Below are 59,087 nucleotides of genomic sequence, written 5' to 3'. Positions count from 1 at the left end.
TGAACATTTAGAAGGTCCAATTAACTTCATTATAGGCTGCCTAAACAAAGAAAGAAGCAAAGAAAGGTTCAATAGCTTAATTTGGAAAGAAAGGAGCTTGATTTTTAAAGAAGAAGAAATGACACATTCGGCTTGAATTGCGACGGTCACACACCACAACAAGGGCCACGCGCCACCTCTGAGCAACCAACTTGAACCTAGAAACACCGTGGGCCGGCGCGTGAAGATTATCTCGGCGCGTGTGGTGGTTTGTCGACTGCAAGTTGAAATGGATGATTTTTCTTACTTAGTTTTTTTTTCTAGAGTTTTGCTTCCAGGTTTTTATCTTTCACTTGAAAGGGTTTTTCTTGGTTTAAGCACTTAGGATAAGATTTAATTTCTGTTATTTAGTTGCTATAAACTTCCTAAATATATTAGGAAAGTTTTTTAGTTAATTAGAGTTTGTTTAGGATTAGTTTTCCTATTCTAATTAGAAGTAGTTTTCTATTCTAGTTAGGATACTTGGGGGGGCAAGGTTAGGGGATTGTCCTAATCCTTATAAGGGTAGAATTAGTTATTTTTAGTCTATAAATAAGGGATTTTCGTGGCTCTTAGAGACATAACATGAAATGGAAAAATCAGATTAATTTCAATAAAAATTGTTTAGCTTTGCTTAAACGTTTTCTTGCTAGTTTTCAATTCAAGGAGTTGTTTTGATAATTAGAACGTGCAATTCTTAGTTCTAAGAGTAATTTAAGATTTGTTCATCAAAATACTTAGTTCCAGGAGTAGTCTAAGTAGTTTGATTAAGCATTGAATTTGTTTTAGGAGTAGCTGTTTTCAAGGTCATATCCGGTTACTTTCAATCGTTTTTGGTTCGAATTTCTGATCAAGAACGAAGCTTTATTCTAAGGGTGTGATTTTAGATTCTTTATTAATTTAAGGGGTTTAAATCCACATCGTGACACATTTTGACTTTTGCACTATTCACACACTTCTCTTTGACTGTGTTTTATGCTTTATATGTAATGAAAAATATAGTCATATGGGATCTTGTTAGATTCGCCACGATATATATTTCCAAAATATCGACGTTTTTATAATATTTGCTTATTGGTAACTAAAGATATTAATAGTTGAATTTGTGTATTGACAAACGTGACTAAAGAAATGTGTTAAATAAAAAGAAACGGAGGAAGTATTTGGTTATGTAATAATATCAAGGGGATGTTTGGTATGGGTATTCAGGAGAAGGAAAAACAATCAAGACGGTTAATTCCCTTTGTTGGTGTTTGTAATTTCAAATTTAATCAAACCCTTTACCCTATATATGCTTACCCCAAACTCTTCTACTTGCATTCCCCACTCCATCCCCCTCTAATCTTACCCTCAACTCGCCACCAAAAGTCACCAACACCAAAGTCGCCACCACCACCACCAAAAGTGCCTCTCAGAACGCACAAAAGTAGAAGGAATCTAGACGCTGGTCAGAAAGATTCCATGACCACCTTAATAACATCAGTCACCACTGACCACATCATATCACTGCCTTAACTCGCCGGAAACCACCCCTAACCTATGGGTTTCGAAGACTACCATGCTAATAAGGAAATCAACCCCAACCCACTGGAATCCACTCAACTAACCATGAAACCACTCCTAACTTGTCCAAAACCACCTTGTCGGAAACCACTCATACAATATCTAAAAAACACCCCAACATGTGGGAAACCACCCATGAACTAATCAAGATTTTTTTTTTTTTTTTTTTTTTTAAAAAACTTTTTGTATCATCAACCAGTGGTTTATATGGTTAAGTTCAAATATAAAAGTTCCAGATTTGGAATTTTCATGTTCAAATGACTTTTGGAACCTTAAATTTACCATTTTTATAATCGTAAACAATAAGGTATCATTATACTCCCTCCGTCCCCAAATGATAGTCCCTTATGGGAAAATTTTAGTCCCAAAATGTTCACTCCATTTGCTTTTTCCAACAACCATTAATATTAATTTTTTACCAAAATTCCCTTTAATTTACAACAATATTGGTGTAAATTTAAATTTCCCATGTAAATTTTGTTTTCCCATGTACTTTTATTACTTTTTCTCTCTACTTTTTTGCATACCCAATGTCAATTTACTTTTTCAATGTACTTTTACTATTCTTATTTGTGTTTATTAATTCCCGTGAAAAATGCCCATAAGGGACTATTAATAGGGGGGAGAGAGAGAGAGAGAGAGAGATAGAGAGGAGTGACGACATCGACGACAATAGAGGGAGGGGAGGGGCGGCAGTGGCAGGCTTGAGGGGCATTAGAGGGAGGTGATGTGAATTTGAAGGCAAATTCTTTCGAAGAAGGGGAGAATTACGTAGGTAAAAGAGTTTTTCCTTAGTGTCCTAAAATCCTAGGTGCAAATCTAGGATGCTATCTTTAATTGCTTTCAAGTTTTAGTTAGTGTTTTGCCCCCAAGTTTTTGGTAGCAATTGCTCTGTTTTTATTGGTTGACTTGTGATTTTTAGTTAATTTATTTTGATTATTATTTAAGGTCTTAGGAGTTGTTAGTCAGTCAAGATTATTTTAGATGTTTTAGTTTTCGAAGGGCTTTATGCTAGAGTGGAAAGATCTTGAAAATCAAGGATAATATAAGTCTTATAAAATGCTTTTGGAAAGGCCATGATGACCATCTAAAGAATGTAAGTTTTTGATTAGAAATGGAGTTCATTTGGTTAGTCAACGACTGTAAAACTAAAATCATTCAAGTTTGTCAAGTAAATTGGTTTGCTTGTTTTCCTATTTTAAGGGGGTGTTTGGTATGAATTTTGGAAATTGGAAAGATCCACGCCAAGCCACCCAGATTTGCCGCATTGTGACATTTTCTATCGTGACAAATCAAAGGTAGTTTTGTCACGCCATTATTCCTAGCAAATTTTATCCTCTTTTCGACTTGTGCTTTATAAACACTATAGTCTTTAAAAAGTTACGACAGAGTTAAACATCGTTTTTCAACTCTCATATTCTAATTTTCTCTTTTTTTTTCTTAATCTTTTATATTCTAATCTTTCACAATTCCTCTCCCAAGTTGACAGAGGGTGAAGTAGGTCGTTGACTAATCCTCCCTAAGTTCAAACAAATTTATAATCACTTAACAAATTTAAGTACAAGTATAGAGGTAAGTCAAGAGGCGAACCACTAGGAACAGTTATGTTCAAGTGCTTTCAATGTGCGCCTAACCTAGGTCGAAGTCAAAGGTGAAAATTATAGTAATCAATACTAATCAACTACCAAAACAAAGAAGCAAACAAATGAAACACTAGGGAATGAGGATCAACAAGACAACAAGTAATCATGACTATTGCAACAACTTGGGAAGGTCAAGTTAATCAATGGTTGTGAAAACTAATGATAAGAGCTGTCAATTAGAATCAAAGAGCTATCTGCCTATCTCCTAATCGTTAAGCTAGGTTTCCTCTATAAATAATAAACTAGGAGAATCACTATTCAAACCATCAACAATTGCGAATCCTAAATCAAGTGTTCATGTCATCAGAATCTACACTAATGCAATCTAGCATAGCTCTCAAGGCCTAATTAAACTACACACATGTAAACTTACATCAATCACTTTAATCTCAACAATCAATCAACATAATTCCCAAATTTATCACAATCAATCAATCATAAAAGTTTTACCCAAACTCTAGCAAAACAACTACTCACTAACAATCATCATCTAATCAACAAGCAAGTAAATGAAATCAAGAATCAATCAAACATCAACAACAACTACTCTAATCAAGATTCAAGCTAAGCAATAAAACTAAATCAAACAAACATGAAATTAAACAAAACAATAAGATAATATAGAGTAAGAAATGCTCATTGATTATTGATAAGATCATCAATAAAATTGTCACCCTTGTTTTGGGTGTTTTTGTCACTTGGGAGAGTTACAGCTCGAATACTGGTCTGAGGCGGCCTGTACCTGCAAAACCACAAAGACTCCGGGTGGTTGGAGCTCTGCCTCCGACGATCAAGTTAGAACGCGTTGGAGAAAGTAAAAAGTGCGGAAAGGTAAAAGTGAGATCTTCTCGGATTCCGAGATCAGGTGTTTTCTCTGAAGTGAGAGAATGTAGGGTATGCTGTAATAAATTGTAGATGTCCCCAAAACGGGGGGAATCTCCTTATTTATAGGGTCATTGGTAAATGTGCCGCTGATTAGGTCACTATGACCTAATTATGATGGACTGTGGCGTCGAATTACGGCTTTCTCAAGATTTGGGCCCTGAAGGCCGCCTTCTTTCCCAAATTCTAGGAATGACACATGTCAAATGGAGATTGGTCCAATTTGGACTAATCTGGGTCTGACACGTGTCACTATTTGGTTGGCCCACGTGGCTTGGGTAAAAATTACCCAAAACATTTGCCACTCACAGATGTGACGTGGCACGCCACGTGGCATCTGTGACACGTGTCACTCAGCCACCATTTTTTTTACTGTGAATTTTTAACTTTTCTCATTTCGGAGAAATTTTGAAAATACCCCTGTATTTACCTCTATATAATTACAAAGTTTACATCCCTCTTTTTAGACGTTTCCAAAAATTTCTTAGAGAGAGAAAGTCAAAGAGTTCTAGAGAGAGAAGCTCTGACCACCATCTGTGTTAAAACACAAACTTCTTTTACCCCGCCTGCCCCAGCCGGTATAGCAACCGCTTGTGCTATATACAAGCAAGATTACCTTCAACCTGCCTACTGCAGCCGGTTAACGCTTGACCCCTTCCAGAGTCAGATTTTAAAGGTACCGTCTCTACCTTCTTCAGCTCATTCTTACTTTTTCTGTTTGTATACTTTCATTCAATAAATGGACTCATCACCAACACACACGGCATAGCCTTGGTCAGTAGTCAGCTGGTCTTTTGGTACGGCTGAGTCTAGGACTGGGGGTGCCGGCTCTGGGTGCATGGAGCAATTTTGTACATCCCCCCAACCGACCGTCTCTATGTCTATGCAGGACACAATGGCTAGAACCAATCAAACAACCACCAGACGGCGAAGGAGAGACAGTACATTGGTAGTGCCGTCTGATGAAGTGACTCCGGTTGAGGGGGAAGACATGCAGATTGACTCGGGGGAATACTCCCCGTTTGGGATCCCAAGGACCCCAAGTGACGGGATTTTGTATAAGGCTGAGGGTAGAGACGGTGAGGAGGCCGTCTCCAATGCTGAACTTGAAGAAGTTGATCACTACCAGAAAACAATCAAATTCCGACGGACACATAATTCCGTCGGAAAATTCAAAATTTCCGACGGATTTATATTCCGTCATAAAATATGTACTTTCCGACGGATTTTTCCATCGTAAAGTATCATTTCCGACCGAAATTTCCGTCGGAACATATTTAAATTTTTTTTTAAACCCTAACAACCCCTCTTCTCCTTCTCCTTATTTCCGCCCCCTTATTTCAGTTTCCCCCTTCTCCTTCTCTCTCCTCCCCTCATTCTTCCCGTTCTCCTTCTCCCTCTTCCTCTCCTTCTCCGCCCCTTTTCATTTTTCCTTTTTTCCTGTTTCTTCTTCTCCCTCCTCCTCTCTCTTCTCCCTTCTTCTTCTGCGTCCTCATCTTCTTCGCCCCTTTTAATTTTTTGAAGAAACTAAGGGAAAGGTCTAAACGAAGGTTTCATGGTCAAATTCGACCATGAAAACTCTAAATCTAGAGTTTTCATGGTCGAATTTGGCCGTTTTAAACCGAATTTGAGGTGAAAATCAAGGCCATTATGGGTTTAAAAGGTATGTTTTCATGTTCTGATTTTTATTTTATTTTTTTGAATTTTTTTGTTAGTTGTTGTGGTTTTGGTTTTTCCGGTGGTTGTGGTGGGTTTTCAGGTGGCTTTTTTTTTTCTTTTTTCTTTTTTTTTTTTTTTTTTTTAATGTTTGTTGGTGGCGGTGGTCTTGGGTGCCACCAGGGCTAAGGGTTAGGGTTAGGGTTAGGGTGGGTGGTTTAGGGTGGGGTGGGTTAGGGTTCGGTCGGGTCTGGGTTAGGGTTTGGGTGTTTTAGGTGGGTGGATTTGGGTATGGGTGGTGGTGGGGTTTTGGTTAGTGTTCGGTCAGGGTGTGGGTAAGGTGGTGGTGGTGCTGTGGATAGGTTACGGTGGTTGTGGTAGTGGTGTTGTGGATCTAGGTATGGGTGGGGGTGGGGCTGTGGATAGGTTAGGGTTAGGAAGTGGGTTTGGTTGGGGTTGACAGGGGTGTTTTGGGTGGTGATACGCCGTGCCGGTGGTGGCGCGACGTATTTTTTTTTTTAATTCCTTGAAATTGTTTTCCGACGGAATTCCCGTCGGAAATTTCCGACTGAATTGTGAATTCCGTTGGAAATTTTCGACGAATTTTGCCGGTGCCGAAAATTGTCTCACGACGGAAAATTCCTTCGGAATAGTGTTTCCGATTGAATTTCCGTCGGAAAAGGTCGTTTTTCCTAAAAACGTTTTTCGACAACCATTTTCGATGGAATTCCGTCGGAAACGTGTTTTCCGACGGAATTTTTCTGTCGGAAATGGCAGGTTTTCTAGTAATGGATCCCGAAGATGGAGACGGGGAGGGATCCGTGTCTGCCTCGGGCTCAGACGGTGAAGAAGTGTCAGGAGAGAGACGGAGGGAGCACCGCCTCAGTGTCTGAGGACAATAGCGATGCTCCTCTATCCCCGCTTGAGGATAGTGAAGTTGAGGAGAGGAAAAAATGGAACAAGAAGGCAGATCCCTTCAAAATCCACGACCAAGAGAACGCCAACAATTATTTTGGCTTCTATAAGGTGGCATTTTTGGCTGGCCTCCGGTTCCCCTTCCATGATGCAATGAAAGCCATCTTGTAGGGTTATGACTAGGCGTCTGGAAATTGACCCTAAACTCATGGGTTAACATTCTATCTGCTATTACCCCCACTAGGCGTGAAAAGTGTGAATTTCGCCGGTATAATAAAAGCCTGACCTTCTGGGTTAGAAGTGTGCCCTCCCCCGGATTCCAGAGGATGACTACGACAAAATAATAGAATCAAAGTTCTTTGAATTTGAAACAGATACTCTCTCAACCGGGGAAATAATAAAGGTTCCAAAGAATTGGATACTAATGAGTGCATGGTTGAGAGACGAGGCGTTCTTGTCCGCTTGCGGTTTGAGCACAATGTTTTCAAAGCGTAGGTTTATTACACATCCGACTATATGCCGTCTGTATTATTGCACTGTCCATCTTGCTAGTCTTCTGAACTGATTGTTCCTTTACTTTTTACAGAGGACGCTTTGGCAATGCTCCCAACAAGACCCCCAGGCGGTCGGCTGCAAAGATCCATAAAGACAAGGCGGAGAAGCAAAGGGCGGAAATAGATGCCAAGGGTCAGGTATTCACCGCTTGACCTGTTAACTTCGAATATCATTTCAATATTTTACTAGAGACGTCTTATTACCGGCTGTATACTCATTGTAACATTTGACTTGTAGGTTGCTCCTCGATCCTTCCAAAGCTCATCAAGTGGAAGCCGGATAAGACGGTCGACAGCTCCTCCAAGTCTCAGAAGGTGTCGTCGATCCAGACGGCTTCTGAACTTTCGGGTGGGAATACCCGTCTCACCATTGGGGGGAAAAGCATCATCTTGCAAGGCTTCGGCCTAGGAATAGACCTAGGCAAGAAGTTTGGCGCAACGTCTGCGCCCTAGGGGGACAAAAACCCAAGACAGCTCGCAGCTCTACCGCGGCTGTAGGTGATGACAGCCATCAGATTGACCAAGGTATGGCATGTCCTCTTGGATCACCGTTTGAGCTCCCCTGGCCCATGCGGGTGAAGTCTCACTCACAGCAGACCTCGGAGGGTTTATCAGGGAGTCGTCTGCAGATAGGTGCCGCCTATGCAGCTTAATCACCCAATCTTGGTTATGATGAAAATTCCCCCCGGTGGCCGGATGTGCAGCAGTATGCCAAGTCTATGCTTGGGGCCATCCCAGGAAGGAGAAGGACGCCATCTCAGGTGTTGAGACGTTCGATACTGATCGGATCATGGCCCTCCTGTCTGAGGTATGTCCCTTCAAATTGAATCATTAAGAATTTCCTCGTTTGGTTCTTAACATTCTGGTTGTGTCTATAGGCCTTGTTGAGGGTTGACGGGCTCAAGCGGCCATATAATCGGAAGAGGGAAGAGGTAAAATGAGCAAATAGGTCAGCCATAGATTCTCACGACGTTGCTCAATATCAATGTACAATAAATGAACTTGAATCTAAAGTCGTGGAACTAAAACAGGCGGAGAGCATCAAGCAGTTGACGTCTGAGTTGGAAGCGGCCAAGAAAAGGGCTAACGACTCTGAGGCTGCCCTCAAGACTGCTCAATCGAATCTCAAGGCCGTTGAGGGGGCTGACAAGGAGAACATTGATCTCCGAGCAGACGTCAACCGTCTGAATAATGAGATGGCTCAGGCTCAGGCGAATTTTAAAGTGACATTGGAGGCCGAGCAGGAGCGACTCATTGAAGATAACGAGTTCGACTGCGTGGATAGCATGAAGCTTGCTTGGGACACCCTATGCCTAGGACAGGAGTATGGTCTCTGGGCCTTGGCTTATTAGTATGCTGATGAGGTTATTAATGACAAAGCCGAAGGCAAACTAGACTTGGGACATTCCATGAATGGGCCAATCGGGAGGAAGAAGAGCCGGCTCAGACCTCAGGCGGAGGTGAAAAAGAGCAGAAAAACGATGCAACAGTGAACTCTACTCAACCACTGCCTGAACAGATTAAAGAGGATGTCCCGGTTGTGCCCCAGAATTGAGCTTCTCAATCTTTATCTTGGCTTAAAGCCGTCTGGTTTTTCGGCCTGTGTGCCGAGTATTTGAATGTTTCTTTCAACAATTTTAAGTTTGTTTCTATCCGGATGGTGATCTGGTTTAACATTTCTTCCCGGCTCTTGTGGCCGTGTTTTATTTATGAAAGTATCGACTGAGTCGGTTTTGATTCAAATTTTGCACTTAAATTTTGCACATATATACTTGAATTTTTCCCTAACTCTTTAAGAGCATGCGGTAGATAGCAACCCGGCTGTACTTGCCCCTGGGCGGCTGTGTGGTTGGTTTTAGTACCTTACCGATTGATTGGCTTGGAAACTTTTGATACTTTAAAGAGTATGAGATGTTCCTAAGTCAGTCAATCACAGTACTGATTGCCCCAAACCAAGTACACAGCCGTCCAACATTCAAGCAGGTAGCCGTCAGCCCAGGTGGTGAGATACTTAACTTTTCTCCTCTGCCTGGGGTATCTGCAATCCAACTATACTCGATGTCTTTTTGCCCCATTGGGTAGACTTATATAATTTCGGAAAATTATCTAAGTTAGAACTTCAGTCGGCAACCGGCTGACGTCATTGGACATCCGGTTTTGTGAACTTAGTCGTTCTTTAGATTGTTTTGGTTAGACGGCTATGAGTTGACCAATTAGGTCGTTCAATCTTTGCCGTCTGTATGAGTTTGTACAGCACTTGGTCACCCGAAAGGGGGATAATCTCTTCGACGATTCCACCAGGATGGGCGTCGCCGGACACCATAGTCATGTTAGAGTAGACAAATTTATAAAACAAGTATCATTCGGCCATTAGCCTCACGTTTTTTGAACATTAGTTTAGCTAGTAAGTTTTTAACCTAGTTTAATTTTAGAATTGTGACAGCCAACCATCTGTGCATTGCACAGGCGACATTTTAATCATTGTGCATGTATGAAAAAACAGAATTGAAAACAAAAGGCAACTTTCTCATTAATAGGCTTTTCATTTACAAAAATTTACAAGTCTCAGAAGTAATACTTTTTCAAGTTGTCTACATTCCAAGTTCTAGGCAGCCGCCTTTCGTCTGGAGTTTCCAGGCGGTAGGTGCCGTCTCTTACTTCTTCATAGATCCCGTAGGGGCCTTCCTAATTAGGAATAGCTTTCCATGCTCATTGGCTCTACCGGTTGCCTTAATTTTCAGTACCACAAAGTCCCCCACTTTCAAGGGTCGTTTGTGTACTCGTTTTTTATAGGCACGGGTCATTCTCAAACGGTAAATCTCATGACACAAGGTAGCATTGCCCCTGCATTCTGGGAGTGAGTCCAATGTTAGTTGCATGGCCTCCCAGTTTGCCTCTTCATCTTGTAGCATGACTCGTAGAGTCGGCTCATAATGCTCGATGGGCAAGACGGCTTCAGCACTGTAAACCATGAGAAATGGGGTTTCACCGGTTGCCCCTTTTTCAGTTGTCCGGATGGCCCATAGGACATGAATTAATTCTTCAGCCCATAAACCACCGGCTCTTTTAATTTTCTTTTTGATACCGTCTGAGATGAGTTTGTTGAAGGCTTCAACCTGGCCGTTTGCTTGGGGTCGTCCGAATGATGCAAAACAATGTGAGATCCCTTGATCTCCCAACCAAGTCTTGAGCTGAGGCATTTCGAACTGAGGGCCATTATCAAACACCATAGACATAGGTACCCCATACTAGGTGATGATGTTCTTCCAAATGAAAGAGATGACTCCTTTGTCTTGATTCTCTTGACCGCCTCTACTTTCGCCCACTTGGTGAAGTAATCCACAGCCACCAAAATATATCGCTTTCCGCCTGGCGCAGGCGTTCAAGGACCTAAAATGTCCATGCCCTATTTAGCTAACGGGACTGGGCTGTGGATTGCTCTCAGGTCAGTTGCCGGCTGATGGATGAGCTTGCCAAATCTTTGGCACTTGTGACATTTTTTGACCATCTCCATGGCGTCTGACTCAAGAGTGGGCCAGAAGTAGCCTTGCTGCCTGGTCTTGACAGCCAGGATCTGCCGCCTATGAGAGAGTCGCAGTATCCCGCGTGCAGCTCTTCGAGAACTTCTTTCCCCGTTTCCGGGGTAATACACTTCAACAGAGGTTTCCGACCTGGGCACTTGACTCAGATGAAATTCTTCAAGTGTTCTAGCTTCAGCTTTGACCTCCTGAAGGTATTTGATCATTGCCGGATGGGTGGCTTCATAGTCACCATGTTATTGGCTAACGACCAACCGAGAGTCAGAGCAAGCGTCAATTTTTATTGCGCCTGCCGCCTTACACATGCGGATACCGGCTAGCAGGGCTTCATATTCCTTAAGGCATGCCCGGCTGTAGAGTCAACCAGGCTGTCGATTTTTGGAAGTGGGTAACTATCCTTTGGACATGCCTTGTTCAAGTCAGTGTAATCTACACACATGCGCCAGGTATCATTCGGCTTCTTTACCAGCACAACATTTGCAAACCAATCAGGGAAATTATATGGTTGAATGAACCCAGCGTCTAACAGCTTTTTGACCTCGGCAGCTGCCGCCTGACTTCTCTCCTCGCCGTGATTTCTTTTCTTTTGCCGGATGGGCTTCTTTATAGGATCCACGGCGAGTTTGTGGACAGCAAGATCCGGGCTGATTCCTGGCATATCTTCCACTTCAAAGGCAAAGATGTCTTTAAATTCTTTTAGCAGGAGGTGCAAGTCTGCACCCAACCTTTCAAATGCAGCCGTCCCCACCTTAATAGTTCGCTCTGGACGGTTGTCGTCCAGAGGAAGATCAACATGATCACCAGCCGGCTGGGGACGTAGCTCATCTGACGTTCCCCGGTCAGTGATTGCTATTTCTTCACTTTCTTCATCTCCACCAGTTGATAAGCTTTTTCTTTTCTTTCTGGTTGCTAGTGGGGTTGGGTTAGGGTCTTTGACATCGTCAAGGTGTATTGGCTTCTTCGGCTGACCAGCTGTAGCAGCCGTTGGCTTGACGTTTGAGAGGTAACACTCCCTTGCCGTCTTCTGATCCCCGTTTAGGAAGCCAACAGAGCCATCATCTTTTTCATATTTTAACAACATGAGAGATGGGATGATGACGGCCTTGCACTCGTTCAGAGTGGGTCGGCCAAGAATGATGTTGTAGGCGGTCAGCTCTTCAACTACCAAAAACCGGACGATCATATGTTGTCCTTTGCCCTTCTGCCTCAGCTGGATGGGTAGGTCGATTTGTCCGACCTGATGCACGACCCTTCCTCCAAAACCAACAAGGGGATGGGAGACGTCGCGTAGATTGTCCAGCTTGTAGTTGATCTTAAACAGACACTTGTAGCTAATGAGATCAGAGGAGCTACCAGTGTCGATAAGGATCCAACCAACCAGCTGGTTGGCGACCTTACATTCAATAACAATCGGGTCGTCATGCGGTCGGTGGACTTTGCCCCAATCCTTCTCAGTGATGAGGACGTCTGAGAAAGTACCATTAGTGGACGCCTGTCCATCATCAACTGAGTGGATCATCTTCTTCAGATGATCCTGGGTGCCTCGGATGTTCGGGCCACCACTGGCGAATCCGCCTACTATGGTGTAGACCGGATCCTTATCGGTGTCCGAACTACTAATAGGCTGGACATTCTTAGACGACTGCCCCGAATTCGTCTTGACAATCGCTTTGGACTTCAAGACATAGGACTTCATCACCCCCTTGTCAGCCAGACGGTACAACGTCCGCTTGAGACTATAGCAGTTGTTGGTGTCATGGCCGACTTCCTCATGAAAGTTACAATATTTATTTTTGTTCCGTGACTAGATGAAACTCTTCATTGGATTCGGATTCTCAATGGTCAGCCGGTCCTTTATCTCCATGAGGATGGAGTGGCAGTCTTTATTAAACTCGTACCTCGGGACGTACTGTTTGAATTCTTTCTTTTTCTTTTTGGACGGTTGATCAGCGTCAACTGCCCAAACTTCTTTTCTCTCATCATCTTTCTAAGCTGGTTGAGCAGACCGACTTTCTTTTTGTTTGTCAGACTTCTTGGAGTCTGACTAATGGCTGGACGAGCAGAGGTTGGTAGCTTGAATAAAGCTCTCCGCCTTTATCAACGCCTCTTGGAGGGTGAAGACCCTCTTTCGGATGAGGTCAAACTTAAAGGTTGACTCATCCTTCAGACCCTTGAAAAAGTATGTATAAGCTACCTCGTCAGACAACCCTTGAATCTGGATTCTCACCAGATTGAACGACGACATATGAACGAAGTCCTTCTCTCTCTCCCTGCCTTATGGTGCTCAAGTCGAGACTTGTTTTCTTGGCAGGGATGTTCATCGAGAAGTTAGAGGCAAACACGAAGGCAAGCCTCCTGAAGCTATCAATGCACCCAGTGGGCAGGTTGCCGAACCATTGCTGGGCTATGCCTTTCAAGGTAGCCAAGGAACATCGGCACTACATAGCATCCTCCAACCCCTGCATGTGCATAAGGTTGGAGTAGGCCATGAGGTGGTCTTCAGGGTTGGAGGTGCCATCATTGGCACCAACCAAACATTCTTAACCTTGGCCGGCTGTGCCGCCTCGGTTATCTCCTTGGTGAACGCAGAGGTCTGTTCACCAAGTTTGAGCAGACGGAGTTGCCACTCTAAGGGTTGGACATTATATGCCGCCTGTATTCTAAAGAGGGCCGGCTGCATGAAATGAGGGTTGTACTGCCCAAATGGCATCTGAGGCATATACGAGGCATTCCCAATCATCTCAGGGCTAGCATGGACGGACTTGTCGCTTGTATGGATCTTATGCAAGGAATGGGAATTCCTTGCGGATGTATTTTTGATGCTGTCTGGAAAGCTTGAGGTAGAGGCTGGCTCAGACAGCTGCTGGCTCCGGTTGTGCTCGATGATGTGTCGAGCATCGGAGAATGTTTTCTTGTTGCCATTCTGCTGAACAGCTCGGATGACCTTCCTTTTGCCCGTGTGGGGCAGAAGGATCTTAGTCCAGTCAATGGCAGACGTAACCTTCTCCTTTGGATGTGAAGTAGGCTGCCTGTCTTTGATTGACTTCCTCCTCTCAGCTTGAGGAGTCTTCTTGGCCGACTAACCCTTGTTACTAGTCGTTTGCTTGTTGATCAGGTCTTTGATTTCACCCTTGAAACTCGTCATGAATTTCATGAGTTCGTCTCGGGTTAATGGAGCCTGACCTCATGTCGCCTTGGTGTTACCACGCGGTGGTTCAGCAGGCTTGCTGGTACCAGCTTCATTGTTGACTCGTTCCAGTTTGTCTCTGGAACGGATGTGTTTAGCAATGAGTGACCCGTTAGTGGCCATATATGTTCCGACATTCACATCGTGGTCGTCTTCATAGTATGTAAAGACCTCCCAATCAACCGCAGGACGGTTGGGTCTAGCGGTGGTATAAACTTTTGAACCATCTTTGAGGTACTCTCCCCACAAACGGCGCCAAATGTTTTAGGTGTTTTTGTCCCTCGGGAGAGTTACATCTCGAAGATTGGTCCAGGGCGGCATGTACCTGCAAAACAACGGAGACTCCAGGTGGTTGGAGCTCCGCCTCCGACGATCAAGTTAGAACGCGTTGGAGAAAGTAAAAAGTGCAGAAAGTTAAGAGTGAGATTTTCTCGGATTTCGAGATCAAGTGTTTTCTCTGAAGTGAGAGAATGTAGGGTATGATGTAATAAATTGTAGATGTCCCGAAAATGGGGGGAATCTCCCTATTTATAGGGTCATTGGTAAATGTGCCCCTGATTAGGTCACTATGACCTAATTCTGATGGGCTGCATCGTCGAATTACGACTTTCTCGAGATTTGGGCCGTGAAGGCCGCCTTTTTTCCCAAATTCTGGGAATGGCATATGTCAAATGGAGATTGGTCCAATTTGGACTAATATGGGTCTGACACGTGTCACTACCTGGTTGACCCACGTGTCTTGGGTTAAAATTACCTAAAACAACTCTTACATCTTCAATATCTCAATTCACCATTGAAATCCCTTACTTTCTCTCTCTAAAACTATTCCTAAAACTAACCCTAAACTAGAGAAAGAAACTCTTAACTAAGCTAAGAATTGAAATCTAAAAATTTCATAATGAACAAATAAGAAAAGCTATTTAGAGTACAAAGGAAATAAGGCAAATATCCCGAAATAGACCAAGTCGGGCACGCCAGCGATAATCAGGGTACGGAAACAGGCCCTAGAGGGGTGCGCCCGCGCAGCTTGATGATTGCCGTGGCGCGGCGGATTTTGCCGTGACGTTGCAAGACTTTTTTTGCGCGTCCGCGCTGCTGGAGCAGGGGACTTCCTTCGGTGCGTGCGTGATGTAAATGTACGCTCCTCATGATCGTCACTAGACATGGAAGATTTGAAATGATTTCATGTGAGCACAACATGAGAGCGCAAACATAAAGTCTTGGAGTAAACCATTTCTTGCTTTGTGAGATATAATTAAGCTTCCACTTTGCACCTTGAGCCTCTTCCAACCCGGAAAATCATCATGACAAGTCTATAAACAAGAACAAATAAAAGGGAAAAACACTAGAAAATCCACAAAAGTGGACAAAAACACAAAATAAGGAAACTAAAGAGCAAATGAACAAAATCAAGCATTTAAGAAAGAAAGCTATAAAATGAAGGTAAAAACAACCTAAAAACTCATCAAATGAGTGATGTTCTGGGTGTAGCTCCGAAGCCTGGCTGGGTGTCTGGCCTTGATGTCAGTCATGATTCACCTGCACAATAACGGTGGTTATGCCTCGGCCCTCAGGGGTGTTTTTGAGGAACCCCCCTCCGATGGTTAAGTTATTATGGTTTTAAGTGGATAATAATGGATAAGTGATAAAATGTATGTGTCTAGCTCAGCGGGAGCTACCCTATACAAGTGCCATAAACGACACTCATCACAAGTGCTCCTAGACACCAGTATTTTATTCAAAACTCTTTCGGCGGTCCATGGCGTGAAAGGTGCCACCTTGAGGAGGGTTTAAAATCTAAACTTAATATAATTTCATTTAAATTTCATTTACTTTGATTTATTATTTTATTGAAGTTTACAAACGTTCTCTTCTTGATGTAGTTGGAAAGGTCCACAATCGACGTAAGTAAATTTAGTTATTCTCTTGGTTTAATTAATTCTGTGATATTTGATTACTGGTATCGTGTTTAAGATTGCTTTCAATTATTAGTATCATGTTTAAGCATTATATTAATCATGTTACCATCACGCCTAGGTTTTTATATATTAATAACTGTTTAATATCATGTTTAGGATATGTTATTTGTTCTCTAATTATTATCTAGTTGCTCCGAATATTACTTTTAAGCATGCTTATTTGATTTATTCTATTTGTTGTTATCACAAATATTGCATGTTAATCAAGACTTGTATTTTAAAATTATGCTTAATGTTTTGGGTAATTTTACCCATGCCACGTGGGCCAACCAGATCGTGACACGTGTCATACCCTGATTAGTCCAAATCGGACCAATCCCCATTGACACGCGTCACTCCCAGAATCTGGGAGAAAAAGGCAGCCCTCAAGGGCCCAAATCTCGGGAAAGTCGTAATTCGGCATAGCCCAGCAGGATTAGGTCAGAGTGACCTAATCAGGGGCACATTTCCCGATGACCCTATAAATAGGGAGATTTTCCCCCATTTTGGGGGGACGGACAATTCATTAGAGCATACCCTACATTCTCTAACATCAGAGAAACACCTGATCTCGGAATCTGAGAAGATCTCACCTAAATTTCCGCACCTTTTTCCTACTCATTCAAGGACAATCCCGTCTCTATTGTTTTGCAGGTACAGGCGCAGTCGGATCAATCTCTGAGCTGTAACTCTCCCGAGGGACAAAAACACCCAAAACATTTGGCGTCATCTGTGGGGAGAGTACCTCAAAGATGGTTCAAGAGTCTGTACCGCCTCCTGACACTAATAGTCATCAGCCAGAGGTCTATACAGACCAGGAGGATGATGACCTTCAGGTTGAAACATATGTTGCCAAGGATGGGTCACTCATTACCAGGCGCCTTCGTCCCAGAGATAACCTGGAACGAGGTGAAAGCCAGACGGATACAAGCAGGCCCCCTGGGCAGTTGGAAGGGGAAACCCAGTCGGCAAGAGGTCAGGCCCCAGTCACCAGAGACGAGCTCATGAAGTTCATGACGAGTTTCAAGGGAGAGATAAAGGACCCGATCGAAAAGAAAACGGCTGGCTCCAGCAAGGGCCAGCCAGCCAGCCAAAAAATCTCCTCGAGCTGCGAGGAAGAAGTCAGTCAGGGACAGGCAGCCTACTCCACATCCCAAGGAGAAGACTACCCCTGCCCTTGACTGGTCAAAGATCCTTCTAAAGGAGTTCTGTCTTCGATAAGTGCAATTACTAGATATATCAAAGATCACTATTTTGTACTATTATCCCGAATATCCAGTTATTGTTCAAGACCATTATGGAGTTAGTAATCTCATTGATTATGAATGTGGTGTAATGTTTATGGATCAAATTGATATTTTCTTTCGTTTAGTCCCTTTTTGTGGTTGTCTTAAATCATCCATAATCGGTTTATAAATCCTTAAAAATTTGTTGAAAGCTCTCTACTTTTTCTTCCCTAATGGTTATAATGTCAAATCCGACTTCCTATGTTGATTGCCAAGCACATTCACAACATGTTAAAATAATTGCGCTTAAATTGTCGCCTGCAGATACGCAACCAAACTAAATGGCGGTGAACAGTCACTCATCATCTGGTGTGGGTTGGGGAGACACAATCAGTTGTCTACTAAACCATTACGGGACTCTTGGTAAATATGTACAAGCACTACTAGAATACAGCTCATTTTCGACGCAAAAATTCCGTCGAAAACACCCTGAAATCTATTGGAAAAACCATTTTCGACGGAATTTCCGTCGGAACGGGTTGTTAGAAAAGGGTTGGTAGGAAAAAGGGTCCCTTCCATCAGAAACATCATCAACCAAAATTAAAAAAAAAAAATATACCGCACCACCACCGGCGCGACGTATCACCACCAACAACCCCTAACTTCAACATCAGACCACCACCGCCACTACCACCCACATCAGACCACCACCACTCCACCAACCCCTAACTAACCCTATCCCTAACCCTAAGCCCAGACCATCAGATCCACCCAAACCCATACCCTGACTGAAGACTTACCAAAACCCCACCATACCCATAGCCAGATCCACCGAAATCCATACCCTGACTAAACACTAACCAAAACCCCACCAAACCCATACCCAGATCCACCCAAACCCACCTCTCTGTCACCAAATTAACCCACCCCACCCTAACCCTTATCCCCTGCCTGACCTAAACCTACCTAAGACCAACGCCGCCAACAAACCCAAACCTAGATCTACAACACAATTACCTGAACTCAAACCCCCCACCACCACTGCCATTGCAATTCAACAAAAATCATAAAATTAAAAAAAAAAATCTCACACACCAAAAATAAGTAATGAAACTCTAGATCTAGAGTTTTCATGGTCGAATTTGACATGAAAAACCTTACTTTGTTCAAAAAATTAATTCCCCAGTCGAGTTTTCATTCGTGAAGTGTTTAGGCTAGGAGAAGAGGACGATAAACAGAGGAACGAGAAGAGGAAAGAGAACAGGAGAAGGAGAAGAGGAGAGAGAACAGGAGAATAGAGAAAAGAGAAAGAGAATTAGAGAAGAGGAAGAGAAGAGAGGAAATGAAGGAGGAGGAGAGGAAAGAGGCGAGTACAGGAGAGAGGAAGAGGAGAGAGGAAAGAGAAAAGAAGAAATGAAGGGGAAGTGTGTTGGTAATGGTTTTAAAAGGTAATTTTATTTTATTTTTTTATTTTATTTTTTTTTTATATTTAATTTATATTCCGATGGAATATTTCGACGGAAATTTTAAATTTAAATTTCCAACGGAATATTCCGTCGGAAAGCCCATATATTCCGACGGATTTTTATTCCGTCGTAAATTTTTGACGGATTATTAATATCTGACGGAAAAAAAAATCCGTCGGAATTTCTGATGTTTCCGACGGAATTACGTGTCCATCGGAACCAATCCGTCGGAAATCGACCTATTTCTAGTAGTGAAGACTATTAATGCTACCCTAATATAGAGATTCTGAACGACATAAATGCCAAACAAAACCTCGGATGACCTTTTAATATGAAAGCACTAAATGATAATAATGTCGAATAGATAATCAAAAGAATGCAAGGACATAACGTGGCATAAACGACTATATCAATACAAATAATCCAAGCCTGAATAAATCCCTAAATGGAATGGCCTAGTGATCATTTTTCTTGATACGCTAAAGTATGATATGAGTCATACCCACCTCTATCCTTAGTTTTCGAAACCCTAAACCCAGTGAGTTAGAGACACGGGGTTGAAATTTTCTTAAACAAACATGAGATATGGGTTTTACCATTCTAAACCTACACCTCATGCTTAAATTACTTAATTTAAACACCAACAGACCAATCTAATTTATATTGGTAAAGAGCATAAGGCAGCACTCTATCTACAAAGTTGATTGCTTACTAAATTTTACTCCTTGTCATCCAATCAATCTATATAATATTATAAGATACTTCAACTACCAGTGGAATTGCCTACGTTCCGGGTGGAATTTCTGCGTCAACATAAATAGCCACACGAAACAGTTGAGTGGCCAATTTCCAGCTATCATCTCTTAAGAAAAGCCCATAACAAACAAATACCAATAATAATCATTAGTCTAATCAAAATGTCTCTTTCTACTGTGTCGTTTATCCTTCCTTTTTATACCACAACAATTGGATATTGTAAATTAAGTTGAATTTTATACCACCTAGCATGAAGTACAACACCTTCCTATGGTTAAAAAAATTATTGGGCAAGCCGTTAGGGATTTTTAATTCATTTATAGAATATGAAATTACTATTTGGTGGATGGAAGGCATTTATAAATTTATATCAATGTTGGCAAGTTAATTGGTTGTAAAAGTACGCTTTCTTTCATTTTGCAAGTTAAGCCAATTATCACTCGTAAGGTAAGATATAGAAGCCATTAGATTGAACCTATTATAAGCATTCCAAAAACATAATATTACTCATTCGCTGCTTATATAATTTACACACTTTAATCAGCATAAAGTTTTAAGTAAATTTAATTTACTTTTTTCTTATTGTGTGATGAATTATAGTAGGGTCTTTATAGTTAGTAAGTACTCCATAGTCCGTCCATAGGTAATCTTTAATTATATTCAATGGGTAGTAGAAGTTTTTAAATTATACTTTGTGGATAGAGCGAAAAAAGTAGAGGCGATCAAGGTTAGCCCGCCCCGATTTTAGGCGGGTCTTGGGCAGAATTTTCCGACATGAAAAATTAATTTTTTTGGGCGGGTTTGGGAATACGTTTTTACACATATTTAGTTGATTTTTTAAGCCCGGCCCAAATATGGCCCAAAAAGCCCGCACAGCCTGACCATTTTAGGCGGGTTTGGGCACAAAAATTTTGGCCCGAAGCTTGGCCCGACCCAGCCCGAGAAGTGGCCATAAATTTTTAGCTTGGCCCGGCCCGGCCTGCCCAATGATCACTATAGTGAGATAAGAGAACTTTCGAAATATAGAGTATATTGTCAAATTAACATTTCTTTGTAATACATTTGTCAAATTTTACTAAGCTAATTTTTTTAACAAATTGAAGTTAGCTTTAGATGATTTTTTTTAATAGGCATTAAAGAGTACATGATTGTGAGGTTATTTTTTTTTTTTTTTGGTTAAACATGATGAGGAAATTAAATTATATGAATTCACAACACGGCAATCTTAACAAGGTCATGAAGCTCAAGATCATGACAAACACATACCAAAACACTTTTTATTTTTATTTTATTTATTTATTTATTTTTTTTTTTTTGAGAAGACGTTTAAAAGTAAATCAAATTCCGTTTTCTCTATACACACTAAAATGGTTATTTTTGTCGTAAGGAAAATTTAAAGACACTGTAATGAGATGTAAAGCTTCAAAAGTTTTGATAAAAAGTATCCAGAAGCTATGTATAAGCAAAAACCAAAAGAAATATGTAAAGATAAAGAAATAAGGTTTATCAAGGTCATCATTAGAAGTTTGCATAAATAAATATAACTAAATAAGTTCACAAAGACAGTATAAGCTAAACCACTAAGGGCCTGTTCTCATTGACTGAACTGAGCTGAATTAAGCTGAATATTTTATAAGAGAAGGAAATTAGGAGCTGAACTGAAAATAATCTGATGAGAACAGGGCGTAAGACATTTAGAAATGCGTTAAATATATTTGGTTAAAGCTAACACAACAATGACTAAGGTAAGGGAAATACTTTGAGAAAGAGAGTGCAACCTTTTGCAAATTACTACCACCAATCTTATGATATGATCATTCCTAATAATTACCAACTAACTGTCAAAGGTATCACCAGTATATAACACCAGTCTACAAGAGTCTAAGTACCCAATTTCAAAATACACCACAAAAAAATGGTATTGAATGTTCATTACAATTTACAGTGTTGCAAATAGAAAACGAAAACATTCCACAAATTACAAATTCTGATACATAGTTAGCCATGCTATTAGTTGATGGAGTGCTCACTTCACATGTAAAACAATTTATTGAGTAAGAGGATAAGACGAAAATCAAATGGGATTACCCTTACGGATGTAGGGTTACTCTTATTAATAAGTAGTATTATTCTTTTATTTGTCAAAATCAAAATATAGAGATTCATTGATGAAACAAATTGAATTATTAACAAATGTAGTCACACTGATAATGAATTTGGGTTTCCTTAAATTATGGACAAAATAAGGTTACTTTTATAAATAAATAAGGTTACTCGTACAAATTATTAAAGGAAACTCTTATAAACAAATGCAGTCATACTTTGTTGTTGCCAAATAACACTTTCATTTCACAAATACCAAAAAAAAAAAAAAAAAAAAACTTTCTTCGTACTTGCTCCATTTATCTGGGCACGGAGTTTTCAAAGGAGCAGTGGAAAAACAAGAAACTATCATTTTATGATAGAAGGAAGGTCGATTGACAAACAAAAAAAACCTAAATAAGCAATAATGAGTATAATTGAAGAGAAGAAAGAATATAAAAAATATTAAAATGATATAAGGGAACCACTAGTGAGAAGAAAAATTAGTAAAGTATTGTTTAAAGTTTTTAAAAAATGAAATGAAGTAAATAATAAAATATGACCGCAAAAGAGAAGTGAAGCGAGTAATAAATAAAATACATAGGGGTAATAATTATGATAAAGAAAAGTGGCCAACTACAGTCCAAATCCGGTAGGGGCGCTTTGTTTGGTCCAAATCTAAAGTTCTATCACTATAGTAAACTACGTCTATATTGTCACTAATCATTATTGCTAATTTACTATTTGCCACAGAGAAAAAATGAAAAAAAGATTAAAACAACTTGCAAAACACTTTAAGCCCACTAGAAAAGAAATCAAGCTAAGACTTATTATATATAAATCCATTAAACACTGCTAAATGTTAATCATTTAAGGCAAAATATACAAACTACCCACCATTCTCCAACCCAAATTAAGCACACAGCAAAGACTGAAATTATGAAGATCCAGAAATACCAATCCCAATTAATGTTCATATATATGCTATTGTTTTCCTACCACAGGTATGCAATAGCAGAGAGAAAGCATGAAAATCGAGAGAGAAAAACTTACATAGTACATATGGACAAGTCCCACATGCCAGCAAGTTTCGAAGACCATCATGAGTGGTATTATACGTCACTTAAATCTGCTGCAGACTCTGCAGAGATGCTCTACACCTACAACAGTGTAATTCATGGCTTTTCGACGAGGCTGACTGAACAGCAAGCTAAATCACTAAAGAGCCAAACAGGGACTCTCTCTATTGTGCCTGAAACAAGATACGAGCTCCACACAACACGAACACCTGAGTTCCTGGGGCTAGGGCTAGGTGAAAGTGATCAGCTCCTGCCAACCTCTACTTCACAGAGTGATGTGATTATAGGACTGATTGACACAGGTGTGTGGCCAGAACTTAAAAGCTTCGATGACATGGGGCTAGACCCTGTGCCCAGTAGCTGGAAGGGTGAGTGTGAGGAAGGTAAAAACTTCAAGTCCTCAGACTGCAATAGGAAACTTATAGGTGCAAGGTTTTTTTGCAAGGGGTATGAAGCTATTCTAGGACCAATTGATGAATCAACTGAAAGCAAATCACCAAGGGACGATGACGGTCATGGTACCCACACAGCAACTACAGCAGCTGGTTCAGCCACTACCAGCGCTAGTCTTTTTGGATATGCAAGTGGGACAGCTCGAGGGATGGCTCCACATGCCAGAATTGCAGTATACAAAGCCTGCTGGCTAGGTGGGTGCTTTACCTCTGACATATTAGCTGCAATGGAGAAGGCAATTGATGATGGAGTTAATGTTTTGTCCATGTCTGTTGGAGGCAGCATCTCTGACTACTACATGGACACGGTTGCTGTAGGAGCGTTCTCTGCAATGAGAAAGGGGATCTTGGTATCCTGCTCTGCCGGAAATGCTGGACCTGACTCTGGTAGCTTGTCTAATGTTGCTCCATGGATAACCACTGTGGGTGCTGGTACAATAGACCGTGATTTCCCAGCATACGTTACCCTAGGAGATGGGAGGAATTTTACTGGTGCATCACTTTACAGTGGTAAGCCTCTTCCCAACAAATTATTATCCCTTATTTATGCGGGGAAAGCAAGCAACATGACAAATGGCAATTTTTGCATGAGCGGCAGCTTAAATCCGGCAGATGTTTCTGGGAAGATTGTTGTGTGTGATCGAGGGGGAAATTCGAGGGCCCAAAAAGGTCTAGTAGTAAAGAGGGCTGGTGGTGTGGGTATGATCTTAGCAAATTCTGAAGCCTATGGAGAAGAACTAGTAGCTGATGCCCACCTCATACCTGCAGCTTCTCTCGGACAAAACGAAGCCGATGATATAAAGAAGTACATCTTATCCGACGATAATCCAACAACAACAATTGGTTTTTCAGGGACAGAGCTAGGCGTGAAACCATCACCAGTTGTGGCATCATTCAGCTCCAGAGGTCCCAATCCACTTACTCCAGAAATACTGAAGCCTGATTTGATTGCTCCAGGTGTCAACATCCTGGCAGGCTGGACGGGCAGGGTGGGTCCAACTGGGTTGGAGAGTGATACAAGGCATGTGAGCTTTAACATCATTTCAGGAACATCTATGTCATGCCCGCATGTAAGCGGTCTTGCTGCACTAGTGAAGGCTGCCCATCCAGAATGGAGCCCTGCAGCCATCAAATCCGCCCTTATGACTACAGCATACACAGCCTATAAGAACGGAAAACCAATCATTGATGTCGCCACAGGACTTCCATCAACACCATTTGATCATGGAGCAGGGCATGTAGACCCTATTGCAGCCCTTGATCCGGGCCTCGTCTACGATGTCACAGTCAACGACTACATTGACTTTCTATGTGCTCTAAACTACAGCTCAGACCAAATTAAGCATACCACTTCCCAGGAATCCAGCTGTTCCTCAGGCAAGACTTACAGAGTCAGAGACTTCAACTACCCTTCATTAGCTGTCACTCTAGAAACAGCATCAGAAAATGGAGACGGTAGGGCAGTGAACTCTGTCAAATACACCAGGACCCTTACTAATGTTGGATCACCAGGAATATACAAAGCTTCAATGTCCGTGCATGATGGCTCAATAAAGGTTAGAGTGGAGCCAGAATCGTTGAGTTTCAACAGAATGAATGAAAAGAAGAGTTTCATAGTCACAGTTTCAGCTGATTCCATGCCCTCTGGCACCACCAGTTTTGGTCATCTAACATGGTCAGATGGGAGACATACAGTGACTAGTCCAATCACTTTTACATGGACATGAGAAAAGTGCAACATGAGTGTTGCAAAGGGCCATAATCCCCGTTTCCTATACTTAATTATTCTCACCTCTTGTTTCAATTTCAGCAAGGTAAACAAAGTTTACAAGTACTTCATAATCATAAAGTGTATGCAGAACAAATGTATAATTTCATTGGACTGAACTGTGGAGTAATATATGTATTACCACATATACTAGCACAATGAAATGCTAAATGGTTTGAATTAACCCAGGTACAATTCCTTAATTTTTAATTTATTAGATATAAAGAGATCATCAAGAAAGTTAATAGCAAGATAGAGTAACAAAAGAACAATTTTGGATGTAAAGAGACAATGGAGATGTTAACAGTAAGACACAATAACAAAAAGAGGAGGAATATGAAAATAATCATGCCCCAAGTAATTTAAAGTTTCCTCCAGTTGAAAAAATAAAAGAAAAAACTGAACAGAAAAAAAATGTAAAAATCCTCAATCCATCAAACAAAAGATACAGCAAGATATCATCTACAAAATCATAACAACTTATGCTAGAGTTTGACAGTACAATCTGGAATTGAAAAGCTAATTACTCATTATATTCAAGCTCTCAAGTGCGAATTAATCTTTAAAATGCTCCAAACCCAATATTCAAGCTCTCTAATGCAAATTAATCTTCACCCAACAGACATGAAATGCTCCAAACCCAATAATAGCAATACATCTTTTGGATTTTCAACTATTAAGAAAAAGGTCACCATAACATTTCATTTGATTTTCCAAGTGCTTGGTATATTGGATAGCCACCAACATCACCTAAGTTTCAGTAACCCCTCCCCAAACCAGGGTTACCTAATACGTAGTCCTAATTTAATTTTCACTTTGACACGTTTGAATATATTTGTCACATTTTCATTTATATAGCATGGACCAACTTATATTCTATTACCTCTCGCTTCTCGATACCAAAAGTTAGAGTCCTCAAATGGACTACATTTCTATTAAAATAAAATTAGTAAGTACCATATGCGTATTTTTAATACATAATTAGCAGGGGGAACCAGAATATTAGGTAACATTGCCCCCAAGGCCCCAACAGTAACAAAGATAAGGCATGCAGGGGGTTGGTAATGAATCAAAATACAGTACAGTAAAAAATAATGTAATCTAACTTATCTCATTGTTTTCCTAATAAACACGGGTTTATATCTGCCAGATAAGGAGGACAACTTCCCTAATAATCATTAAATCAACAATGTCGATGAGCGGCTCACTGTTAACACTTTGATAACAATCCAATAACTTGCTCGGTTATCAAAGTATGAAACCCACACTTTGATAACAATCCAATAACTTGCTCAGTTATCAAAGTATGAAACCCATACAATTCAAGGCAGGACACATGAATGAATATCAACTCGTTTCATTCATAGTAATAGTTGGTAACAATAAGAAAAGCTTCTGATATTACATATTGATAAATCAGCAGGACTGACAAGTCACCAACTATATAGGTCAAACAATGTTCATTAAAAGACATCACATAAACACCATGCAAAAATACTTACTTCAGAAGTCATACAGAATCATCTGTGTAATGGCAAACAGGAAGGTAGTACGTATCTAATTGCCAATATTTCTGTCGTACACCTTTCGAGACATCCTCCGCAAGGCAATCTTTTACAGGCAAGGGAATTAACTGCGTAGTGTATCCCAGGTTTTCAAGTTCCAATGAAACTATATTGCAGTAAACAACATGGAAGAACGCGTTATCTCCACAAAGACCATTGAAGAAAGAGTAAATACCCTCAGGTTTCAACAGTTTAGGAAGATGTTGGTGGAATTCTCTCATATCTTCATAGTATTCTCCATATGTATCGAAGAATATACCTGAATTAAAATATCAAGACTATCAAAAAAGTGAAAGCACAAGAACAGACTAAGAATATCAAAGTACAGAAGCAAACAAAAAGGAAGTATCCCACAATAAGTTACAATCAAACCATGATATAAGACCTCACGAACATCAAAAGAAATAAGCAGAAAGTAAAGTGCATCAACTTTAAACACTATGATGATCAAGTCTAGTCTTTCACCATGCATTGCTGCAGCAACTTGCACACAACCTAATAATATAGGAGCATGATACGTTCAATATCCAAAGTGATGGTTTAACACTATCTACATTGAGTCTTCAACCAATCTTTCGTCAGTACCTATGTTACTTGGACTTGGATGAAGTGTCAAATTAGACACGGGTGTCCAAGCATCGGACTCGCCCATTTTCTTGAAAAAAGTTGTGTTTTTAGTTAAAAATGAAGTGTCCAAGTGTCAGTGTCGGTGTCCGACACGTGTTGTGTCGACACGGACACGTGAGGGCGTGTACGTCCCGCGGGAGACAGATCCGCAATGCAACACTCGAACGGCTTGGTCACCTGCAAAACAACGGACCCCGGGGGGGCCGGAGGTCCGCCTCTGACGATCAAGTTAGTGACCAAAAGAATGTATTTTAGAGAGAGAAAGTAGAGAGAAGGGAGAGTAATTTTGGGGGGCATTGCCCTTGGAGGATGAATTAACTGCCCTTGAACTGATGTAAATGATCAGTATTTATAGAGCATTGGGACATGTGCCTTTTAGGTTATTTAACCTAAGTAGATTGGCTTCCCACCGTTTTACGGTTTCTAGGGTTGTGGGCTTAGAGCCCATTTTCACCCTTCTATCATTGAGTGACACGTGTCATGCTCTAATTGGCTCATTGAGCGCTGAGCTTGCGGACACGTGTCGCGGTGGCATTGGTCCACATATAGATGGTATTTTTACCCTAAACATTAGCCCCTCGGAAGGGGTAATTTCTCTTTCAAGAGGAATTGCTCCTTTCGAGATTAAGGCTTTATTTGCCGTTTGCACAAAAGCTCTTTGGTCGGCATACGTCTAGTTCAATAAAAAAGAGATTTGATTAACTTGGAAAATTTGATACCTTAAATGGTACGACATTTTCTAAGTTAATCAATCATAATAATGATTGCCGCCTGAACTAGACAGATGACGACTTTCATTTCTTTTAACCCCACTATGTTGGTCATATGACCTTTGGGTGACTAAGAATATTTTTGAGACGTTTGATATCCCATAAGGCAGGAGGCGAATGGCAGGACAAGAGGCAAATGGCCGCCTGACAAGACAGGAGGCAAATGGCCGCCTGATAGGATAGGAGGCAAATGACCGCCTGACATTTCATAGGGCAGGAGGCTAATGGCTGCTTGGTAGGACAGGACGTAAATGGCCGCCTGATAGGATAGGAGGCAAATGACCGCATGACATTTCATAGGGCAGGAGGCTAATGGCCACTTGGTAGGACAGGACGTAAATGGCCGCCTGATAGGATAGGAGGCAAATGGCCGCCCCTGACATTTCATAGGGCAGGAGGCAAATGACCGCCTGATAAGGTAGGAGGCAAATGGCCGCCTGATAGGACAGGAGACAAATGGCCGCTTGACATTTCATAGGGCAGGAGGCTAATGGCCGCCTGATAGAACAGGAGGCAAATGGTCACCTGATAGGGCAGGAGGCAAATGGCCGGCTTGGGAGTTTGTAATTATACTTTCAATGTCCTTTTACCCCATTGGGTGGACTCGTATAATTTCGGAAGGTAAACTAGGTTAGAACTTCGGCCGGTCACCGGCTGATGTCTTTTAGACATCCGGTTCCCGAAAACTTAGTCGTTCTTTAGATTACCCAGGCGGCTATGAGTTGACCAATTAAGTCGTTCAATCTTTGCCGCCTGCATGTGTTTGTAGAGCAAACGATAAAATGCCCTCTGCGACGATAACACCCGAAGGGGCGTCGCCAGACGCCATATTTCATATCGGAGCAGGCGAATTATAAAAATATATTACCATCCGGCCATTGGCCTCATGTCTTTTTCAAGACGGTTGTATAGCCACTAAGTTTTTTACTTAGTTTATTATCCGGCCATTGGCCTTATGTCACTTGGACATTAGTTTAGCTACTAAGTTTTTAACTTAGTTTATTATCCGGCCATTGGCCTCACGTCACTTGGACGTTGGTTTAGCTACTAAGTTTTTAATTTAGTTTATTCAATTAATGAATCAATACAATAATAATAATAATAATAATAATAATAATAAATTATTATTATATTTTATAGAATCAAAATTATCAATCATATGATTTTTATGCCAAGCTCAAATGGTGCCATTTAATTATGGCATCAGGTACTATACATACCTTTGCATTTTTGCTGCTTTTTCGTTAAGGTTATCTAGCCATACTCTCCGTATTTTTCCCATGGCATTTCATGCCGCTTGTATTGAACAATCATTGATGAACTTGGCAATTCTTAGCCGTTTAGAAAGATGGAGTCCCGAGCATTAGAATGTCACTCGGCACTCACTCTGTCTCAATTTCTGCTTTCAACTTGTCGTTGCTTGGCAATGAGCAGTCTGACATTTAAAGTCGTTTGGCTGAATATGCACTAACAAGCTTGAAATGTCTGAAACTAATAGACGGCCATGGGATGCCGAATAACCAAGCTCAAGAAATGAATTTGCTCTTAGATTGTACACACGGCTTTTCATGCCGTATATACCAAAGCTGAGCCCCTGCATTTAGAGTACGCTTGGTATGGCACAACTTTTCTCATGGGTAACCGGACCGCTTTGTAATAAGCTTAATCCGAGCAACATAGTATGTTGCTTGTTACATGCGTCTTTAATTTGAGCTTGCAACCAACTTGCCTCTTTAAATGCCTCACGAGTATGTGCAAGCACATCCGGATTTTGAGGAGTTTTTAGCGCTTAATAATTTGAGCCGGAGGTATTACAAACTCTTTGCTGTGGTGTTACACGGCTTTTAATCACCACTAGAGAACAAAGCAGCCCCTACTAACGGCTATGGGTGCTTAGCAGCCCCTGACATTAGAGCCGCTTGAGCGCAGCTGGCTTCAATGCCGTCTAACCCTGTTTAGCTTGATTGCCGCTTGACTAAGCTTGCATATATATAGTCACAGCCATATATATATACTCGAGTACAACATTGAGTGCTTACCTTGTATATATATGCTCGAGTAAATATGTAGTGTCAGCCGCTTGAACAAAGCAGCCCCTACAGCCGGTTTCATGGCCGTCTGACCTTGTTTAGCTTGGTTGCTGCTTGCCCAAGTTTACAATCAAGCTTTCTTGCTAGCTTACTTCACAGCCGGCTCTCTCTTCTTTTTTTCTTTTTTTTTTACTTGTATAAATCAATCATAATAATGATGAATATAGCAGCCGGCTTTGAGGTTGAACAGAGCAGCCGGATGTGTCGATGAACAAAGCAGCCCGTCATCAAGCTCAATGACCCAAGGACACATCCAGACTTAATGAAGAACAAAGCAGCCCCTACGGCTGGGCTTGAGAATGAACCAAGCAGCCCACAGCCGGGCTTAATAGAGGCACAAAGCAGCCCCACAGCCGGGCTTTGGGGTTGAACAAAGCAACCGCTTAATTGATGAATATAGCAGCCCCTGTCATTGAGCTCAATAAGCCAATGACACAGCCGATTATAATGAAGAACAAAGCAGCCGTTTGCAGCCCCTTTGAGTATGAACCAAGCAGCCCTTAGAGCTGGCTTTGATTAATGAACAGAGCAGTCCTGCAGCCGGCCTTAATTTGAGAGCAAAGCTGCCCCTACAACCGGGATTAATTGATGAGGAAAGCTACCCATACAGCCGGGATAAATTGATGAGCAAGGATGCCCCTACAACCAGCTTAATTGACGAGGAAAGCTGCCCATACAGCCGGGATAAATTGATGAGCAAGGATGCCCCTACAGCCGGACTTAATTGACGAGCAATTGAGCCATGGCAGCCGCTTAATAGAGGCAGGAAACAGCCCCGGCTGCCACCGTTCATAGCTCTGACCGGCTGCCACCATTGATAGCGATCACCGGCTGACACCATTGGAGCAAAGCTGCCCCATGCCGCCTGCATTACAACCGCTTGAATGCAGTCGGCTTCCATGCCGTATGACCCTTGCTCAGCTTGGTTACCAACTGGTTATAGCAATGCCGGCTGTGTGCTTCAATTGAGAATAGTACAGGGGGTAGCAATATATAAGCGGCATTTTGCCACACACCCTTTTGCCGCTTGTATTGGCGGAGCCGAGGGATTCCTTATATCAATGGCACATAATTGCCTCTTGTATATGCTACCACAAGAAAAAACTTGGCCGCTTGTGTTTGCTGCACTTACCCACGCATGCCACACTCACCATCTTCATGATCATCCGGCCATCAAGTGCCGTCTGACCCCATTGATAACAATAACACTCATAGCCACCTATGTTATTTTATAGCCAACTTCCGACTGACTTTGCTGCGGGAACTATTATATATTGTTAAGCCACCTTCTTTTTCTTGATTAGGATGCTGCCTAATTCAGAGAAAAGCTTAGTACACCAGAGCATTTATTCATGCCGCTTGAGTGGAGCTTAACTTGCTCTTACCTTTATAATTATAAAAGTAAGACTTTTATAATTATAATACTACTTCTGTTTCTTATTATGTGCAACAAAGGAATATTTTATGTCTCACAAATAATACCCCTTTGTTGCACATAATAAGAAACGGAGGTAGTATAAGTAATATGAATATAAAATTGTGCTTTAGTGAGCTTGTTGTTTGCTCTGGAAATGCAAACTCATGTCTTAAACCCATCAATGCCGCCTATATTATTCTCAAGAGTAGAATATGGAGTTTAATAAATTAAACTTGCTAGCTGTCAAAAGCTTTGGAGTATGGAAATGAATTTCACTTGCTACATGTAAATGCCGCATGTACCCCACTATATTAAACTTGGAGTTTAATAAATGCCGCAAGTACCTCAATAATTACAAGAGCTTACTCTTGATAAACAAGTGTATAATATTAAATAAACATTTATATATGTATAATATTATGCATATAATAATACAATTAGTAATATTCATATACATATATATTTGTTAACATATATGATATTGATAGTGTCAAACTTTCAATCATAAATAGCATGCGGCAGGCTCATTAAATGAGTCGGTTTAAAATAGAGGAGTTGACCAATTTAGCCGTCTCACCCCTAATGTATCATCCCCCAACTTAAATCAAACGACATTGTCTTTTAACCGTCCATTGTGAGAATAAAAAATGCATGATTCAGTCTGATCAGGCCTTTTCTTAACCGCCTGACCCTCGACATTCGGCCTCATGACGCTGCTGCCTCCTAAAGGAGGCTCTCTCTCTTAAGTAGGTGATCCACCGTTGTGCCATTACAGATGTGTCTCCTCACAGACGACGCCAAATGTTTTGGGGTTTTTTGTACATACCCGAATGGAGGGCGTGTACGTCCCGTGGGAGACAGATCCGCAATGCAACACTCGAACGGCTTGGTCACCTGCAAAACAACGGACCCCGGGGGGGCCGGAGGTCCGCCTCTGACGATCAAGTTAGTGACCAAAAGAATGTATTTTAGAGAGAGAAAGTAGAGAGAAGGGAGAGTAATTTTGGGGGGCATTGCCCTTGGAGGATGAATTAACTGCCCTTGAACTGATGTAAATGATCAGTATTTATAGAGCATTGGGACATGTGCCTTTTAGGTTATTTAACCTAACTAGATTGGCTTCCCATCGTTTTACGGTTTCTAGGGTTGTGGGCTTAGAGCCCATTTTCACCCTTCTATCATTGAGTGACACGTGTCATGCTCTAATTGGCTCATTGAGCGCTGAGCTTGCGGACACGTGTCGCGGTGGCATTGGTCCACATATAGAGGGTATTTTTACCCTAAACAAGGTAAATGAAAGAGTCCGAGTAACATACTCAGTACAAAGGATGTCCATCAACTAGCTCATTGCTGCTTCTATATTTAGCAATGCAAGGTGTAGAGTCGACCTTGACCTTGGCCATGGCCACATATGCACATTGGCATTTAAGGCCTTGCAAAGATTGCAAACAGTGAAAGAAACTACCATATATAAATGATACACGCCGAAAAGCTAGAAATATTTACAAATGCATGAATAGCATGGACCCTCAAGATATCGTCATAAAAGGGGAGAAATATTAAAAGTTTTTAAGAGCATAATACCATCATAGGATTCAAGTTGGGGAAGTACATCTTGCCACCGACCAAACAAAATCTTCACATTTTCTTTCTCACCCCAGCCATTTCTAAGCATACGGTCATAAACCTCTGGGTGAGCCTCAACAATAGTATGTGAAATAGGATTATATTGCTGGATGGCCATATCTACCAGCCCCATTCCGAATCCAATATTCAACACGTGGCCTCCACCAGAGCAAATGGCTTTTGCATGAGACTCCATTAATGGTTTCTCCCATGCCATCATAACAGCCTTGCTATCTGCATCCATCAGCATGTCCTCGCTAAAGCTAACTCTATCCTCCAAGTAACCCGCATCTGAATGGCCATCTTCTTTTGCATTTCTTGCAATGGTACCAAGTACCAATTCAGCTTGAACCCCTGCACAAGCAATATAATTAAAAATTCTAAACCAGATAAATCAAAAGATCAAAATTAACATCACATGTCTACCAACACTCAACAGACTGTAAATGACTCATTGGAATGCATCAACAATCTCAGGTAATGTATAAAAACATTTGATAAAAACAAGTTCATCATCATTTGCATATATCTTGTTTATGGGAAGCGTTTTATAGGGGAATTTCAGGAAAGGAGAAAAAACAATTTTCCTGGATCCCGTTGACTAGTATTCGGTTCTATTCTCTTGAACTTCAAGGTAAGTAAATTGGCTGCCCCTAACCGGTTACCATTTTGTTATGGCCAACAGTACCACTCACCATCTACCAGATTCCACAATCAGCTCCCCCCCCCCCCCTCCCCCCCTCCTTTCTGTCTATTATCATCCCCACCCGGTCCTAAAGATATATTTTGTTCAACTTATTCTAATTTATTTCAAACAAAATAAGTGAAGATAAGCTTGGAGAAATGAAGAATTTTTCAAGCAATATTAGACAATGTACACACAGATAAGAAAAAATAACTTCACACAAAATAAATTAGGAAAAAAAAAAAAAAAACATTTCAGATAAATTGATATAATTATATTTCAAATAAAAATAATTTTGAACCAAACAGAGCCTAAACCTGATTATTAAATAGGTTAGTCCAGGGAAAAGAGGGTCAGGTCGAAAAAGGGTCAGTTCATAATAGGCCAAAATCACATTGGTCAGGTTGCCAGTAAATAAGCAAGGAAAAAAGAGGGATGAGAGAGATAAAAACAAGTATACTAGCAATTTTTAGATTTTCACTCCTTTTGTTTTCAATGAGGTAGAAGTTAATATCATTTCTTTCACTTAGTTAATATCATATCATGTCATATCTGATAAAGAACAGAAATTCAAATGTGGTAATTCAAAAAATAATCCACCTACATAGCATAATAAAGCTTGAAAGATATAATTAAAGTCCATGCCTCAACAAGCATCCCAACATCATAAAGATATAGGTGGATATATATTCCTCTATTAACTACCAGTTTGTTCGTGTTTTTTGTTCCAAAAAGGGGGTTATCTTAAGGCCCTCTTTCAGTTTATAGTTTATGCTGTTTTGCATAGCCATAGAGAGGTAAGCTTAAATGTTGTAGGCATTGTAGCTTTCCTACGTGCAGAGTTATGATTTTTTTTTTTGGGAATTATAACTTTTAAATTTAATTGTCAAAAAAAAAAAAAAAAAAAAAAAAAAAAAAATAAAAAAGATAAAAAACCTTAAGCTTTATATGCACGCATAAATTTGGATGTAAATTTCCCTTACTAATTCTAATGCTTCGAACAAGCCCTGGGAATCCCTAAGGTAGATGCATTTGCATCAACCACAAGAACTCCCAATATAAACAACCAAGAAAGCAAAGAGAACTTGATGAGTTGGTTTTCTCTGAAGAAGCAACATAATATACCATTCATAAGTCACCAGACTTTCTATAAGCATCAACACGCTCAATGTCAACATGCTCAAAATAAGAGACGAAGAGATATTGTTATAACATCTCTTCAATTAAAAAAATAATATTATTAATTCAGAGTAACAAAGAAGACGAATGAACCAAAATTACATTAATAACAAATAGTTTTATGAGCTTTTATGGCCCCTTTCAAATATTTAATGCCAATAGGCTGGATTAGAATAGTAAAGCAACACCCGATACCATGAAAATCAAAAGTACTGCAATCAAACAAGATAGTAGAAATCAATCTCCTTGAAGTTCCTCCTATCAAGAAACTTCAATATATCATTGGGACATGTAATATGATTTGATATTGCAGAGATAAACTAGGAAAAACTTCCAATTGTCTTACTCTATAGTCTCCAATTACATCACATGACAAAATCCACACAATCGTGTATAATGTTCAAAGAATTTCAGGAAACAATGTACACAATAACACTTAAATTATCCCTTCATCTACAAGATACATGATGGTACAATACCCATCATGTCACCTTCCATGCTTAACTACCATGTAACACCAATCCTGGTTAGTATCCTATCTCATAAACTAGACTACTCAAAGATTCGCGATAAATTAACGTCATTAACATTGTTGTAGGGTTGCATTCTTTTTACCTTAAAGATATACTTCCTCCGTTTCCCTAATATTGCAATAATTAACATTTAGTAAGTTTTACAAATATTGCAACATTACCAATATTTGCACATGTTTTCTCTATATCTATCTTATCTTCCCTATCTTTATTTTTCTCTATAATATATCTCTCCTCAATTTGATTTTCGTGTCTTCCCTATTGTTGCAATTTGATGGGAACGGAGGAATTAAGTTTTAGGACTAATCAGGTCTATGATCAATTCCAATCAGGTTTAAATATATGGTGAATATCAGGGATAATCAAGTCAAGTTCAAGTGAGAATAATGAACTGTAAAATTATCAACATCATTTTTTATCTGCAATAAATCGACTAATAGATAGGAAAAATTGCTTCCAACCTAATATAACAATTACTAATAAAGATGCTATTATACATACATAATCAAGATAATTACCATAGAAATGTATTGAGTAAAAATTAGGAAATGAAAGAAAGAAAAAGAGGAAGGTACCTGAATTAAGAAGGATGTCGAAGGCATCTTGGTGACCATTCTGCATAGCAAAATCACCAGCACAGAGAGAAGAAGGAGAAAGAGCATTCCAAGGAGCGCCGGCTTCAAGAAGCTTACGGACGACTTCAGAGTGACCAAGCTTTGCGGCATGCATCAATGGAGTTAGGCCGTCAGCATCGAAGTAAGTGACGTCATATCCGGCATCAATGAGAGATGTAATGCCTGCTAAATCACCCAACCTCGCCGCTTCGCATAGTTTCTCTCCTTTCTCTTCCATGTCTGCGCTCAATGAACTCCCTTCCACCCTACTCATTGCCCACACAATGTAAAACTTTTAGGGAAAAATAACTAACAATACAATCATTGTCCGTTCTTTTTAAATACACAAAGTCTTATACGTGGCTAGCTTCATAATGTGACTAATTCATATAATCACGTAGTAATTAATTAAGTAATAGGAGTTTACAGTGATGAGCAAATGAGCTTACCCTAACGCATGTAAGTTAATTAAATGAGAAAAAAGAGTTACTATTTTAAATAAGTAGAATTATTTTTCCATTTTTTAAAACAAAAGAAAAGGGGTTACTCGAATGAATAAATAGGGTTAAATATTTCTAAAGTAATTGATTTCACTTCGTATAATAAATTTGAGTTACTTTTATAGACAACATGGGATTACTCTTATGAAAAAATGAGGTTATTCATACATATAAATAAAGATTACCCTTATAAATCGATGTGCCCACATACAAGACTTACCCTTTTAAATAATATAACGTTTTGATTATTTTTCAATATTACAATCTTTGGAGGGTATTTTAAACAAGATATAACTAGAATTAGTGTTATAAACTTGGGTGTACAGTACACCCAGGGATATTATTGTCACTATGGTGTTTTGCGCGCGCTTCGCGTGCGTGCTAGTTGGAATTTTTAGGGTGTAATTCTTGTCTTGAGGTGTCTCAATGTGAGGGGTTTTTTTTTTCAAGTAGATAATGAGTTTGAAAAAAAATTTATGTTCGAGTGCTTGTTACATATGTGTCTAAAGTATTGTTGATCATAGGTATTTTTTTTTTTAAAAAAATGATAGTAATGCTTTTGGTAAGGGAAAAAAATGAAGTGTATTCTACTAAGAAAGTGTAAAAAATTGATCACTTTAGTTACGTTATTTTTGTGCTAATTATAGGTGTGTAGAGTCGGTCTTCAATTTGCATGTAAGTCCAAATGCATAAGCCTGATTGAATTTTAAATGCAGTTAAAAGATAGGACTTTCTAATTTTTAATAAACTTAATTGATTATGTACTTGCGGCCTTAGGTGATCTCATATGAATTTCTTGTTCTTTTAGCAGAAATCTGTCTTATTTAATTATTATAAAATTTTTGCAGCGATAACACATTTTATTTGTTAAGTTAGGAATTTTCATGACACAATATATAATACCTGAACATCTTAGTATAAAAGATTATGTTGTCTTTCTATCACTCTCTCCCTATCCTAATAAGATAATTGCCTAAATTTTCTTTCTCAAGCTAACTTTCATAATTACCCTTTTCTTAAGTGGTCTCTTAATTTTCTTAAGTGAACTTTCTTTTCTTAAGTGACCTTTCTTCTGAAGTAATCTTTCTTCTTAAGTAATCTTTCTTTTCTTAAATGAGTGATCTTTCTTCTTGAGTGGTCTTTCTTCTTAATTGATTTTTCTTAAGTGGTCTTAATTATTCTATCTCTCTAGCATTTAATTAGTAAATCTTTAACCTAAGCTAATTTCTCTTAATTTATTAAGTGATCTTTGTTAAGTAGTTTAGCTCTCTTTTTTTGTTTAGTGATATTTCTTAAGTGATTGATTCTTAAGAAATTAGCTTAAGTGATTGATTCTTAAGAAATTAGCTTAAGAAAATATAATTAGCTAAAGTGGTCCATCATTTCATTAGTAAGCTTCTTCTTGAGCTAATTGCTCTAATTCTTAAGTGTTCCCCCCCTCTCTCTCTCTCTCTCATTTTAGTAATTAAGCATTTTTCTAATCTAATAATTGTGTTTTTTCGAGCTAATTGCCCTGATTTTCTTAAGTGATTTTTCTTAAGTGGTCTCCCTCTTTCTCCCAAGCTAATTGCCTTGATTTTTTTAATGTGATCATTCTTAATTGGTCTTTCATCTCTTCAAAGCCAATTGACCTTATTTTCAATACTTATTTTTCTTAAAGGACCCCATTTTTCTCTCTCGCATTTTTTTTTTGAGAAAGGCAAATGATGAGCGTCATTTATGGCGCTCAATAGAGTAGCTTTTAATTCCTTTTTCTATATTTTCTTGCTTTATTTTCATATAATCTTTCTAGTTTTCTTTTATTATTCGTCTTTATAACTCATTTTGGTTTTTCATTCACTTTTATGAGTTTTTCATATTTTTGTTCTTATTTAGCTATTTTAGTTTAGTTTATATTCATTTTGCTTTCTCTCTTACTTTTACTTGAATTTTTGTTAGTGAAGTTTCAAAGTTTTATTTGCTGCGCTCTCACGGTTGCGCCCTCATTGATTCTAGGTCATGAAATTGCAAATATTTGAAGATCAAGGGCTCCCTTTCTCGCAGGTATCATCACGAGAGCGCCGACGATAAGGATGTACGAGAGCACTGAGAGCATAGCTTCGCACAAGGATCTACGAGTGAGCAAGAGGAGTCGTGCAAGCCGCAACAGCACAGCAGGGGTGCGCGCACGCATACCCCTCTGTGCGTGCGCGCAGACCTTGTTGTGCGTGCGCACGGCTAGTGGTGCGTGCGCACGGCCCTACTCCGAACCTCTTTGCTTAATTTATTATAAATACCCCTTGACTTTTCCTTTTTTAGGGGAGGACGATTTCATATATACTTGAGATTTATTTTCAGATTTAGTAAAGAGAGAAAGTAGAGAGAGAAACTTTAGATTACTTGTTTTGTACTTCAATTACATCTTTGAGCTTGGATTTCTTCTTCAATCAATGAAAATTAGTGAGAATTTCTTTCTTTGAATTTACTTTTGCTTGCTCTTTCCTTTAATTCTTGAATGTTTGATTTGATTGTTGATTTTTGGTTTGAGAATTTGTTGAATTTGATTTTCTCTTTGATTAAGCTTGAAATGATGATGTTTGTAATTCAATTTGCTTTGTTTTTCAATTCCATTTCGATTTGTGAGTGGATTAGTAGCTAGGGAGAAGGGGAAGCATGTTTGATTGATGATTTTTGCTAGTTGATGATTCTTGGATGATTGAATTGTTACAATTAAATTGGTTGACATAGTTGTGCATGTGATTAATTTGATTAGGAGTGATTAACCTAGATGATTAATCTAGATTGCATAGAAAATTTCAATGACATGAACCCTTGATTGGAGAATTGCTTTAATTGGTTTAATTTGATTGTGATTTTCCTTGTTAGTCATTCATAGTGAACCCTAGCTTGGCTTATAGGAGATAGCTCTTGAATTCCATAAATTGCAACTATTATTTGTCCTTTGCAATGTTTGAATCAATTGAGTTCTTCATCGATTGGCATAGTCATTGAGCTTGCATGTGGAACCTTAATCCCTAGTATTTAGCATATTGATTTTCTTTGACTTGATTAGCTAGTTGATACCTTAGTTACAATTCAATTCACTTCACCTCTCATTCTTCGAAGTAGCTTGACAACAATTTTCCTCTCATTCCTCGTGGTTCGACTCGGACTTGTCCTATGCTAGGAATAAGTTTGATTTTCTTAATTGTTTGATTGGTGTGCTTTAGTTTTCAACGACCTACATTACCACGCATCAAAATAGCGCCGTTGTTGGGGAATGATATCGGTGCTTTGTTATACTTGTTGAGTCTACTTCATTTTTAATTGTAAAATAAAAAAAAAAAGATTTTTCTCTTTTTGGCTACATTTGTAGCCGTGTTACTAATTGTTTCTTTTAAGATTGTATGCGTAGAGCACGTGGTCGTTCATTAGTGCCACTTGATCTGGAAATTGAGAAGACAATTGCAAGGATAAGAGTTGCTAGACGTTCTTTGAGTTCTAGCCCTCCAAGTGAAGAGGAACCACAATAAGAAGAACAAGCAAGGATGGGAGAAAATCCAAGGGTGGCGTTGAAGGAATTGGGGATTCTGGGTGCATATAGGTTTGAAAGTGGGATTGCTCCACCCACAACACAGGCAAATGACTTCGAAATAAGGTCGACAATGATCACTTTGATAGAGAGGCGACAATTTAGTGGGGCCAAACATGAAAGTCCACTAAACCATCTCAAAGAGTTCGAAAAGTATTGCAACACTATCAAAGTGAATGGAATCTCCCAAGAATTCATCCGCCTCAAGCTTTTTCCCTTTTCTCTCATAGGGCGTGCCTTGGAATGGTTAGACAAGGAGGTCAAACCCAATTCTCTAAGGACATGGGACGAAGTGACCAAGGAATTTCTATCCCGTTTCTACCCACAAAAGAAAACGGCGGAGGCTAGAGTTTTGATTCAAGGTTTCAAGCAGAAGTCTAGTGAAATCCTCTATGAAGCATAGGAGAGGTACAAGGAGTATCAAAGAGAATGTCCTCACCACGGAATTTCGACTTACCAAATTATTCAAATCTTCTATGGTGGCCTAAGTCCTCAAGGAAAGTCGTGTCTTGATGGAGGAGCCGGAGGTCCCATCATGAATAAAACGGAGGAGGAAGTAGTAGACATAATTGAAGACGTAGTGAGGTACTATAAAGATTGGCAAGATGGTGAAAGGGAGTCAACTAGAAAGAGTAGTTCTTCGGTGTACTTGATTGATCATCTTAATGCCATAAACAATTTGTCTTCACAAATGACAAACTTGGGGAAGGAAATGTCCGCTATCAAGGCAAAGTTGGAAAGTGCAACCTCCCAAGTTTCGAATCTTCCCTCCCAATCTAAGGGGAGAGGTATGTCTTCTAACTCTCAACCCTTTCCCTCTTCTAGTAACATGCCTAGTGGTTGCTTGTTTTGTGATGTTTGCGGATCGTATGATCAAGATGCTTCTAATTGCCCTCATGCATGTATGGATGTTTGTGATGATCAAGATGGAAATGTGAATGAGCATGTGAACTATGTGTCAAACAATAATGATTCTAGTTTTGAGAATCAAAGAGGTCAATGGAATAGGAATTACAACAACCATGGAAATTTTGACAACTATAAACAAGGTAGTGGTAATAGATACCAAGGGAACCAAAATTCCCGAGGTAACTATAACAACCAAGGTTATAGTAGCAAAAATCAAAACCAAAATTATGGTAATCATAATCAAGGTTATGGTCAAAATCAAAATAGAGGTAATTGGAACAATCAAAATAGGGAAAATTTTCAAAACAATGCTCAAAGGGGTCCCCTACCCGGATTTGCTCCAAAGATCTAAAGTGATAATTCCTATGTTCAACCTTCTTCTTCTTCTAGAACTAACTTGGAGGAAATCATTGAAAACCAAGTTGTTGAACACCTACATGGCGGTGAGTGATAAGAAGTTTAATGAAATGATGACCCACAATATGATGCTTGAAAACCAAATTTCTCAACTTGCCAATGCTTTGAAAGACCATGCAAGCCCTTCTTCTTTACCTTCTCAAGGCCTAGACTCTAAGAGACCTGTTAATGCCATAGTCACAAGAAGTGGTAGGGTGCTTGAGGAAAGTTTTCCTAGCAAGAGTAAGAGTGAGGAGGGTGCCAAGGAGGTTTTAGTTGAGGATGAGGGAGATGGTGCATCTTTGAGTGAAGTAATGGTAGAGCCACCTAAGGAGGTGAAGGAAGAGAGAGAATTTGTGAAACCCAAGCTTCCTTATCCACAAAGATTCATGAGACACAAGTTGGATGAACAATTTGGAAGATTTATTAACATGCTCAAACAACTTCATCTTTCTCTACCATTTACTGATGTTGTCTCCCAAATGCCGAATTATGCAAAATTCCTTAAAGACATTTTGAGCGGTAGGAGGACTTGTGATGTTGTGGAGACGGTGAACTTGACCGAGAATTGTAGTTGATGAACGTCGTTTATGGTGCTCAAAAGAATAAGATTTAGGTTCATTTTCTTTATTTTCTTTCATCATTTTCATATAATTTTCTTAGTTTTATTTGATTTTCCATTTTTATAATTCACTTTGGTTCTCGATTAGTTTTTACGAGTTTTTCATATTTTTAGTTGATAATTCATATATTTAGTTTTAGTTTTATTTTTTTATGCTTTCTCTCTTTGTTTTATTTGTGTTTTGTAGGTGAATAATCAAGTCAATTTGCTCATTTTGGGACTGCCTTGCTCGCGGGCATCATCTCGAGTGCACTGATGATGGGGATGCTCTGGAGCACAGAGTTTGATCAAGCAAAGCGAAGGAGCCAAGGCCTCGTGCACCACACAGGGGTGCGCGCGCGCGGCATAGGGGTGCGTGCGCGCAGACCCAGCTGTGCGCGCGTGCGGCTGGTGGGGCGTGCGCACGGCCCTGTGCAGCCCCCTTCGCTCGATTTTTCTATTTATAGCTTTTGACTTTGTTTTTATGACGACTGAACTTTGTACTTGAGATATAATTTTCCTAAAATAGTACAGAGAGAACGTAGAGAGAGAAGCTTAAGATTTACTTGTTTGTACTTGAATTTGATCTTAGATTTCAATTGGATCTTGAAATTCCTTCTTCAATTCAATGAAAGTTTGTAAGATTTCTTTCCTTTGATTTACTTTTAATGCAATTCTTTCTAGTTTCTTGAATTTTGATTGAGATTTCATTCCTTGCTCTAGAATTTGTTGATTGATTGATTTTCTTTTGATTAAGCTTTAAATGAATATGAATTTGATTGAATTTGTTTTGTTCCTTAATTTCACCATGATTAGTGAGTAGATTAGTTGCTAGAGAGAAGGGGAAGCATGCTTGATTTATGATTTTTGCTAGTTGATGATACTAAATTGATTGGATTGTTGCAATTAAATTGGTTGACATAGTTGTGCATGTGATTAATTAAACTAGGAGTGATCAACCTATAAGATTAATCTAGATTGCATTGCAACTTTCAATGACATGAAGCCTTGATTTGAGAATTGCTTTAATTGATTGAATTTGATTGTGATTTTGTTGGGGTTTGGTGAGTCCGACTCACCGAGGAAACAAACCCAAAACCAAGACCGCACTCGCAATAAATAAAACAATAAACATAATTAACTTAATGACAAGATTTAGATAATAATTATACCTTTGACGCGTGCTTCGCCCGACCTCGAGGGGCTCTTACTTCGAAAGCTAGCCTCGAAAATACGACGACCTCCGATGGAAGTCCACCCACAACTCGAACACCGACTAGGTCCAATGTCTTGGAGTTAGCAAGGCCCGATCGAAACCCGAGTAATTGAGTTCAAAGGTTTCCACAATGGTGATGCCTTTTTCAACTCTTGAGTTCAAAGGTTTTCACTACTAGTGATGCCTTTTCCAACTCTTACTCAAGTAATTTTTCCAAACCCCAACTTGGGTATTTATAAAGAAAATCATGAGTGTGAAAAGCTCTCCCATCAATGTGGGAGAATTTGATTTTCCCATTTTATTTTAAAGCTAAAATAAAATTAATAATCAAACTAGTAATAAATCTACAAGTGGCAAGCTCATATGAGAGGTTAGGTGAGGACCATTTGGGAGGGGGGAGGACCGAACTTGCTCCCCACTCCCTCTCCCAAAACCGGCCAACACAACACCTCACTACCCTCTCACCTTGTGCCACATGGCACCCACACTTGGGCACTAAGGCACCCAAGGTGGGCTGCCATGTGCTACGGCCCAGCAGGCCACGCCATAGCCCGCGCCACAGCCCAGCTATCCGCACTTGGAGATGCGGGCTGCTGCTTGTGGCTAGCAAGCCACGCACTCCGAGTGTGGGCTGCTGTTGCACGCTGCTAGCATGCCGCGCACTCTGAGTGCGGGTTGCTGCAGCTTGCTGCCTTTGGACGCCTTGGCTGCTAGCAATGGTGCGCTGGCACGCACCAGCCAGCCTTGGCTCGGCTTGGTGCGCATGCTAGCCACCATACTTGTGCATTATTCCCCTGGCACTCGGATTGCTTGGGGCATTCCGATGCTAGGGGTATTTTGGTCTTTGTTGATTTATTTATTATTTTCACGTCTCGTCTTTTACTATTTTCGACTCGACTTTCGACGCTCGGTTTCGACACTCCAAGCTCGAATTTTTGACGTCTAAATATTAATTACTCGGTCGACTTATTAATTACTTCCTAATTAATTCGTCGCTTCGGCTCGTTAGTTGCTTGGGTGTGACCCGAAGGGTTCAGTCAAGATTAAGCTGTAATATTAATTATGCATTAATATTACTGATCGGAAGTGGCCTCCACTCAGGCATTCCGATCACTTGACCTCACTGAAAAATTAGCTTTCTAATAATTCCGAATCCCCTATCGGAATAATACACTTGTTCGAAGGACACTATTCCTTTCAATCTTCCACTTGTCCTTCCGGACAAGTGTGCTTTTAGTGTATAGCCCTTTTCCTATGTCACTTAATGCCTCTTCATGAACTATAAGGTAAGATTAATTTGTCATCCTTATTACGTCCAGAATTGTTTCTCGTTTCCGAGTCTGACTGTCAATAAACAGATGATTTCTAAAATCCATCCGAGCACGGCCATGCATTTTACAGTCTCGCTCTATGAGAGGCCTTGTAAACAACAAAGACATCTTCCCTAAATTTAATAGGAGGACATTTCCAGTCTTGTAATGTAGCTTCTCTTACTTAGAGGACCTAGCCGCCCGAGTGATGCCGTTATAATCCCCTGTTACGACAGACGTTTGACAATCATCAAAGCGGACTAGTACTCAAACAAGAAAGCTCACAATACTCATGGTCGAGGAAAAAGGTTCCGATAGCAATAATGAGAAGTATACTTATGACGATTTTTTAATCTCTTAAAGTATTCTCATAAGTCGATCCAGTATGATTCTAAACTAATACCTGTGCAAATGATTTATGACGATCATGTCCTTGTAGCACAAGAAACGGTGCTATAAATCAAACTACACATTAATCTCAAATGGTCATTAATCGTCCATCGTTTAAATGACCTCGATTAGGGATAATTTTCGATTATAATATTCAATGTTCACTTAATAGGTGTTTCCTTATTAAGACTGGTCTTGATACCCTATTTTGAATATTCCAAGAATCGAATGGACTCATTATTTAATTCTAAACCACAATTAAATAGCCAATGGAGTGATTTAAATCGCATGAAAAATTTAATTTACTCCAAAACTGAATGGTTCATCATAGTGCTTTACATTAAAATTGTCCAAAATTAATTAAAACACTAAAATAAGGAAATCAAAGCCAATCTCCGATGTGCCTGATTCCCATTGCCTCAACGTGCTTGTTGTGCTTCACTTGAGGCAAAGGTTTAGTCAGTGGATCGGCTACATTGTCATCCGTTCCAACTTTACAAATTCTGATTTCACCTTCTGATTTCCATTCCCGAATCATGTGAAACCGCTGCTTGACATGTTTGACATTCTGATGTTCTCTTGGCTCTCCGGCCTGAGCAATAGCTCCATTGTTGTCACAATAGAGGTCTATTAGTCCCTCGATGGAGGGTACAACACCAAGTTCACCAATGAACTTGCGAATCCAAACTCCCTCCTTAGCTGCCTCAGATGCTGCCAAGTATTCAGCTTCAGTTGTAGAATCTGCAGTTGTGCTTTGCTTAACACTCTTCCAACTAAACGCTCCTCCATTGAAACAGAATATGTACCCAGATTGTGACTTGAAGTCGTCTCTTTCTGTCTGGAAGCTTGCGTCGGTATAACCCTCAACAACTAATTCATCTCTGCCACCATAGACCAGGAATTTATCCTTGTTCCTTTTCAGGTACTTTAAGATATTCTTGGCCGCAGTCCAATGCGCCTCTCCTGGGTCTGATTGGTATCGGCTCGTAGCACTCAAGGCATACGATACATCTAGCCTAGTACATATCATGGCATACATGATCGATCCAATAAGCGAAGCATATGGAATCTGATTCATCCTTTCTCGCTCATCAGGTGTCTTTGGACACTGATTCTTGCTTAGGGTTATGCCATGCGACATGGGTAGGTGGCCTCTCTTGGCTCCTTCCATGCCGAATCGAGTTATTACCTTATCAATATAAGTACTTTGACTCAATCCTATCATCCTTTTCGATCTATCCCTATAGATCTTGATGCCTAGTATGTACTGAGCCTCTCCCAAGTCTTTCATTGAAAAACATTTTCCGAGCCAAGCCTTTACAGACTCTAATAACGGAATACTATTTCCAATGAGTAATATGTCATCGACATATAAGACTAGGAAGGCGATGTCATTCCCACTGACCTTCTTGTAAACACCAGATTCATCTAGATTCTTGATAAAACCAAACTTACTGATGGCTTCATCGAATCGCAGAGTCCAACTTCTACTTGCTTGCTTTAATCCATAAATGGACTTCTTAAGCTTGCATATACCTTTCCAGCGTTGTTTTGGTCGACAAAACCTTCAGACTGTTTCATATACACAGTTTCTTCCAAAATACCATTTAGGAAGGCGGTTTTGACGTCTATGTGCCATATTTCATAGTTGCAATATGCAGAAATCGCTAGGAGGATCCGAACGGATTTAAGCATTGTGACTGGAGAAAAGGTTTCATCGTAATCAATACCATGAACTTGTCTATAACCTTTTGCTACCAATCTAGCTTTGTAAATAAATACATTCCCATCTCTGTCAGTTTTCAACTTGAAAATCCACTTATATCCGATAGGTGTGTAACCTTCGGGTAAGTCAACCAAGTCCCAGACTTGATTTTCAAACATGGAATCCATTTCAGATCTCATGGCCTCTTGCCATTTAGCAGAGTCGGTGCTTGCCATTGCTTGCTTGTAGGTTGCCGGTTCATCTCCATCCATGATCAGGATGTCCTGATTCTCGGTTAATACTAAACCAAGATATCTATCAGGTTGATATCTCGACCTTTGAGACCTACGTAGGGTAACGGACTAAGCATTTGCATTGTCGGTTCGACTTTGCATATTTTGATCACTTTGACTTTTGTCAACAGATGTTGTTTGAGCACTTTGACTGTCATTCTGATTTTGTTGCTCATCCTCACGAACTTCGTCAAGTTTGATTTTCCTCCCACTTGTCATTTTGGAAAGGTGTTCCTTCTCCAAAAAGACACCATCACGAGCAACAAACACTTTGTTCTCCGATTTGTTGTAGAAGTAATACCCTTTGGTTTCTTTTGGGTAGCCCACAAAGTAAACCTTATCAGATTTGGGATGAAGTTTGTCAGAAATCAATTTCTTGACATATGCTTCGCATCCCCATATCTTTAGAAAAGACAACCTAGGATGTTTCTTTGTCCATAACTCGTATGAAGTCTTTTCTACAGCTTTCAATGGAGCACGGTCCAGTGTTAGTGCCGCAGTTAAAAGTGCGTGTCCCCAGAAAGAGATAGGAAGATCACTAAGACCCATGGTTGATCATACCATGTCTAACAAGGTTCGATTTCTCCGTTCGGATACTCCGTTCCATTGTGGAGTTCTCGGAGGTGTCAGTTCTGAAAATATGCCATGATCTTTCAGATGGTCATCGAATTCTTGGCTCAAGTATTCACCACCTCGATCCGATCGAAGGGCTTTGATTTTCTTGCCAAGCTGATTTTCCACTTCACTCTGAAATTCTTTGAACTTGTCAAACAATTCAGATTTATGCGACATGAGGTAGACATAGCCATATCTACTATAATCGTCTGTGAAGGTGATGAAATATCGATGTCCATTTCTTGTGGCGGAGCTCATTGGTCCACATACATCGGTATGTATTAGGCCCAATAAGTCACCGACCCTTTCTCCCAACTTGGAGAATGGCTGCTTAATCATCTTGCCTAATAAACATCCTTCGCAATTCTCAAAAGATTCTAAATCGAAAGAGTCAAGAACGCCTTCTTGTAGAAGCTTCTTGATGCGTTTGATGTTAATGTGGCCAAGACGACAATGCCACAAGTAAGTTAGATTTGACTCCATGGTCTTAGCTCTTTTGATGGTATTATTCACATTATAAACTTGTTTGTCTAAATAAAGCACATAAAGACCATTTTCAGAATGTGCAATATCATATAAAACATTATCGAGATAAAACGAACATTCATTGTCTTTTACTTGAAATTCAAAACCTTTGGCGTCCAACGCCGAAATTGAAATAATGTTTTTGGTAATGTTGGGAACATAGTAACAACTTTCAAGTTCTAAAACAAGCCCAGAGGGAAAAGACAAACTGAGAGTTCCTACGGATACGGCTGCAATTCTGGCTCCATTGCCGACCCGAAGTTCAACCTCTCCCTTCGCTAGCTTCCTAATGTTCCTTAGACCCTAAGAATTGGAACAAAGGTGTGAGCCACATCCAGTATCTAATACCCATGATGTTGAGCTAGTGAAGTTTAAGTCTATGACGAATATACCTGATTCAGAAGCAACGGTTCCGTTCTTCTTATCTTCCTTGAATTTGAGGCAATCTCTCTTCCAATGTCCCTTCTTCTTACAATATAAGCATTCGGAATCAGATTTAGAAGATGCTACCTTTTTTTCCTTGTCCTTCGTAGCTTTCGGCTTAGGCGGAAAGTTCTTCTTACCTTTCCCCTTGAAGCCTTTCTTCTTTTTGCCCGTGCGTTTGAACGGCTTGCCCTTTTTGACCATGAGCATATCATGTTTCCCCTCATCCTTGAGCGTTTGCTCGGCTTGCTTTAACATACCATGAAGCTCAGTGAGGGTTTTCTCCATGCTGTGCATATTATACTTCATCTTGAACTGATCATAGCCTTTGTGCAGCGAGTGGAGAATGATGTCAATTGCCATCTCGGTTGAATACCCTGCATCAAGCCTTCCCATGTTCTCAAATAATCCTATCATCTTAAGTACATGTGGGGTGACTGACTCTCCTCTCTTAAGCTTGCTATCAAGGATCTGTATGTGGGTTTCAAACCTCTCAGTTCGGGCCTGCTCTTGGAATATATTCTGCAGCTCAGAAATGATCTCAAAAGCTGTCTCCTTCTCAAAGAAAGTCTTTTGAAGCTCGGGAGACATGGTGGCCAACATGATGCATTTGACATCCCGATTGGCACTTTGCCATCGGTTTAGGGCAGCCTGAGTCACCTCCTCATTAGGAGCGTCGGGCATTTCCTCATCAAGGACATATTCCTTTTGCTCTTGCATGAGAACAATTTGCAAATTTCTTTGCCAATCAAGAAAATTTGGCCCACTCAACTTCTCCTTATCGAGAATTGAGCGTAATGAGAACTGGTTGTTTGAGTTACTTGAAGACATGATTCTACAATTGAAAGAATTTTAATGAAACCCATTCATGATACTTAAATAAGATTGAATTTAATTCATGCATATTTCAAACTTATTTAACGTCTTATTTACACATAAAATTGTCCCTATTTTTGTGAAAATAAGTCGATTCCAAGATCCAAGGAAACAAAGAGTGACTAAGCATGCTTTGGCTTGTCTTAGCACTCAATCTCCCAAGGTAAGCAATGCTTTGCTAATGGCTCCAAGCCACTCTTGGTTGAATAAATCGTCGCATCTAATGCTCTCTCAACAATTTATTCTCTTTGCCACGACATGTTAGGACTCCATCACTCATATCGTTGAGTACAACCAAAACCAACTTGCATACCCGGTATGCCTTATGAGTCTAGGGAGTAGTAGTGATGCCTTGCTTTGGCGTAGCCCATCACTACTCTCAATAGGTCAATAAGTGTTGTTTTGGAATGGCAATTTTACTCAATATTTTAGGGACCTAGGGTTTCTATGTTGGTTGATTTAAGTGAACTTAATTAATCATCACAACATTCGAAATCCTAAACATGCATCTAACATATAATTCATATAAATGATCATAAATATGTAAAGCATAAGCATTTGATGCATATTTGGCAACTAGCATGACCCCTTGAATTCTTCAAGTCTTCAAAAGGTCTTCTTTTGCAACTTCATGGCTTTGTCTTCCAAGAACCTCCATCTTCAAGACTTGACCAAAATTATGAAACTACTAGTATCTACGATTAGGACTAATCTAAATATTAAGGTACAAAAATACTCAACGGTACGCAGACCGTATTTAGATTTACAAAAATACATCACGGATCGCAGTCCGTATTTTCTATCCTAATCGGGCCCCACTAGTTGCCATTTTATTAAACCTGTGGGAGAACATATATTCCATTCATCCATTCACTATTTGTGAATGGCCCATGCATTTTACAACGATGAAACAAGTAACAATGCATAAACATGCGATAACTAGTAACTAATCTTGGTGGTTAATCCAATTAACACGCCTAATTAAAATTAGTCAAAGTTGTTTTAACCGATTATGTAAATAAGTGCAATTAATATTTGAAGCTCCCACTAAATCCGCATCTAATTTAATTAATCCAATTAATTAAGCCCAAAATTTGCCAAAATTAAATTTTGCCAACGCCGCTCAAAACCGAGGCCTAGCCTCCAAAATTTTAAAATACACAAGATTAATTAAAATAAATAAAGGGCTAAAATGCAAAGTAACATCGCCTTAAAACCGGGGTATATGTGCTAATTAAGGGGAGGTGCGCATAGCCGTGACCCATGCTAAGCGTCACAGCCATAGCTTAGAATATCGCATACGCGTCGACTCTTCTACGGGGCGTGCAAGAACACAAGCCATGAGGCCGCACTAGCTTGCTAGCTATGCGCACCATGCTGCAAGCTCGCAGCACATCCCCCGCACACCACTGCCGCACCAAACCACACACAAGCTCCTGCTCGCACCAGCCACGGCCAGCCTAGCATAGCAGCAGCACAGCGCGCACAGCACCATGCTGCTGCTGCATCGTGCTGCTGTTTGTTGCTGGCTGGCGCGCCATGCTGCTGGCAGCGAGCAGAAGCCACTTATCTCCCTCGCACACACGCACGCACATCCTGCTGCCCATGCGCACACCTCTCGAGGCGCCCAGCAGCCTCGACAGCCTAATGTGGGTTGCGTGAGCAGCCTAACTGGCCGAGAGCTTGCGAGGGGCTCTTAAGCCTCGATTTGTATACTCATGCCTCAGGAAAAATTCCCGATTTTGTGTGACATTCTTAATCAATTCTAAATTAATTTTAGAATCAATTAATTTTGAGGAAAAATGAAAATATAACAAGTCCAACTTAAATAAATTCATCCAAGTGCATATAACCAGAATTATTTCAAAGAACCATTCTTTAATAAAATTAGTTTAACTTGGTGCAACAAAATAAGGCAATTTCTCACTATTAATTTAATCAATTTAAATTAATCTTGAGATTTTGACAAAGTTAAAGGGAGTTTGGAAAAAAAAAATGAACATAAGTTCAATAAAGATTCCAACTTTTATTCTTGTGAATCCTTGAAAAATTATATCTTCCAATATGAAGATAAACAAATTTCTATCACAAGATTCAAACTTTATGATTCCAATCAACTTAAAGTGATTAAATCAACAAAGTTCAACAAAAATTCATGGAATTTAGTAACTTTAAAGTTTCAATCACTTGACATGATTAAAGATTGAATCTTTAGAACTTAGAAGCCTCAAAGAAAACCAATTTCACACTTAATGCAATTAATTTGCAATTATGTGAAAAATAAAACCAAGATTTCAAACACAAATTACTACCAAGTAATCATGCCTTAAGAGGTTTAAAATTGCATATAAAATATGTATTGAACCAATTACATAACCACCATAAATATGCAATTATTCAAGGTTAGAATGACTTAAAATTTTTCGTCAAAACAAAAAATCCCTCGAAAAGTGCATTTCTGGTCGTTTTGTGGCTAAAAATAGAGTCCTAAAAGGGTAAAACCATTTCCAAAACGCCTGTTCCACCAAAAATTCACTATTTTTGGGTCGACATCTGGCTTCGGGAGCTGAAGTCTGCTCTAATACGAGGTTAAAATGGATAAAACGAGCTACTAATCTAATTCGCAACTTAAAACCAAAAAATTAAGCTATAAAACACCTTGAAAAATAATATGATTTTAAAAATAAACGAGCGAGGCTCCGATACCGCTGTTGGGGTTTGGTGAGTCCGACTCATCGCGGAAACAAACCTAAAACCAAGACCGCACTCGCAATAAATAAAACCATAAACATAATTAACTTAATGACAAGATTAAGATTATAATTATACCTTTGACGCGTGCTTCGCCCGACCTTGAGGGGCTCTTACTTCGAAAGCTAGCCTCGAAAATACGACGACCTCCAATGGAAGTCCACCCACAACTCGAACACCGACTAGGTCGAATGCCTTGGAGTTTGCAAGGCCCGACCGAAACCCGAGTAATTGAGTTCAAAGGTTTTCACAATGGTGATGCCTTTTTCAACTCTTGAGTTCAAAGGTTTTCACTACTAGTGATGCCTTTTCCAACTCTTACTCAAGTGATTTTTCCAATACCCCAACTTGGGTATTTATAGGGAAAATCATGAGTGTGAAAAGCTCTCCCATCAATGTGGGAGAATTTTCCCATTTTATTTTGAAGCTAAAATAAAATTAATAATCAAACTAGTAATAAATCAACAAGTGGCAAGCTCATATGAAAGGTTAGGTGAGGACCATTTGGAAGGGGGGGGGGACCAAACTTGCTCCCCACTCCCTCTCCCAAAACCGGCCAATACAACACCTCACTACCCTCTCACCTTGTGCCACATGGCACCCACACTTTGGCACCAAGGCACCCAAGGTGGGCTGCCATGTGCTACGGCCCAGCAGGCCACACCATAGCCCGCGCCGCAGCCCAACTATCCGCACTTGGAGATGCGGGCTGCTGCTTGTGGCTAGCAAGCCACGCACTCCGAGTGCGGGCTGCTGCTGCACGCTGTTAGCATGCCGCGCACTCTGAGTGCGGGTTGCTGCCCTTGGACGCCTTGGCTGCTAGCAATGGTGCGCTGGCACGCACCAGCCAGCCTTGGCTCGGCTTGGTGCGCATGCTAGCCACCATACTTGTGCATTATGCCCCTGGCACTCGGATTGCGTGGGGCATTCCGATGCTAGGGGTATTTTGGTCTTTGTTGATTTATTTATTATTTTCACGTCTCGTCTTTTACTATTTTTGACTCGACTTTCGACGCTCGGTTTCGACACTCCAAGCTCGAATTTTTGACGTCTAAATATTAATTACTCGGTCGACTTATTAATTAATTCCTAATTAATTCGTCGCTTCGGCTCGTTAGTTGCTTGGGTGTGACCCGAAGGGTTCAGTCAAGATTAAGCTGTAATATTAATTATGCATTAATATTACTGATCGGAAGCAGCCTCCACCTAGGCATTCCGATCACTTGACCTCATTGAAAAATTAGCTTTCTAATAATTCAGAACCCCCTATCGGAATAATACACTTATTCGAAGGACACTATTCCTTTCAGATTTTCCTTATTAGCCATTCATAGTGAACCCTATCTTGGCTTATAGGAGATAACTTTTGGATTCCTTTGATTGCAACTATTGTTTGTCCCTTGTGATGTTAAATCGATTGAGTGATTTATAAATTAGCATAATCATTGAGCTTGCATGTGGAACCTATATCCCTAGTGTTTAGCATATTGAATTCTTCGATTTATCTAGCTTTTTGACATCTTAGTTACCAACCACAACCATTTATATTCTTCGAATTAGCTTAACATAGGCTATAGCATCGTTCCTACTCATTCCTTTGGGTTCGACCCTTGACTTACTATATACTTGTATTAGGTTGGTCGAGTGTTTACAAATTAGGTTTGGCTCTAGGGAGAGGTACATAACGACCTACATTTTCCTCATGTCAAAATTGGCGCCGTTGCAGGGGAGTGATATTGGCGCTTTGTTATAGTTGTTGAGTCTATTTCACCTTTAATTGAAAATACAAAAAGATTTTCTTTTAGGCTACACCTGTAGTTGTGCTACTAACCATTTCTTTTGAGATTTTATGCGTAGAGCACGTGGTCATTCACTAGTGCCATTTGATCCGGAAATTGAGAGAACTATTGCAAGGTTGAGGGGTGCTAGACGATCTTTGAGCCCTAGCATTTCAAGTGAAGAAGAACCACAACAAGAAGAACAAGCAAGAATGGAAGAAAATCCAAGAGTGGCATTGAAGGAATTGGGGATTCCTGGTGCATATAGATTTGAGAGTGGGATTGCTCCACCTACAACACCGACAAATGACTTTGAAATACGGCCGACAATGATCACTTTGATAGAGAGGCGACAATTTAGTGGGGCCAAGCATGAAAGCCCACTAAACCATCTCAAGGAATTCGAAAAATATTGCAATACTATCAAGGTGAACGGAGTTTCTCAAGAATTCATCCGCCTCAAGCTCTTTCCCTTTTCTCTCATAGGGCGCGCTTTGGAATGGCTAGACAAGGAGGTCAATCCGAATTCTCTAAGGACATGGGACGAGGTTACCAAGGAATTTCTATCCTCAAAAGAAAACGGCGGAGGCTAGAGCTTTGATTCAAGGTTTCAAGCAAAAGCCAAGTGAGAGCCTCTATGAAGCATGTGAGAGATACAAAGAGTATCAAAGAGAATGTCCTCACCACGGAATTCCTACTTACCAAATTATTCAAATCTTCTATGGAGGCCTTAGCCCTCAAGGAAAATCATGTTTAGATGGAGGAGCCGGAGGTCCTATCATGAACAAAATGGAAGAGGAAGTGGTGGACATAATTGAAGACGTTGTGAGGTATTATAGAGATTGGCAAGATGGAGAAAGAGAGTCAACTAGCAAGAGTAGGTCTTTGGTGTACTCAGTTAATCATCTAAATGCAATCAACAATTTATCCTCACAAATGACAAACTTGGGGAAGGAGATGTCTGCTATGAAGGCAAAGTTGGAAAGTGCTACCTACCAAGTTTCAAGTCTTCCCTCCCAATCTAAGGGGAGAGGTATGTCTTCTAATTCTCAACCCCCTCCCTCTTCTAATAACATGCCTAGTGGATGCTTGTTTTGTGATGATTGTGGGTCGTATGATCATGATGTTTCTAGTTGCCCTCATGCATGTACGGATGTTTGTGATGATCAAGATGGAAATGTGAATGAGAATGTGAACTATGTGTCAAATAATCATGATTCTAGGTTTGAGAATCAAAGAGGTCAATGTAATAGGAATTACAACAATCATGGCAATTTTGACAACTATAACCAAGGTGGTGGTTATAGGGACCAAAGGAATCAAGGTTCTCGAGGTAACTATAACAATCAAGGTTATAGTAGCCAAAATCAAAACCAAAATTATGGTAATCAAAACCAAGGTTTTGGGAATCATAATCAAGGTAGTGGTGACCATAATCAAGGTTATGGTCAAAATCAAAATAGGGGTAATTGGAACAATCAAGGTAGAGGCAATTTTCAAAACAATGCTCAAAGAGAACCTCCACCCGGATTTGCTCCAAAGGCCCAAAATGATAATTCTTATGTTCAATCCTCTTCCTCTAGGTTTAATTTGGAGGAAATCATTGAGAATCAAACAAAGTTGTTGAACACTTACATGGCCGTAAGTGACAAGAAATTTAATGAAATGATGACTCATAATAATATGCTTGAAAACCAAATTTCTCAACTTGCTAATGCTTTGAAAGATCATGCTAGTCCTTCCTCTTTACCATCCTAAGGCTTAGATCCCAAGAGACCGGTCAATGCTATTGTCACAAGGAGTAGTAAGGTTCTTGAGGAGAGTTTGCCTAGGAAGAGTAAGACCAAAGAGGGCACAAAAGAGGTTTTAGTTGAAGATGAGAGAGATGGTGCATCTTTGAGTGAGGTTGAGATTGAGAAGCCTAGTGAGGTGAGAGTGGAGAAAGAAATTGTGAAACCCAAGCTTCCTTATCCACAAAAATTCATGAGACACAAGTTAGATGAACAATTTGGAAGATTCATTGACATTTTCAAGCAACTTCACCTTTCTCTACTATTTACCAAAGTTGTCACCCAAATGCCCAACTACGCAAAATTCCTCAAAGACATTTTGAGTGGTAGGAGGACTTGTGATGGTGTAGAGACGGTGAACTTGACCGAGAATTGTAGTGCAATCATAATGAACAAGATGTCACCTAAGCTAAAAGACCCCGGAAACTTTTCCATCCCTTGTGCCATTAATAAAATGCAAATTGAGAATGCCTTGTGTGACCTAGGAGCTAGTGTTAGCCTAATGTACCAAAGACTTGAGCTAGGGGAACTCTTACCTACTAACATCACTTTGCAATTGGTCAATAGGTCAATTAAGTTTCCTAAGGGTAAGGTAGAGGATGTTCCTTTGAGGGTTGGGAAATTTGTTATTTCGGTGGATTTTGTGGTGCTTGAGATGGACGAAGATGCTAATATTCCTATAATTCTAGGGAGACCATTCCTTGCTACTTCGGGTGCTTTGATAGATGTGAAAAGTGCAAAAATTTCACTTAAAGTAGGGGATGAGGTGATAGAATTTGACTTGAATGATAGCATGAAGTATCCAAGTTCTTCTTTAGAAAATTGCATGTTGATTAATTCTCTTGATCATGTTGTGTCTTCAATGCATGAGCAATTGCTCACTTCTAACGATGCTCTTGAGAATATTTTGTTGAATAAGGAAAAGGTAGGTGCTCCTAGCAAGGAGATGGCTTTGTATGAAGATGTGCTCAACGGAAGCTTTGAGGATGTTGAAGAGCAAATGTGTTTGAGCATTTCTAGCCAAGAAGCGTTGCAAGTGGCAATATCGAAGGAAGGTAAAGGTGTTCCAATGGTTGAGCTCAAACCTCTTCCATCACACCTTAGGTATGAATTTTTGGGACCCAACTCCACTTTTCCCGTGATTGTTAGCTCTTCTTTGAGTGAGCATCAATCTCAAAAGTTGTGTGGTTTTTTGAGTAAGCACCGAAGTGCTTTGGGTTATACCATTGATGACCTCAAAGGTATAATCCCCGCTTTATGTACACATCATATAAATCTTGAGGAGGGTGCTTTACCTTCTATTGAGAGGCAATGAAAACTACACCCCCAAATGGGAGAGGTAGTGAAGAAGGAGCTAGATCACCAAACTTTTGGATGTGGGAATCATATTATCCATTTCTAGTTCTAGGTGGGTCTCTCCCGTTCACGTTGTCCCAAAGAAAGGAGGTATGATCGTCGTTGAGAATGAGAAAGGTGAGCTCATTCCGACGAGGACGGACACGAGATGGAGGATGTGTATAGACTATAGACGTCTAAACACATCTACAAAGAAAGATCATTTCCCCCTTCCTTTTATTGATCAAATTCTTGAGAGACTAACAAGGAACAAGTTCTATTATTTTTTTGATGGTTATTCGGGATTTTTCCAAATCCCTATCCACCCGGATGACCAAGAGAAAACAACCTTCACTTGTCCATATGGTACATTTGCTTATAGGAGAATGTCGTTCGGCCTTTGTAATGCTCCCGCGACATTTCAAAGATGCATGATGAGTATATTTGGAGATATGTTGGAAGAGGAGATGGAGGTTTTTATAGATGAATTCTCCGTAGGAGGAGTTTCATTTGAGGCATGCCTTGAAAACCTTGAAAAATGTCTTGCAAGGTGTGAAAAGGTGAACTTGGTCTTGAATTGGGAGAAATGTCATTTCATGGTGGAGGAAGGCATAGTCCTTGGCCACAAGATCTCTCACAAGGGGATAGAGGTGGATAAAGCTAAAATTGAAGTCATTGAAAAGCTTCCACCTCTGGTGAATGTAAAGGGAGTGAGATCTTTCTTAGGGCATGCCGGGTTTTATAGGAGATTCATCAAGTATTTCTTGCTCATTGCAAAGCCCCTCAATGATCTTCTTCAAAAGGATGCCGAGTTTGTATTTGATGATAAGTGTTTGGAGGCATTCAATAAGTTGAAGAAAGCTCTAATCTCTACTCCTATTGTTCAAGCTCCAAGATGGGATTTACCATTTGAGTTGATGTGTGATGCAAGTGATTCGGCAATAGGAGGTGTCTTGGGTCAAAGAGTGGACAAGAAACTTCATGTGATCTATTATATGTCCAAGACTCTAAATGAAGCTCAACGGAATTACACTACAACGGAGAAGGAATTCTTGGCTATAGTTCATGCTTTTGAGAAGTTTCGTTGCTATCTATTAGGTTCCAAGACCATTGTCTTCACGGATCATGCGGCTCTCAATTATCTTTTTGCCAAGAAAGAGTCCAAGCCAAGGTTGATCCGGTGGGTTCTTGAGCTCCAAACCTTTGACATTGAAATTAGGGATAAAAGAGGAGCTAGAAAATGTTGTAGCGGACCATCTTTCTCGTTTAGAAGATTCTCAAACTCATGATGATGGTTCTCCAATTGAGGATAGGATGCTTGATGACTTCTTGTATGCTATTGAAGCAAAGGAGCTCCCATGGTTTGCCCATTTAGTGAACTTTCTTGCATGTGGGGAGTTTCCTCCTTCCTTTTCTAAGAACCAAAGAAAGAAGCTCAAAAGAGAGGCAAGGCATTATGTGTGGAATGATCCCATCTTATATAAGCGAGGGGTCGATGGCTTACTGTTGTTTCAATGAATACTACAAGAAGGGGGGGTTGAATTGTAGTATAAGAGTTTAGCCAAACTTTTTGCGGAATTAAAATTAAGCTAGCTAAAGGAACTGAGAGATTAACTGAAGGAACTAAAGAATGCAAGAGAGATTTTACGTGGAAAACTCCTTGGCCCTAACAAGGAGAAAAACCACGACCACTTGGGATTTTGGGAAAAGAATCTTCACTAGAATAGGGCAAATGATCCTATTACAAGCTAAAGACTCAAACTCAAGTTCCTCTACGAACTTGAGACCCTGAGGAACAAGTCACCCAACTTGTTACTCTTCTCTTCTCTTTCTCTCTTCTCACTTCTCTGTTTTTTCTTCTCTTTCTCTTCTCTTTCTCTTCTCTCTCTCTCTTCTCTTTCTCATACACAAATGTTCACTCGAACTTCCCCATTCCCCAATTACAACTCGAAAGAAAAACAAACTCTAGTATAAGAACATTAAGAACACTCTAATCAACTTATGTGGAATTGGACGCTTGACTCAATTGAAAGCTTGAAAACTTATGTGAGCAAGGACAAGTTTTTCCAACAGAAATCAAGAGCTATTTATAGATCACAAAACGCCTTGGAAAAACTTCATTGTGCTGCAAACCCATTACGCCACTACTCATGCCCACTAAGAAGATCATGTCCCTTAATTTAAGGAACCATGAACTCCTCAATTTTGCAGAACCACGACTTGAAGAAGAACGTGGGAGAGTAGGCCGCAAGT

At 40.1% G+C, this 59,087-nt stretch overlaps 1 protein-coding gene, 2 non-coding genes and 1 pseudogene across 3 annotated transcripts; 1 reads left to right on the top strand and 3 right to left on the bottom strand.

Moving 5' to 3' along the window:
• Positions 1-22,054: 22,054 nt before the first annotated feature.
• LOC145590787 (subtilisin-like protease SBT1.7 pseudogene) lies at positions 22,055-24,919 on the top strand (annotated as a pseudogene).
• Positions 24,920-26,081: 1,162 nt separating this feature from the next.
• LOC145590786 (protein arginine N-methyltransferase 2-like) lies at positions 26,082-36,137 on the bottom strand. The gene is made up of 3 exons (XM_081647186.1): positions 35,812-36,137; positions 32,798-33,193; positions 26,082-26,568 (listed from the first exon to the last, which is right to left on the bottom strand). Exons 1-3 carry the CDS (start codon positions 36,122-36,124, stop codon positions 26,255-26,257), a joined length of 1,023 nt encoding a protein of 340 aa, XP_081503312.1. The 5' UTR covers positions 36,125-36,137; the 3' UTR covers positions 26,082-26,254.
• Positions 36,138-40,262: 4,125 nt separating this feature from the next.
• Positions 40,263-40,368, bottom strand: LOC145593405 (small nucleolar RNA R71). Its single transcript, XR_014102735.1, has one exon. It is a non-coding gene; the product is annotated as a small nucleolar RNA R71 (small nucleolar RNA).
• A 13,927-nt stretch (positions 40,369-54,295) lies between these two features.
• LOC145593239 (small nucleolar RNA R71) lies at positions 54,296-54,401 on the bottom strand. The gene has a single exon (XR_014102611.1). It is a non-coding gene; the product is annotated as a small nucleolar RNA R71 (small nucleolar RNA).
• Positions 54,402-59,087: the final 4,686 nt, after the last annotated feature.

This window comes from Chenopodium album, chromosome 18, assembly GCF_948465745.1.
Source record: "Chenopodium album chromosome 18, dcCheAlbu1.1, whole genome shotgun sequence".
NCBI classification, from domain to species: Eukaryota; Viridiplantae; Streptophyta; class Magnoliopsida; order Caryophyllales; family Amaranthaceae; genus Chenopodium; species Chenopodium album.
Note: the sequence above shows the minus strand (reverse complement) of the source record. Positions and strands in the feature narration are given on the sequence as shown.

Excerpts from the sequence above, each read along its gene's own strand:
- LOC145590786 (XM_081647186.1), bottom strand. The coding sequence starts at position 36,124 with ATGAGTAGGGTGGAAGGGAGTTCATTGAGCGCAGACATGGAAGAGAAA. Across the intron at positions 33,194-35,811 it reads CGACATCCTTCTTAATTCAG|GGGTTCAAGCTGAATTGGTA; the intron begins GTACCTTCCTCT and ends TTGCTTGTGCAG. Across the intron at positions 26,569-32,797 it reads CCAACTTGAATCCTATGATG|GTATATTCTTCGATACATAT; the intron begins GTATTATGCTCT and ends ATTTTAATTCAG.